General features: G+C 39.6%; 1 protein-coding gene across 1 annotated transcript; it reads right to left on the bottom strand.

Annotated features, from left to right (window-relative positions):
* Positions 1–25,630: 25,630 nt before the first annotated feature.
* Positions 25,631–26,047, bottom strand: LOC145980880 (uncharacterized). The gene has a single exon (XM_083113964.1). The coding sequence runs from the start codon at positions 26,045–26,047 to the stop codon at positions 25,631–25,633; it is 417 nt and encodes a 138-aa protein (XP_082970090.1).
* Positions 26,048–72,089: the final 46,042 nt, after the last annotated feature.

Genomic DNA, 72,089 nt, shown 5'->3' on the forward strand with positions numbered 1-72,089 from the left:
TAATATTTTAAAATTTGAAATGCATGAATTGTTTCTAGATATCTCGTTTATTAATTATCTTCTTGTTTTGATCTGAGTAATTGTTTTAAGTCCATTTTATGCACAGTAAGGCTAAACGAGACTAGACTACAGTTTAAAGTGGGATCCGAACCACTATGTGCCTCCACCGAGTACCGACCTACTTATTTTTTTTAAATATGGATATACAAACATATGTCGCATACAAATGTTGCTTCGAGAGAGTTAATTGAATAAATGTAGATCTCTATCATGGCTGGTTATAAAATATTCCATTATCCTTACATTTCCCGTGCTTACTGAGGGCTGGTAAAAAGTATATACAATTAGCACCTACAATAATTAGAATAAAGAAAATAAAAAAATAAAATACGTGTTTACCACATCGCGCTGCGACCCTAAGTGTCCCGGGTTGAATTCCGCTCGGGCTTGGATGTTTGTGTTGTCCGAAAAATGTGAAAAACCGAGAATTAAGAGAAAGCTGATGTGTGAATGTTGTGAGAAAGTGTGAATGACGGGGGATGCCACCGAATAGGGGTATTCCTTTAATTTTTTTAAAAATTTTAATTTAATTTTATTCCTTTGGGGGTAATGGCGGTCAGGGGCGTGATGCTGATCACATTACCCCCATTCACGACCAGATCAAGATAGTGTGGGGCGTTACCCCCACACCCTGTGGTGAATTGGGACTGCTTATCCCGTTTCGCCACATTCTTCGGCCCACCCCGTATAAGAGGAATTAGAGCCAACGTGGGCGTGACTCAGCCTTTATTTTCCCGTACATCTGGGACGTCGTCAAGAACGTTGAAGCTTACATGGCATGGAGTTAAGTATTTTACCTAAAGGGTTTAATTTACCGTATTACTGTAATTGATAAATCTTGAATCATTTTCACCCCTTTTTCACCCCATACTTTAGAAAATATCGTGAGCTAAGATGGTAGAATTTCCTATCGCCGGGGTTAATTCCTGTAAATATGAGAGTAGTTAAGAGATGGAAAGAATATGTAGCACATAGTTTTTGTAAGGATAAGTGTTTGTAAGAGATAGTGGAACAAAAAAAGAAAATGGAAATAAAAAGAATAGTCGACGTAGTAAATATTTTTTGTGAAATCTGTCAAGGGGGTAATTGTTAACAATTTTTTGTTTGAAGGGGCTTATTTATACAGAACACATTGTTACGTATTGTTATTGTAAGGAATCAAAAACTGCACTTGTTAAAGAAATAAAAAGTATATTGAGAAAATACACACTTACTTGTTCAGGTAATGAAGGAGGACGCAGGGCGCCGTTTAGGATAAGTTCACCTTTGCCCTGTATAATTTTTGGGTAGCAGGTATTTTTTTTGGAGGGGCAAAAAAAGCAGTTGTATATTTTCTGAGGCATATACACGTTAGTTCGTCGGGAGTGGGACTTGACGATCCCGCAACAAAACTCCCGGCCAGCTGGCGGTACATGCGAGAAGGAATTGGAGCGATGCACTATTTGATGCTTTGAAAGACTGGGTTTTAGTAGTTTGACCTTTGCCCATTTTGATTTGTCTGATCCTTGGTTTTCTTCCTAACAGCACACGAACCACCCGTGATAGAACAACTAAATATATATATATTACATATGTATTTTTTGGGGGTGTGTTGTTTTATTTTCTATTACAGGGAGATATCCAAGGGAACGCACGTACTTCCAAAAATAATAAAAAAAAGAATGGGTTGTGACGGATTGCCAAGAACAAGATCGAATTTAAACAAGACGTCACAACCCCTGTACGCATTCATGGCGTGGTACTAAGCACAGGGGAACACTTTACCTTTTTTTTATTTATTAACAGATAATACCTTTGGTAACGAACTACAAATCAGTATATGGACAGTATTTTATGCTCAGAACCTCCGTGGCGGCCATCTTGGATTCCTGACGTCATGTACATTCTCTTGACACATTGTCCAGCAAAACACCTAGTATTATACTTGTGATTGCATGCCTCGTAATAAAAGCATCCTCCATACACATCGCGACCTTAAAGTAAGTGTTCTATCTGCACTTTGTGCGAAAATGACTTTGTGACCTTAAGCAGACCATTGGTTTACATTCTTTTCACTCCGTAAAGATCATGCCTCGAAGTATATTAGTTTCGAAGAAATCAACGGGATTAAAAGGTACTATCTGCAAATGAGGTTTTAAGTTGGGGTAAAAAGTTATATCTGCTTTGTTTCCGGTCTTTGTGACTTCCAGACAAATGACGCAATGTTCATCTCCTATGTATCCATCTGTTGGAACCTCCAACGTAGAGTGGAAGCAATTAAGTAAAGAAAAAGTGTCAGATCTCACTTATATGATGAAGTGGACCAACGTTACTTTGCTACGGTGCTGAAGAGAAGCATATAAGATACTTTTTTTTTCATTCGTTTCCAGTCTTGTTGTCAATGAGTACAAATAATTTTCATTTTCTTATCAGAAGGATAAGCAGTACAGTGGCGTGTACTGGATCCAAGGTCTGGGCCATCTCACTATGGCAGTTAGACCTAGGCTATGGAGGAAGGGAGAAGACCATGCTAGCGTAAACGCCGTGCATAGATGGTTAGATGTATGCTGACGAATTTTCTTCTGTACCTAGTCTATGAGCTTCAGACTTCGCAGATAGCCAAGTTAGCCTGCATTTGATTTATTGATTGATTTGGTGTTTTAAGTCCACTTTATGCACAGTAAGGCTAATCGGGACTGGACCTGCAGTTTAAAGTGGGATCCGAACCACTGTGCCTCCACTGCCTCGAACCCGGGACCCCTTGATTACAAGGCGACGACGCTACCACTGCGCCATCGGGGAGGCCAACTATCCTGGAATATACGCTCCTGATGCAGTACCATGTTATGTTAAAATGAACGTTTTGTGTTTCCACTGGGATTACATACCGCAACACTATTTACAACATGGTTACTTTTTTGAAGTGACTCACATGTCAATACTTTCTATTAAATCTGGGCGGGGGGTGCTCTTCTAGGAATTCATAACAAATACACGGCGACGGTCAGAGGCAAGTTTAATGAGGACCCCAACGCTGACTCATTTGCTTGTGAAACTTGTAATTCGTGGACTGCCTACTTTTTACATCTGTATTGTTTACTTTACTCCAAGCTGTAATGACGAATCTTACAACTTATTTTATAGTTTTGTTGAAAGGCATTGTAGATCCACACATGACATTCTCCTCATAGGGTATTTTAATATCCCTTGCATAACAAGCAACGAATAAAACCTTGTTAACGCCACTCCTGTATGTCGCGACTTATACAATCATATGTGCTTTTTTCAATTACGCAGCATAAATAACATTCAAAATAGTAACGGTAAGGGGGGGGGGGCAGGTGGATGTAATATACACTGATTTTTTCAAAGCCTTTGACACTGTAGATCATGATGTACTACTAAGTAAATTAGGCACTTTCAAGTTTTCCCTTCCCCTCAGGAAACTTATGGCGTCATATTTAATGAATAGAAAACAATATGTTTCGTATAAAGGCCACACATCCAGCGAATTTATTGTACTTTCCGGAGTACGTCAAGGGTCCAACATAGGATCCCTTCCATTTCTTCTGTTAATCAACGACTTACCAGAACATTTGATTAATTTTAGGAAACTGTTATTTGCAGATGACCTGAAATTCTTTCAAAGAATAAAAAATATTGAAGACTGTGTCTGTGTACAACAAGACATAAATAGGTTGAGTGCGTGGTGCTTGTGCAACGGTCTTTCTCTTAATGCAGCAAAATGCTTTTCCGTTACTTATTCTGAACAGAGAGCGGTCTTAAATTTTCAATATAAAATTAATAATACCAATCTAAAAAAATTCTGAAACAGCAAAGGACCTAGGAATCGTATTTTGACTAAGCTAACTTTCACTCACCATATTAACAAAGTAATAAGCGACGCTTACAAACTTATCGGTTTCATTATTAGAATGAGCAGAGGCTTTCGAGACACCCAAATCCTTAAGGTATTATATTACTCATTAGTATGATCAAAACTTGAATTCGGGTCTGTTGTATGGAACATTGACAGTATAGTACACTGGAATTCGAAAGAAACGTCCCCCTTACGGTTATGCAACCCGGAATTTTATATCATCTAATTTCGCCTGGTAGTGTAGTTCCCGAGAGGAGCAGTGTTTCCAAACCTATAACCGTAGTGTTTCCAACTCTGTATTGATTGGTTGGTTGTTGATTTGGTGTTTAAGTACACAATGCACAGTATGACTAATCGGTACTGGACCTACAGTTTAAAGTGGGATCCGAACCACTTTGTGCCTCCACCGGGACCCGTTGATTACAAGGCGACGACGCTACCACTGTGCCATCCAAGCCTGTATTGCTTCGTAGAAGACGAAACCTTCACGTAAACTTCTTCATTCGTTAGTTACGTTTGGTTTACAGACTCACATTACAGGACACACTTTTCCTGTATTGCATGTTTTCTGGAGCATTTATTTTTCCTTCTGCGGAGAAAATTCTGTAATTATTTGTCATCTTATGTTTCGCAGCTTGTCTACCATTTATTGGCTAATCGCAACAATGAGGATGAATGATGACTCGATTAAATTGATAAAAGGACAGTCATAAAGGAACCATGGGGGCTAGATTCATATTATTATTATGACTGTTGTTATTATTATCTTTCTTTTTTTCACTTTACTTTTGGCTAATTGCAACGATGATGATTAGCGTATGATAAAATTCATGAAGGAACACTCATAAACAATCATACCCAGGCCAGGACTCCAACCCGGGAATTTCGTCAGCGAGATCAAAAGCCGACGGCTTACCACGCTCGGGCACAGAGGCGGCCAATTATTATTAGTGATAGTGTCTCAAGTAGTGTATTTTCCCACCATATTCTTTCATACAATCATGAAACGGATGAAAATTAAAATGTTAAAATACCTGCCTACGTTTTTTTTTTAGCTTGCAATATAAAGCCCTACTGCACGAAACCAAATTGTGGGAATACGAAACAGAACCAAGTTAACATATCTTGACCGTGGAAAGTGTTAATACAAAATCTAGAAAAGAGTTACCTGATTGCTTTTCCATTTGTTGTATGGGAAGAATTGTCTGAAATGTGTGTGTAGTGGCAGGCAAAAGAGAATACAAAGATCGAATAGAGAGGCAACACTGTCACTGTTCTGCACTAATAAATCATCTCATTATGTGTGCTCGGTTATGCTGATAGTCATGTTTAATATATTACTTTCAAACACAAACAATATCATGGACTCACTCAGAGGAAGAATTCAATTTTACGCTTTACTTTCCTGAAGATATTGTAGCAATATAATCATTCCACTCCATTTTTGTATTCTCAATTGAACTCGCACTATTTTTTCCAGAAGTTGAGCCCCACCTCCCTTCTCTCACCTTAAAAATTCTTGGGTGAGAAGCTACAATCTATACTAAAACTGAATTACAGACAATACTTTACGACTCAAACTGACGTGACCTAGAACGTAGTGAAAAATCACTGGTGCAAAATTCAACGTAATGATGATAAAATGAAGGTAGGAAAATGGATGTGCTACAAAGTTTTACATACATACACACACATAGTTATTTCCGTGTAGAAGACATTTCTTCACATTTTTCTCACCTTGGCTTCCTTGAATTCACGAAAATGTAAAGCCATGAACGCGTTAACCCCCTATTATCACGGAGTCCCAGGTTCGATTCCTGGTGGAGACACACTTGCCTAGTGGTTCGGATCCCACTTTCAATTGTAAATCCCACTTCGGGTAGCCTTTCTGAGCATGATATGGAATTAAAACAAAATTAGAACACGGTAACCCATCACAACACACGCGCAGAGGGCGTTGAAGTTAATGACTGACAATTATTACATACATCGAACTTTCAGCGAAGCTGGAATAAGGTCTATTTGCCATGCCAAATAGTGTGAATTTTCAGTCTCGTGGCGCCTTCTATACGAAGTGCACGCAAGTTATCTAAAAAAAATCAAATGTGAGGGTGAGTCGAGCTATGTTTCATTCAATAAGACTCTTCACTTCAAACATATTTTGCTCTATAGCTGTCGATTTCGAATGGACATCTAAGACTGGTTGTTTAGCGGACCGGATTTGGAGCAAAATCACGGACTATCATAGTTCCAATCACACTAGAGACGTAGCAAAAATTGTTCGCCTGAAGACGAGAGAAGAGGTGATCTGAAATGTCTCGAAATTTAAAGATAGAATATATGGTCAATCAAATAGAAAAACAATGGATAATGTCCAATTAAGTAGAAACGCTGTTAGAACCGGTGTTCATTCACAGAGCAGAAGGGTTATTTAGACAAAATCCTGTTTCCCTGCTGGCTGCTTCGGGGAGAAGGGCTTTGTAAAGTTGCCGTTCTTGCCCAAGCGGTAGGCCTAATTCGTTGTTTGGCCACGAGTTCCTTCGTAGGTAAACGCGGCAACAGAGGATCACTGCCATAAAGGTGGTTCCCGCGTCGGCTGAAACAGCGACGGGAAATTAAAGAACCATTGTTAATAACTTCAGAGAGACATCTAATCATTTCCTTAGGTTTCGAAGCTGATCCGAAGGGACAACAAATACCAAAAAAAGGACATGAATTAAATGATCGATTGGTCCGTCCTTCTGTTAATGGACGGCAATTCATATTAACAATAATAATCGTAAGCTTATCACTAAAGAGTCAACAATCAAAGCTAATACGCATCTATTGATCAGAAATTACTAGAGTGTTAAAGTTGTTTTTGTATCTTTTGTTATTTTATGTCGCTCTTCTGCCACTTTCGGCTAATGAGGATGAGTGACGATTAGATTAAATTGATACCATGATACCAATACTGAAGCCGTGGCTCGAACCCGGAAATTTCGTGGGATCGGAAGTGGACCACTTAACGCGCTTGGCCACCAAAGAGAACCGGCTCTTCGGCCAAGTGCGTTTAGTGGTGGACTAACGATCCAGACACCGAATGTTCCGGGTTCGAGTCCCGCCCAAACCTTTGTCAATTTCTTAATCGTCAGAAATCCCTTCACAATCTAAGACATAACACTTTATCAAAACTTCATTCCCCTCCCCTCCACCTCAATTTAATACTCAATCTTCCCAACAAAATTTCCATGCCAATTTTAGACTTCCTGTTGATATTGCTCCCTCCAAAAAAGCAATCTAAGACGTAATATTAATACACAAGAGTTGGGATTTCCTGCCCTCCAAAATAATTATCAATCCCACTAACTGAAAATCCCACTAACTTCATTAATCGCCCACCATAATTTCCCTATCAAGCTAAGGCCTAATATGTAAGAGTTGGATATCGCTCCCGCCCCCGCACCCCCGGCCGATATTACTTATTACCCGTAACAATTCCCCTGACAATATACAAATTACTATTTGTATAACAGCAATGGCTAATTGATAACGTAATTCATCAACATGTGCCCTGTTTACTCAGTCAAATTTCCATCACAGTCTGCGCCATAATGCCCCCCTCCCCCCGCTGGGCACCCCTGATTTAGAACTGTGACAACGCGACAGGTGTAATGTAACTAATAGTTAAGTGTTAGGAATAGCTCCATGTGTGCTGCGCATTTGAATTTCATGTGAATCAAATCTGTCAATAATGTGAATATTAGTAATATTATAGAATATAATATAATGGTGCAGATGTGTAAAAAAGTAACCATGAGCACCAAGGTATCAATAAGAAAGATTTGGAAAGATAAGTTGCATATGGAGATGTGTGTAATTAGTTTGTTCTGGGATGTAGCAAAGAACATCGGTTAAACCGTGCGGAGTTTCAATAGTGTGTCCACTCCCGTTGGATTCAAGCACTGCATCTAGTCGACGAGGCAAGGATTCCACGAGCAGACGTTTGGTCTTCTCCTTAAACTCTCCCAAACATCAAACACGTGAGCCAGTAGAGCTTCCATTGTTCTCAGCTGTCTAGGTTCCCACTCTCTCACCATCAACGCCCAAATGTTTTCGATTGGGAGACTTCGCTGGCCAATCTACTCTTGAAATTCCTGGGTGCTGATTAAACCAGGTGGTGGTCGCTTTTGACGTATGGACGCTGCTGTTGTCTTGATCGAAAGTCACGTGCGGAATCTCATCTTCAAGGTGTCTCTCTCGCGCGCTGGGAAGCATGTGGCTTTCCAGCACTGCGACGTATTCCTGCGAATTCATTCTCGAGGACACTTCCACCAATCCATCTACTCCAGGCGAACTGATTCATACCCATATCGCCACGGATATCCTGCCAATCCTAGCATGGGTAGAAATGTTCTCGGGGGTTGTTGAGCCTCCAAACATAAAACTGACCATTTTCGTCAGACGAAAATACTTTTTCGTCGCTCAAAATTACGTTCTGCCAAAATTCTTGAGGAGCTGGTAAATATTGTAAAGAAAACTGATCCGTGATTCGTGATGGAAATGCATCATTGCTTCTTTCTTTGCTGCTCGACGGTGCCGAACTGTTGAAGCATGGCACTCCAGTTTCAACTCTTGGCGAATCTTCGTTGCAGCCATGAAGGGATTGCCCTCGCTCATCCCAATGATGCCTGCATCTTCTTCCCTGGTTGTCTTCCTCGGCCGGCCTTTGTTGGGTCTTGACTTCATTCCTTGGTCCCCTTCTTCCGCGTAACACCGAATCCAACGCATGAATCGTCCACACCATGGGTCGCAGCAATCTGAAGTGCAGCAGATCCGCCGCACAAGAAAATGCTGACTATCTTCTCTCTTGTAAATTCCGAAGTGTAAGGCATGATGAAATGATGTCGTAAATGGACATTCGGACTGAAGGGACATGCTGCACGTGGCACATGCCTCTTGAAAATACCTTATCATTGGTGCATGTAGAGTTTCACGCCCATTCCGGTGCAGAAAGTTTCATTTTATTGGTTCCGTTCCAAGTGACATGCTCAAGGCATAGATACGTATAAAACTACTGCAGGATCTCGAACGAAGCACCCACCGGGGCTCGAATTAAAGCCAAAGCGTGGTGGCAAAAGGCAACCGTGAAGTTACTGCATCTGAGATTTACGTCAAGCAGGGCCTGCGTGGTGTGTGCAAAGAAACTCACGCTTGCTTTAGAAAATAAGGATACTATTGAATCAATGCAATGTAAAAGAGTATATACCGTAAAATATGCATTATTGACTCGTGCATTCCCTGAAAAATATGCATTGTTTTCTCGCACATTTCTGCCCGCAATGAATATAAATGTATAATCTATTAAATTAAGCAGGTGCATGCAGATTTAAAAATATTGATAAGATGATTCAATTGAATTGAATTGATTTGTTGTTTTTTAAGCCCACTTTGTGCACAGAAAGGCTATTTGGGACTGGGCCTACAGTTTATAGTGCGTTCCGAACCACTATGTGCCTTCACCGGGTATCGAACCCAGGACCCCTTGATTAAAAGGTGACGACTCTACTACTGCGCCATCGGGGAGGCCCTAGTCCTCTTACGGAGATAATTCATTCGGATCAATAGAAATGCCCTATCAAAACAATTGGGGAATATTATTTTCAATGTGGATATTCTTCGGAAAATTGTTTCTAACAACAGTTTACCTAAATAGTGGGGACGTGGGGTGAGAGATAGGGACGGAGTTGGAAGAGAGAGAGAGGGAAAGCACACAAGTTTCTGTTCAGTGCGAACCTTTGGGATTGCTTTTTCCTAACGCACCAAAAACACAATACGTATAACCCAAATCTTCAATAGCGAAATTGTGAGTGAATCACTGAACTGGAATAAAAAATACGGATTTAAATCTAGGAGGCCAGAAGATAGTTATTGCGCTACCATGTGCCAATACAAAAAAAATCCACTTTGCCCGCGAGAATTGTCATGCCTGAGTGACATGTAGTTTACGTTAGTTGTGAGAGTTGCTTCAATTCCATTGCTTGCCAAGAATAATGATAGCGCTGAAAGCATAAAATACGGAAATGTGCATTTTTGGCGAGCTATGAGAAAAGTAGATCCTTGTGTTTTCTTTTCGAATTTTACTCATTTTATGTCAACTTTTACATATTGCTAATGGCGACAGAGGATGCATGATGATGCTTCAGGGAAATTGATGAAGATTGAAGAAACAACGAAAAAGAAAAACTCATAATTATCAGAGGCTAGAACCCAAGAACCCTGGCTACGCATCATGTTATGATATTTAAGTATATCACGGATTGCTGCTAAATCCTTTCCTAGATATTTGTAATGAATGAACCCCCGCCCCCGCTACGAGAAAAAAAAAAGACTATAGGATGTGAAACATTCACAATGTAATTGCATTGCTTTACATCGCTTTTGGCTGTATTCCAAATGTAGTAAGAGATCAGCGATAAGTTGATTTTTTTTTCTTTTTGGCCAAGGTATAAGTGTATTTGAGCGCAAGGGGCTACCTATTTCATCATTCATAAAGAGTTAACTTCGTCATTACGCTAGCACCAGGCACAAATGCATCAATTTCTATTTCGGTTATTTTACATCACTCTTCTGCCTCTTGAGTTAATCGCGTTAATACGGATGAATTATCAATTTTTAAAATTGTGACGGGACAAACTAAGTGATACATTCATGCCTGACCAGAGTTCGAATCTGGAACACATGACCTCGCTTCGCTAAAAAGGCTGGCAGAAATGTATCGGAAAAGTGTAGGAGCACCAAGAACCGGTTTCGCCCAGCACAGACGATGAAATCATTTACAGACTCGCTGTGGCAGTGTTGCTCCCCACCCCCTCCCCTCGCTCGCAGGTAGACTTCTCAGCACCCCACCTGCTGATGGAAGAGTACTGTCAAATGCTGGCACCCCTCCCCCCCCCTTTCCTCCCAAGGTTAATAAATGAGACTCTTGCACTTTCAAAACCCTTATCGCAAGAAAAAGCTGGCATCAATTTTACACCACCATACCATAAGATTTACACGGGAAACATGTCTTAACATATTTTCTTGATTCGGACTAAAGTCAAATTAAAAATAGTCAAAGGAATTATACACAAGAGAATTAAATTACTGAAAATATGGAAAAGCGCGATACCGAAATCTGCAGTGAGTGCGAAGGGAAAATCGAGAAAAGGAAAAAAAGAAAAAAAAGTATGTAAGTATTCGAATAACCAGATTAAGAGAGAAAATTATCACGGCTCGAACAATGCAAATGAAAAAAAACGGGAAAAGAACTAATACGAATTGAAATATACGACAATCGGAAGTAGGCTGAAGGAAGCAAATTTTAATAAACGTGGAAAGAAAACATAATCAAAGGAGCGCTGGTTCGATTCGCGACGGAAGCTCATATTTGTTGTTCGAATCCCACTCCACACTGTATGTCCAGATGCATTTACACTTAGAACAAACTTCGTGAAACGTTTTCCAAAACAGATGTCGCCAAAAATTTAAAAACAAAAAGAAAAACTCTGAAGAAAAAATACCGAAAGCGTGTTTGCAAAATGAAAAAAATGGGTGTAATGGGTGCAAATAGGATACAGTGGGAAAAGACAAGCGTGACAGGCATAAGCACACTGAACGGGGAGGGGTGATTATGGACTTACCTATGGTGGCAGGACTAACGAGAAAAAAATCTCGAAAATAATAACTGCAGAAATGGAGTTCGGGGGTCCGCATTAGCGCGAGTGATGTAAAAACCAATCACAACTTCCACGTCATTTTACGTGTTCCGAGGACACGTAAATTTTTAAGAAAATTCTTGATTTCAATTTATGTACAGATACATTAATGGAAACGGAACTTATGATCTAGAATGGTGGGCCACCAGTGGGAATTGTATCTAGGACCGCTTGATTACAAGGAGACTTTAGGCAATCGGAAGGAGCTTTTTTTTCTGAAATAGATAACAGAATTAGTCGTAATGCTATCTTTTCGTCTGCAGGACTCTCTCATGGGAGGTATCAAGTATCCGAGCTATAACGAAATCCGTGATACCTCTTTTTTTTCACATATTCGTTCGGAAGTCGTAAAAGAATAATAAAAAACTCAAGCATAAAGGTTAATAACACTTGTTATTATTACCAGAGACATTCTCAAAATAAACTTGTTGTCCGTTGAAATCAAATCAAGAGGAAAGCAAGATCTCCACCCGGTCGCGTGAATCTGTGGCTAGATTCAAGAGTTGGAAACACTACGCTTCTCGCGAGCTGCTCTTCCTGGCGAAACTAAATGTTATAAAATTCCGGGTTGCATAACCGTAAGGGAGGGCGTTTTCTTCGATTTCCTGTGTGCCACCTTCACTAATACATGAAGGCCTAGGTCTACACATTTCGAATCTGTTCTTATACAATCGTATTATGACTTGCCTTGGACAACACAAAGATGCAATACCTGGAAGTCGCACGGGAATTTTCGCGTGACGTAGGTCCTTACAAATTTGTGCATAATAACCCTATCCTAGTGTATTTTTACTAATTTTCTATTTTGAAAGCCAATTCAACACAAGTTAACACATACGCAGAAAATTTATTGCATTAAGCTTTGTGCAAAGCTGTGGACGTCACACAAAAATGCTTGACACAAAGCGTTCTTCCTCTATGAATTCTACCTTGGCTGAGGATATGAACATTAGTTAATAATATTCTGCTGATTTTTTCCATTTGGGTTGGGCGTAGGTTTGTCCAACATATCTAAACTTTTATTTGGGTTGCAAAACATTCCAGTATTCCTTTGTGGTTTTATATAATAATAATAATTATATAGTAATATCCTGCGAACCCCTTTATTGGGTTCGAATCGCAATGGGTTCTTGTCGACCATTCTCTTAGTTTCGATAATCTGTGGTTTCGATTTACGGAAACACAAATTTCCACCTTCTTGCATGAAGTTAAAATCAAAGTCTTCCATTCACTGTTGTAATATTCTAAATTCGAAACATACAGATGTTATTTACATGTGGCAGTTTTTTTATGTGAAATGACTTTTTTGTAAGCAAATTAATTGTTCTGCACTTTATAGTGTCTTTATAGGAGTCTAAACAATTAAATTGTAGTTTCTTCAGATTTAGACCATGTACGTAGTTGAGTCGAGATGTCACTCAATTCTTTGTGTATATTCATAAGTAAATAAATGTCTTATGTAGCCTGTGAGAATATTGAATATCTATCCATATATTCGAATAAAGTGGTACAATATTGAATCTCTTCAAGCAATCGACTGTATAAAAAAATATGCACATGTATATGACATAAAACTGTTATTTTCTGAGTATCTAAATCCTTACTTGTCACTTTTTCCTTTTCAGATAGCACCATCAGCATTCTTGGCACCATCGCAAGGAAATGGTTGTTCATGCATCACGAGGTACGTGAACATTTGATTGGCCCTTAGGAAAATGATTTAGGATTTGATTTATTTTACGAATTTAGATTTTCACAATTCACCATGTATCAATTCAGGTCAAGAATAGCGTTAAAGGTGGATGTGGATTGGACCACAGTTTTGACGTTAAAATTCATAATTGAAATTTCTATTTGTGTAAAAAAGAAGCGTATGTGTCCACGTTCTCATATACTACAGGCTACCGCAAAAGTTGCCTAATAATTTGTCTGTCATTTTCTAACTTTTTCCACTTACTAAACATGAAATTCACTTACAATGAGGACATTTCGTTCATTGAGAATGTAAATATGTTATATCCAAGTTGTAAACAAATCGAGATAGTTTCGCTATGGTCTTCTTAGCTTGCAATTATTTTATCTCTGCTATCGTCCGATGCTTACATACAACCAATATTGATATATTGAGAGTACTTTTGGTCCATGTACACAATTTGCAAGCAACCAGGAGAATGCAAAGTCGAACAGCCAATGAAACCTTACGACAATTTCCTCAACCAACCACAAGCGCCATCCGAGTTTGAGATAAACCATTTGAATTCTAACATGTCACTTATGGGAGCTGCTTAGCAATAGTAGTGACCTTCAGTTCTTACTTTTGTTTTTAACAAATAAATAATATAATAATATAGGAATTATTTTATTTTTTTATTTATTATTGAATAATAGAGGAATCAAACTAGTTGATTGATTTCCCAAAATGCGAATTATTTATTTTACTTTGCTACCGAATGGAAAATTCACTATGAAGTGGTTTCATCTCCATCTTGTTTCTACAGGGTGTCCCACGAACGGCGCAACTGGGAATTAAGAGTGGCGTTACTTTGTAACCGAAACCTGTACATACATAAGTCATACACCAAATGTTAGCCCTGTCCAAGTAGATATTTTTAAACATAGAAACAACAAACGGGGTGCAGTGTTGTTCATGCAGTGTTGCCAAATGTAAGTGAAAGTGTAATTTTTTTCCCACAAAGCATGGAAAATTGCATGTCAAACATTCGTACGGAAATGTGGACGTCAATTTCCACCTTGGGTAGGTGGACTATTTCGCCATCTATAGTTCAGAGAAGAAAACCGATCGTTTTCGCGTATAGCCAATCCTGAAATGCCTCGTAAAGGCGTACCTGTCCAAATGGGTGTTTTAAAAAAAATATGAGGTACAGTGGCAACACTGTTGATGTTTGAAGGCAACAAAAGGTGTATTTAGTGATGGTCTATGACATGGAAATACTGGAAACAGGAAAAAAGAAAAAGAAAATGGTTAAAAAAGTGTTACTTACCTACTCCTGGCAACCATGCAATGCGATAAGAGCGCCCACCGAACGAGAACAAAATAATCAGTTAGTTGTGTATTCAGAACTGTTTGAGCCGTGCATTTCGCATTGTTCGTAGGGTAAGATTAGAATTGTTCTGTGAAATGAAGTACTCTTTGGAAGAGAGGGTGTTCATTGTGGAACATTATTTTTGTTCAAAATCGTACGCTAGTGTAAAAACTGTGTTTCGCGAGAAATATCCGAATAACAGTGTTCCAGAAAATTCGACGATATATCGACTTGTTTCCAGATTTCGTGAAACAGGATCAGTTAATGACAAACCCTACCACAGACAACCACCAGTTTTGACACAAGGTTTGCTGCAGGATGTGGAGCAGAGAATATCACAATCTCCAAGGAAATCTGTTCGTAAATTTGCTGCACAGTCAGGTGTATCAAAAACAACTCCTCACCGAGCGTTAAAACAATTGCACCTACGTGCATATAAGGTACAGGCTGTGCAAGAACTGAAGGAAGCAGACAAAGGTGCACGTGTAAGATACTGCCAGTGGTTTAGAAATTTTATTAGAGACAATGGTGTGAATATTTTGGATAAAGTTTTTTTCAAGGATGAAGCATGGTTCCACTTAAATGTCAACAGTCAAAATTCTCGACACTGGTCAAGTAACAATCCCCATTTGTTACATGAACAATCACTTTATCCACAAAAAATCGGTGTGTGGTGCGCGATTTCGCGGAGAAAAATAATCCGTCCAATCTTTTTCAACACAACAGTTGACGGAATAGTTTATTGTGACCTTATCACGCAGTTTATTTCTCTGTTGGAACGTGATGAACGTGATTGTTGGTTTCAACAAGACTCCGCAATATGTCACACGTCTAATGAAACTTTAGACATGTTGGGAGAGTTTTTTGGCGATCACATTATAAGCAAAAACGTATGGCCCAGTCGCTCCCCGGATCTGACGTCTCCAGATTTTTTTCTGTGGGGTTATTTGAAACAAACAGTTTACATTAATAACCCAAGAACACTTGATGATCTAAAAGTAAACATTTGCACAGCCATTAACAATATAAACCAATCAACCTTGCATAAAGTTGCTTCCAACATGATAAAACGTGTTGATGAATGCCTCAGGGAAAATGGTTGTCATTTTCAACATCTTTTGTAAAGCTACACTGCCTTTTACGCGCATTGCATGGTTGCCAGGAGTAGGTAAGTAACACTATTTTCACCATAATTTTCATTTTCTTTTTTCCCTGTTTCCAGTATTTCCATGTCATAGACCATCACTAAACACACCTTTTGTTGCCTTCAAACATCAACAGTGTTGCCACTGTACCTCATATTTTTTTTAAAACACCCATTTGGACAGGTACGCCTTTACGAGGCATTTCAGGATTGGCTATACGCGAAAACGATCGGTTTTCTTCTCTGAACTATAGATGGCGAAATAGTCCACCTACCCAAGGTGGAAATTGACGTCCACATTTCCGTACGAATGTTTGACATGCAATTTTCCATGCTTTGTGGGAAAAAAATTTACACTTTCACTTACATTTGGCAACACTGCATGAACAACAATGCACCCCGTTTGTTGTTTCTATGTTTAAAAATATCTACTTGGACAGGGCTAACATTTGGTGTATGACTTATGTATGTACAGGTTTCGGTTATAAAGTAACGCCACTCTTAATTCCCAGTTGCGCCGTTTGTGGGACACCCTGTAGAATGCAATGTTCTATCTGGTAGATAGAGAACTGCCACTTTCAGATCAAAGCTAGCGTTGGGTTCTATCTGAAATTTCAATTATTAATTACAGCATATATATCTAACCAAACAACTTCTTTTTAGGGGGGCTTCAACATATCAGCCTTTGCAATGATAGACTTTCATCGCAATGGTGACAAAGATCTAAGAAATATATCATGTCAAATTTTAAAGGGGTCTCCTGAAAAATTGGACATGCAATACTTACATTCTCAGTGGACGATTTGGGCGTAGGACATTGGTTTATAAGTAGCTGTGAAAAATCCAACATCATGTTTATAAATTAGATCATTCTGCACTGACTCAGGTTAAAATCTTCAGCTCTTGTATAATTTGAATAATAAAATACACCTGATTTCCCATTGTCTCTATTAGCTACATTTTTTTTGCCATGAAGAACAAATTTCTATAATCCTTTATTCCTTCGAATATTTTTCATATCTAAATGTAAATATGACAAGTTTTCAATTCCCTATAGATAGAATTACATAATTAACTTTTTTATCCAAAATAATTTATTATACTCTATAATAAACACACATTAACACAATTTTTACCTAAAATAAGCAGTACTTAATGTACTTATCATATTTAATTTTTCAATTGTGCCAACGATGTAGGAAAGTTACAGAAATTTCAATATTTGGATGCAAACATATGTGTATTTTTAAAGGCGTTACTCAATGGTGAAATGGCTTACAGACCATGAAAGTTCTTTGAATGGTTTTAACAGAGGCGACTAGAAAGTTTTGAGTCCCAAGAAAACCAAAGAAGAAACCGATTTGACAATGCTTTTATTTTTCAACGTAATATCCCTCAATGGCTACACACTTGCTCCAGTGGTGTTGAAGCGCCTTTATCCCAATGGAAAAGAAGTCTTTATCCTGGGACTATGAGTACTCTTCCACGTAGTTGGCCAACTATTCTTGAACCCGCAGTCATGGATTGTTGCCATGGCAATCGCTGAGGTGTGTGGGGGAGCATTGTCCTGGTGGAGGACTGTTCTGGTCAGCATGCCTGGCCCCTTTTCTTGGCTTTGCACTCAGAGACGTTTCAGGTCAGAATATACTCTCCGATGATGGTGTCAACCCTTTCAGGGTATTCAATCAGCTCATAATGGAAAACCTATCGAATCCCAAAAGATCTGATACAATCACGTTCACTTCTGACGGCGTGACCTTGGCCTTCGATGTGTGAGATGATGCTTCCAGTACTTCGATTATACTCTTCTTTCTGTCTGAGAGCGTTAGACCCAGCACTCATTTATAGTAATGAATCGAGCAAGAAACTTGTCCACATCTGCTTCAAACAGTTCCAAATTGTTCCTTGACGTCTTGTGCCGAGTGCGCTTCTGCTCAGGAGTCAGACGACGTGAATCCATCGAGTCGAGGGGCAGAAACTTCTGAGAAGCCAAGTTCTTCCTTCAAAGTGTAATCGGGTTGCTCCTGTGAGATGTACAATCTGTCTGCTACTTCACGTGCTGACAATCTGCGATCTTGAATGTTCAAATCCAAAACATTTTTTTCTTTGGAGATGTCAGTTGCTGGTCTTTCGGACTTTACTGCCACTCTTGAACTGTTGTACCCAGCGCGTGACTGTGCCATATCAAGAGGCATTGTCATGTAAACTCTTGAGGATATCTTGGTAGATTTCTCAGGGTGACATTCCGTTCAGATGAAGATATTTGATCACCTCGCGATAATCCAATTTTTCCATTTCCAAGAAATCACTGCACCTTCTTCAATTCAAAACTCTGCAATAAAAAAAAGTAGAAACGTTAGAAACATGAGCATGGGACATGATACTAATGAAGAGCGCTGCTATTAAAAATATAATTTGGTTTGCCTAGCTACCCATTTTCTGTGTTAGTCTCGAAACATTTGTCACCCGTCGTACATGAGGAAAATACGCCATAGCCATCTAAGTCCCAATCTACGAAACCGAAGCACCTGATAGATGTATCTTAGTATATTCCACCTTATCGTACAAAAGTAACAAAACTTTAAATGTCTAAGCTTGAAGCTATTTTTAATATTTTCAATTGAAACACAAAAACGGCTTAAACGCAGCAAGTGCAAACTACAGTGCCAATGTCAGAAATAAATACACTTTAATGACGTAAGTTTCTAGTGCCCCTTATACAAAACCATATACTACTTGGCTAGTCTTCAGACATGAAAACTGGAATGTTAACAATTATGTTTGGATTTGGTAAGTACAATATTGCAAATTGTAATTTTCTTTTCGGTCATTCAACTGAAGCAACTACCAAATATATTAATAAACTAAGTACTGTTGTTACTGAATAATTGAAACGAGTGTGTGTGAAATATACAAGCAACATTAATATATAAAAGACTACTTCTGTTTTTACATTCGAAATGCGTTACTTCTTTTAGCTATGTATATTTTATAGTCTACTACAAAAAGTAACAAAACTTACTCTTGCTTGCTGCATTCCTTCATCTGGGAGCCTTCATGGTTGCATAATTTGACGCAGATTCCTGCCCTTAATCTTTTGTATATAAATTGTTTTCCCTTTTGCCATATCGCCGCGAACTGGAGTTTCACTTTTTCATAGTTGCCTCAGCCTTAGATGATTTGGTGAGTCAATCGCTCAACCTTCCCTCCCCCCACCCTAAATCCCTTGAGGGCCCCCTGGCCCCTCCTAGAGACCCGCAGATCCCTCTGGAGGGAAAACCAACACCGAGGAAGAGGTCGTGGCCAATGGGAGACTTCCAGGTCGGAGGGGACGTGGGATAACTCCGTCTTCCACCCTGCTTCCCACCATATCCCTCCCGCCACTTGGGGATGGATCCCCCAGGTTCCCAGACGCTGTATCGGATGGTGCAGTGGTGGTGTGCCCAGAGGGCGACCCGCTGTGGCCAGCGCCGTAAGGGGCGAGAGAGGCCCACAACAAAAAAAGATATGAAGGACTACAACACTAATAGAATGAAGGACGGAAAGTTCTATTAGAATAAAGGACGCAAGGTTCTATTAGAATAAAGGTTGGAAAGTACTAATAGAATAAAGGACGGAAAGTACTAATAGAATAAAGGTCGGAATGTTCTAATAGAGCAGAGAACTAAGGAAGGAATCGAGGGAACTACTGTGACTCCAGCCACATCCTAACAGCCTCAGAGCACCCTAATGAAAAACAATCCGCTTCACAGGAATGTTATTTCGGAAATAGTGGTAACCACGAAAGTCTCTAGCGTAATCTAATAGCTAATTTGGACCTAACTCTTTGTCATTGTTCCCTGCGTGGTGTTACGTGTAACAATCCCTAATCAAGAATAGGCACTGGAAATAATCAGGGTATATAGCCATGGTCGCCTACAGGAGAATAATACCTAAGTAAACGTCGAACTGACATAAGCGTGACCTATCAAGCCAAATATTCTGATCTGAAGCGAAATAACTATTTGTCATTATTATATTTGTTAACCTTAATGTTGTGAAATAATATATAATACATTTTATGTTACGTGTAAATGACTGAGGTGGCTGAGTGGTTAGCGTAGCAATCTATGAAGCCAAAGATCCTATGTTGGAAACATTACGTCATTCTGTTAACCTTATCACCTTGCTTGTTATTCAATGTGTATTAAACGAGAAGTTGACTGAGAATGTTACGTACTTTCCATTGACTGTCCTGAGAGTTGCACCATGAGTCACTGGAGAATTGCTGGAGATGATAGAAAAATGGAAAGATGAACAAACTGCCTGCATGCGACAGAAGACAGTTTACATGTAACACTTCCCCTACGGCGCAGGAGCGGAATGTTTTCTAACACAACTAAGAAGAGAAAAGGGTGGAGATCGATTAAAGCGGCGGCTGGTGTGTCCGAATTACGTGAAGACCTAGTAGGAAAATAGTAAAGAGAAAACTAGATCAATAGTTATACATACTTATTAGAAATCCCATTTTCTGATAAGTACTTGTAACTTCGGTCTAATTTTCTCTCTGGGGTAATAGATAAAATTAGATCAATGGTTACACATACTTATTAGAAAGTCCATTTTCTAATAAATATGTATAACTTTGACCTAATTTAAAATTTCTATTACCCCATTTTTCCTACTTCCTCCTCACCTATAAGGGTCAGTCAGTGGAAATCGGGCCACCTCGTAAATCTCGACGTGTAGATGCTGCGGCTCCACGAAACTCCTCCTGCCACTGGAAGAGGGTTCCGTTGTCGCCCGGTAGATGGCAGTCGAGTCGCACGCTTGTGTGAAGCAGTGCGAGTGTGGGCCGTGTGAAGTGTAGAAGTGCAGGGACTTGCCGTCCGGCACATCGTGGATGCCAGCAAGGAAGAGTGACAAGGAATCGTGCGTTTCCTGGTGACGGAAGGCGCCAGTGCACCAGACATTCACCGCCGAATAACGGCAGTGGATGTAGAACATTGTTTTTCACTGTCGCGGGTAAATGAGTGGAGTCGGTGTTTCCTTCGCGAAGGAAGAACGTCACTGCAGCATGACCAACAACCTGGACCATACGGTCAATGTTGTCCGAGACCTGTTACCCAGATTTCGGTGGGAAACATTCAACCACGCACCTTACAATCCGGACATGTCCACGTACGATTATGACATCTTTGTAGAGCTGAAGCGGACACTGGAAAGTCGCCGGTTCAACTTGGAGGCTAAGATGAAGGAGGCAGTGAGTTATTGTTTGGTACAGCAACCGCCTATCTTCTACATGGCTGCCACTGACCTATTTCCGTGACGATAGACGAAAGGGCTCAACGTCTACGGGGATTACTTTTAAGGTGAGCACATAGTTTTATAAGTTATACAGGGTTTTCCACTGACAGACCTTTATACATTATAAAAAGCACTTCATGTGCATGTTCCCTTTAAGTTGAGAATTTAAGAGGTGAAATATGATCCGTGTGGAATGCCCAGTCTTCTATCGGGCGCCTCCTCGGGTGGCGGATAGAGGAAAGGTCACTAGATATAGTGGGCACTGGGCAATCAGAATATCCAAGGCGGACCAAGACTACTTCTTTGTAGTTAGTATAAGGATCTACAAAGCTAGCGGAAGAGAACACTGAAAACAAATCACCTCGTCCTCCAGGTTGGCGGTTGAGCGTAAGGCTGACGCCGTTGCCTTGTAAAAGAGCAACTCGTTGAAAAACCAATAAACGAGCCTCGGAAAGATGGATTTTTTAGAAGAGGACCAGGACTATGAGAAAGGTCAACAAGAAAGAACAATCAACATTGCAACGTGGAATGTACGAACTCTAAGGAAACCAGGTGTACTGAGAGTCGTTAAAGAACAGGCTAAGAATAATGGAATCAACATTATGGCAATTCGAGAAAGAAGATGGAAAGGTCAGGATACCACATAGTGTTTAATATCGGCGGAAACTGAAAGGCGTAGGGGGAAGGTTTCATTGTAGATAGGAATATGAAGAACGCTGTACTTAATTTCACACCGATAGACGAGAGAATGTGCACCATGAGGGTCAAAGGAAGAATGTTTAAGATTAAAGTAATCTGTGTAAATGCACCAACTGAAGAAATTGATGATGAGATCAAAGATGAGTTGTATGAAAAATTGGAATATGTTTATGATACAGCAGCACAACATGATGTAAAACTCTAAATAGGCGATGTAAATTCGAAAATTGGAACATAATAAATTTTCAAAAAAAAAATTGGTAAAGGAAGCTTACATGGTGATAGTTGTGACAATAGTTTGCGCATAATAGAATTTGATGTAAGCAAAAGAATGGTAGTTTATTGTACTCAGTTGCAAGGAAATAACATTATGAACGAAACATGGTTTGACCAGATGGAACCACAAAACACCAAATCGACCACGTGGTAATAGAGACAGATATTAGGAGGTATTAGAGAAAAGATTGAAAGAGACGTATGACGAATGCGATAATTCTGACGTAGAGCGAAAGTGGAAAACAATAAGAGACAGAGTTCAAAATACGGTAGAAGAAAAGAATGGTGCGATGAGGAATGTGATCAAGCCATCAGAGAAAGAAATCAAGCAAGGATGAAGATGATAAACAGAAATACAAGAGAAAATATATGTTTAAGGAGAAGAGAAGAGTGGCAGATAAATTATGCAGAAGAAAGAAAAGAGAGTATGAAAAGCAAAAATAGCAAATAGAAGAGACAGAGAAAGGAGGGAGTACTTCTGAAATTGGAAAAGAAAAGAATGGATTTCAACCAAGGGTTGCCTTCTGCAAAGATAGAGATGGCAGTCTGATAGGAGAGAAGGAAGGCATACTAAATATTTGGGATTAGTATTTTAGTAAACTGTTGAATAGAGATGATAATGAACAAGAAAGTGAGAATATGGGATATAATGAGGAAGATAGTAGCTTGACGGTAGAAATGGGAGAAGAGGAGGACATGGAAATGGAGGACACAGATCAATTAGATCTGATCAAACCCCTTTCGAGAAAAGAGTTTAAAGAAGCAATTGAAGATCTAAGGAACAACAAAGCCTCAGGAGACTATAACATAAACGCTGAATTGCTGAAGGCAAGAAGGGACATCATACTGGACAAATTAGAATAACTGTACAAACAAATATGGAGAGAGGAGAAAATGGTACAATGGAGAGGAGGGATCATATACCCAATACATAATAGTAAAGATAAAACGCTATGTGAAAACTACAGAGGATTACATTTCTCAATATGGCATATAACATATTTGCAAAGATACTACTCATGGACTTTCTTCAGTAGTAGAAAAGATGATCGGAGAATACCAGTGCGGTTTTAGGATAAACAGATCGACCACCGATCAAATTTAGAAAAATGGAAAAGTGCTATGAATACGATATTGACTTGCATCACCTCTTTATTGACTTTAAACATTCATATGACAGCATCAAGAGGAAAAAAGCTGCTAACAATCACAAGGGAACTGAAAATATCAATGAAACTGGTAAGATTAAGAAGAGTGACATTAAAATAAACAACAAGTAAAGTAAACATTAAAGGAGAATTATCAAGAAGAGAATTTCAAATAGAGAGGAGTAGGGCAAGGAGATATGTCAACTCTATTATTTAAACTAGCACTAGAAAGGGTTATCAGATATTTGAGTGTAAACCCAGGAGGGACAATCTATAAGAGGATGTGTCAATGCCTACCATATGCGGATGATATTGATCTCATAGCACGAAACAATGCAGAACTAAATAGAGAATTCCAATAACTAGAAGAAGGAAGAAGCTGCCGAGAATATAGGACTACATGTAAACGTACAAAGGACTAAATATATGCTAATTTTAAGAAGAGGGAAATACAACGAGGGAATGATAAAGGTAGAAGGTAAAAAATTTCAGAGATGTGATAACTTTAAGTACTTAAGATCAATAATCAACCAAACAAACAACATATCTGATGAATTCAGGCAAGAATAGTCGCAGGAAATAGATATTCAGTGGCCTTGAAGAACGTTTCCTCTTCCAAAGACATAAGAAAGAAGACAAGATTACTATATACAAAACAATTGTACAGCCAGTTGTAACATATGGGTCAAGAACTTGGATCTGAGTGATAGGGGATGAAGAGGTGTTTTTGAAGATGGGATAGGAAAATCTTGTGAAGAATATTTGGAGCAGTGAGAGAGAACTAAACTTGGAGGATAAGAACAAACGTAAAAATACAAAAACTGTATAAAAATCCGGATATTGTAACAGAGACTAAGTGCGGACGAATTAGATGGTTAGGACATGTGTGGCGAAAGTAGATTGAACAGGGAAGCAGGTGGAAGAAGAAGGAAAGGAAGATCTAGGAAACTCTGGCTCGACGACGTGCAGGAAGATCTGAGACTGGGGTCCGGAGATATGGGACGAAGGCAACGGATGGAGATGACCGGAGGCTGGTTGTGAAGGAGGCCAAAAACCTACATGGGCTGTAGCACCAAGGAGTAAGTAAATGAAAGGTTTCAATCACAATGTACATTTACTACGGCAAAGTTATATGTTAATACTTTAAAAGATAATGAACATGAAACTCAGTGCTATAGAAGGGCCATATTTAGAATAAAATGATACATAGGGCAACTTAGGGTGAATCGGATTACAGGGTGAATAGGGTCATATTTGAAGTTCTCTCTCCGTCCACAAAACGAAACGAACTGAAGGAAATGTTTCAATCTGGCTGTGAAGTTTTGAACTTCTAGCATCTAGTGAACGTAGAAACTACCAGGGAGTCGTGTATTTGAAACTGCCAAGAAGTACAGAAAGTACTCGTATAGAAGTAAAACTGTGTTTTAAAAATGCCTATGTGTATTTATTACTGTTTTACTGTACTATATGCGACATTTTAAAAATCAGTTGTGTGTAGCATTTGTAGTTGTCGCAGAAGAAGTTATGATATTTTCATTAATTTGTGTCGCCATTACAGTGTTCCCAGCTGATCAACAGAATATTGTTGCGCTTTGGAGGATTAGGATTAACACTAGATGTGGCTGTATATGACCAATCGCAATGTTTAAAGGAAAGAACACCACCTACAATTTTCTGACAGTTTCCTTAATGCTTCGTTGAAAACTTTCAGAACCACCACGTTTCCTGAATCATATTTGATTCTTTTAGATGGCCATGCGCCAGGCAATAACCTAAATATTGTACATTGACATTTTATGAGAAGAACGACATACATATGATATGTGTACCAAGCAATACGACACATCAACTACAGCCTTTCGATTTTTCGTTTTTCAAGCCTCTAAATTCCGTATTTATTCTAGTGGATTACTGAACGTTATATGAACTTTGGAGAAAAAGAAATACAGTAACTTAGGAAGCATTTTGAAGGCATCATGTCTGATAGTAGCAACTCCAGCGATGACAAAAAGTGGTTTGCGTCCCATATGTGTTTATCCTATGATCTAACAAAGTCTGTCTGAACAATGACAGGTGTTGAAAAATGTGCGTGCTCAAGGAAGAAGAAAGTTTATTTGTTGAAGATATGCGAATGAGGAAAAGGTCCTAAACTCTGAACATAAAGTTTGTATTCGATAATAAATACTAATTTTGCCTAATTTTGTATAGTACTCGTATTAACAAATAACTTTACAGCAGCTAATGTACGTTATGATTGATCTTTAAACCTCTTAAATTCACCACTTAAGAAACATACACATTTAAGTGTTTATTAATGGATAAGGGCCAGTCAGTGCAAAACGGGCAACCCTGTATAACTATGAAATTATGTGCTCACATTAAAATAAATCCCCGTATACGTTGAGGCATTTGTCGCACAATCTTCGTTGTGGGTGAGTGGCAGCCATGTAGAAGGTGGGCGGTTGCTGCAACAAAGAATTACTCACTGAATGTTTCACCTCAGCATCCAAGTTGAATCGGCAACCACACAGTGCCCGTTTCAGCTCACCAAAGAGGGCATAATCGCACGAGGTAATGTCCGGATAGTAAGGTGGGTGCTGGATTGCATCCCACCGAAATCTGAGTAACAGGTCCCGGACAACACTGGCCGTATTGGCCACCTTGTGGACGTCCTGTGTGAACAGTGATGTTCTTCCTTCGCGACGGAACCTGTGACTCCACTCCTTCACACGGGACAGAGATAGACAATGCGCCTCACCCACCACCGTCGAATGACAGCAGGGTGTGAGGAACATTGTTCATCTTTGTCGCGGGTGAAGGGGTGAAGTCGGAGGTTTCTTCGCGAGGAAAGAACGCCGCTGAAGGACGACCACAACCTGGACCGTTCCGCCAATGTTGTCCGGTACCGGTTACTCAGATTTCGGTGGGATGCAATCCAGCACCCACCTTACAATCCGGATGTCTCCGTGCGATTGTGCCATCTTTGTTAAGCTGAAACGGGCACTGTGTGGTTGCCGGTTCAGCTTGGAGGATGAGGTGAAACATGCAGTGAGTAATTCTTTGCTGCAGCAACCGTCCACCTTCTACATGGCTGCCACTCACCCACTGCCAAGATGGTTGGACATATGCCTCAACGTCTATGGGGATTTCTTTTAATGTGAGCACATAGCTTCATAGTTATACAGGGTGACCTGTTTTCCACTGATTGTCCCTTATATATTATAAAAAACACTTCATAGGCACATGTTCCTTAATGGAGAATGGAGAGCTTTAAAGATCACTCATGATGTACATTTACTACGGTAAGGTTATCTGCTAATAGCGGAATTTGGGGTGAATTTGGACGCTGGGGTGAATTCAGACAACAGTCTATTTCTTCCCTCGTCCAGCCTGCAACATTGCAGCAGTGTGTTGTGGGTTCCTTCATTGTCACTTCTGTCATTGCTGTATTGTAGCTGATAACCTTCAGTTGTTGAACTTGTGCACGTGTGTCAATGTACCTAAAAGAGAACTTACATTGTGTTCTTAATAGCGGAAACTTTCGGACATAGCTGACAAATAATGAGAATGAGGAATTTTTGTCACATGGATGGAGATGTGAGGACAGTTCTGAGAAAATGTAAAGTGTGTGCATTTGCAAGTGGACGTGTAGCAGCAGTCAAAGTAACAGGCAGTGCTTCATCATGGTGAATTCGGTCAATGCTGAATGTGTACAGAAGAGAAGTTGGAGGACAGAATTATTGAAACTATGATAAGAAAATTTTGAAGAATGTCATAAGAGATGTGAAGGCAGGAGAATTGACACACCACCACAACAGAGCACGTACACAGCCTTATTCTCTTTGGTACACAGTAGTGATGCATCAGAAATGCAAGATCAACAAGACAGAGAGAGTTTCCATGTCAGAAACATGCAATGTTGTTATAGATGAGGATATGATTTTCTTGTAACAGTGCGTTATACATACACAGATAAAAAAAGAGAACAAACAAGAAAATATGTTGGTGTTGTAACTGGTGTAGCCGCAAGAAACGTTGATGTGAAATTACTATGTCCTTATTATAACATTAAAAGCGTCTTTGTGTTTCCTACCGTAGATGATGAAGATTCCATTGGAAAAGATCAAATCATGGAGATTCGTCCAAAGACCAAAGAGAAGAGAGGAGAATTCACATCTGGATATGATATTCTGTGATGTGATTTTCTTGTTTAATATGCAGATTATGTAATGGATATTTGTATCTGTATCTATGCATTTATTTTGTCTCTATGTAGCCCTTTGCGTATTTTAAAGCTCATTTTTGTGTCAGAAATCACCCATAGAATGGTACAAATTCAGACAATCTGTTTGTACAGTTGGTTGTCCGAAATCACCCCAAAACGCACATCGGACATAAGATATGTTTTATTAACATTTGAAGTATGCTCTTTTCATGGAATGTTTTGTCTTAATTGTGTTCCTCATAAATATACCCCACAATGCAATGCGTTACAGTTGTCCGTGCTCAAAAGCTTGTTTGATATACATATTAAAAATTCAACGAAAGCGTCTGAATTCAAACCAGATTACGGTACTTTAAAAGTTAAACAACATGAAACTCAGTGCTACAACGGCCACATTTAGAATGAAAAGATGCTTAGGCAACTTAGAGTGAATCGGGTTACAGGGTGAAAGGGTAACTTTTGAAGTTCTCTGCCCGAACTAAAGGAAATGTTTCGATCTGGCTGTGAAGTTTGGAACTTCTAGCATCTAGTGAACGTATAAGCTATCAGGGAGCCTTGTCTTTGAAACTACCAAGAAGTACAGAAAATACTCGTGTTACAGGAAAGTAGAGAAGTAAAACTGTCTTTTAAAAATGCCTATGTGTATTTATTAGTATTTTACTGTAATATATACGATGCTTTAGAAATCAGTTGTGCGTATCATGTGTAGTTGTCGCAGAAGAAGTCATGATATTTCCCTTAATTTGTGTCGCCGTTACAGACTTTCCAACTGATCTATATCCAATATTTCTTCTAGTGCAATAACTGTACGCAATAAGAGGGGGTGAAAAAATAAATACGTTAACTTAGGAAGCATTTTGAAGGCATCATGGCTGATAGTAGGAACTCCAGCGATCACAGAAAATGGTTTGCGCCCCATATGTGTTATTCTCTGATCTAATAAAGTCTGTCTGAACAATCACAGGTGTTCAAAGTGTGCGTGCTCAAGGTAGATAAAAGTTTATTTCTTCAACATGTGAGAATGAGGAAAAGGTCCTACACTCTGAACATAAAGTTTGTATTGGATACTAAATACTAATTTTGCCTAATTTTTATAGTACTCGTATTAACAGATAACTTCACTGCAGTACATGTACGTTATGATTTATCTTTAAGCCTCTTAATTTCACAATGTAAGGAACATGCGCATTTAAGTGTTTATTTATGTACAGGGCCAGTCAGTGGAAAACAAGTCATCCTGTATAACTATGAAACTATGTGCTCACCTTAAAAGCAATCCCCGTAGACGTAGGGTCATTTGTCCTACCGTCCTGACTGTAGGTCAGTGGCAGCCCTGTAGAAGGTTGCGGTTGCTCCAACAATCAATCACTTACTGCATCATTCACATGAGCGTCCAACTTGCACCGGCAACCACACAGTGCCCGTTTCAGCTCACCAAAGATGGCATAATCGCACGGTGACAGTTACGGATTGTAAGGTGGGTTCTGGAGTGCTTCCCGCCGAAATCTGAGTAACAGGTCCCGGACAGCATTGGTCGTATTGTCCATTTTGTTGGTCATCATGCAGTGACGTTCTTCCTTTGCGAAGGAACCTCCGACTGCACTCCTTCACCCGTGACAGAGATAAACAGTGTTACCCATACACTGCCGTCATCGACGATGAATATCTCGCGAACTAGCGCCTTCCGTCACCAGGAAACGCACAACTGCTCGTTACTCTTGCTTAGTGGCCTTCACGATAAGCCGGACGTCAAGTCACTGCACGTCTGCACTTCACATGGCTCACACTCGCACTGCTTCACACAAGCGTGCGACGCGACTGCCATCTGCCGGGCTACAACGGAACCCCCTCCCAGTGACAGCAGGAATTTCGTGGTGCCGTGGCATCTACATGTCGAGATACGAGGTGGTCTGTTTTCCAATGACTGGCCCTTATAATTCGGACCACCAACCGCCGCTGCCTCCCCGCCCCACACGGCACCAACTGCGACGAGCTCTCCTCCGAGCGACACCACCATCACACCACCCGACACGGCGCCCAGTTATCCAGAGGACCCATCCCCCGTGGCACATTAGGGTGGAAGTGTGGAGTTTTCACCAACGAGTGCTTTTCAGCAGTCGCTGGTGCCTACGTCCCCACCGACTTGGGTTACGTCGCCCACTGGCCATTCACCCCTCCGCAGTGCTGGTTCTCCCCCGTGTAGGCCTGGATTCCATGAAACCCGTTTTGGCCTCTGGGCCGTGTCCGAATCCGCAGGTGCAACCCTCGCTCGAAGTGGGAATTCCTATACTCTGTCCCGGGAATCTTTAGAGCCAGAGATCGAAAGCAAGTCTCTGCGCAAGTAGTGACTCGCTCTCTCCCATTCTCTACCGTCAAGGGAGGCCTTGGTCAACAGACAGAGTATAGTTGGAGGATGCTTTTCCAAGTGTGGGGACGGTCGTATGGATGAACCTGGAGACAATGAAGCAAGTTGGGAATGCTTGAGCAAATTATCTCAGCCGAGTCGATGCTTCCCTCATGTTCTCTTAACTGGAGGAATTGCATCTCCCGTGTTCCCCCCACTTCGAGCTCTAGGCGCAACACTCCTAGGCACCTTACTATCCGTCGAATCCCCGTACCGTTCTTCTGTGAATATGCGTCACAGGCAGAGTTTGGGAGGACAGGAGGAAAGTGCGACAAATACACCCTCAAGAAGCCATTTTCTGTTCTCCACGAAATAGGTAATAGTTAGGCTGGATAGGCGGATTCTCTGACTATACACGGATAATGGCAACAGACAATCTGCCTCTGATAAGGAATTGCTATCGACAATTGCACTCTTGAGTGTGCGGTTGACGTCGAAACTTCCACCTGGTGGGAGAAAGCGGCAACTCTGCTGTTTTTTGGACGTCCAATCAGGACGCCTTGAACGGTAGGGGAAAGCGACGGGGAACAACACGGATTCGAACACGGCTTTAAGTCTTGGGACAAATGTCAGGGCGCCAGAAAGAACGGGGTGAAGAGGAATATTTTCTGGTGGTCAGGCGCATTTGATTTAGGCTACCAATAAAATAATGTACATATCTGAGACAAGATTATTTATGTGTTTCTTATTTATGTTGTTTTTATGTTAATGGACACATCGACCATTCACGCCCTTCCACCACCCCTTTCTGACGGATGAACCCTAAGCCTCCCACGGGGGCATGAGTCTAGTGGCGGCTCCAGCGTTTCGAGATGCAAATGTTTGCAAACAAACTCACCGTCCACCGCCTTCGCAGCAGTGGCGTGCTGAGGATTTTCGGACGTGAGGGATTACGTTTCCACTATTAGTAGCCATATCTCATTTTGTAATGTTTCCCTCCCTTTGGCGTTTGTTTCTTTTATTTCTTTTTTTTAAAAAATACTAGGCCAAAAGGAGTGTAATAACTCCTACCAACTCCCTTTGGGTACGCCACTGCTTCGCAACAAGACACTTGTTTTTCGAGCAAGGAAGCTCGATTCAGGCCGGCTAGAATTTATCGGCGTTTCGCCTCTTTGTTAAGAAATCTCCGCTGTGGAATGGCGGTGGATGAAACAGCAAGGTCGGCCTTCCTATTTTTACCGCTTCCACCAAACACTATCTTGCTGCCCCGTGGTATTGACTCAGGACTTACACCAAGCCTTAAGCCAAAACAAGCTCCATGGAACCCAGGGCCTTGTGGGAACTGTGGGCCTCACCCTCCCCTGCCCTTCCCTTCCCCCTAAGGCTGAGGAGACCCTTAGAAAATGGAACCCTAGTTTTTTACCCTGTGGCAAACAGGCCATTGAACGACGGAGGAGTTTTTTTTATTAAGAAAGGGCAAAAATCCTTTTTTTTTCTTAGTCAAATTTTTGAACCTGGAAGAGAGAGCCTTAACTTTAGTGTCGTTTGAATAAAAATAAAACATTTGTAATAATTTTTTGTAAATAATGTTAATATTAAAACTGACCTAAGACTGAAAATGGCAGATGTAAGAAATGTTTCTTTCGAGAAACGTAATCCAGTTCTCCTGATTTAACACAGTTTAATTCCTACCTGTGCGGAACTGTGATGAATGCTGTATACGCCACAAAGCGAGACACACTGAGTGACGTGGGACATGCAATTCAGACGCTTCCCTTCCCGCAGAAACTGAACTACCAATGGTAGTCATTTTGAACCTCCATTAGTTTAAGGTATATGACCGAAAAGAAGTTCGTTAGTGTTGGAGTGTAAATACTATTTCGTGACACTCTGTATATATATATCAGATATTTATAAAGTAGCAAACTAACTCCTTTACTAACATGTTAAACAAGACAACAAAATACATAATAGTTGAAATTCTTTAATTATATAATTGTTGAAATGAAATTTCTCTCTCTCTCTCTCTCTCTCTCTCTCTCTCGAGCGAGCGAGCGAGCGAGCGAGAGAGAGAGGGGGGAACCATCTAACACTCAAAGCTTCAAAGCTTTGTGTGTGATCTCGATATTATCCTTAGTAAACTATGTTTGAATCAAATCTTATCTTTCCATGTTCATTTTTAGTGTCATTAGCAGTGACAATTCACAAACAACAAAATAACAACAAAAGAGAATACATCATACTGTAGTGTAGCTTAAAATATACCACTGTAGAGTTGGTAGAAATGCATTTATGAAACTACAAGTTTCATACGTTTCCTAATTTTAAAAATGTCTTCTCTATAAAATAGAGAATTATAGGTAGATATTCATCATCATCATCATCAGTATTCTACTATGAGTGACTTTTTTGGAGAAGTTAATTTATATTCTCAAATTGAAAACCTAATCCAAAATTTATGGAATCACCCACTTAAACGTTGCGCGATACATCTGAAAATTCTGGGTCTACAGCACTGCCCTGTCTTCGGCCCTAAGAGTAACTCCATCGTCCTTCGCATTCACTATACTTGAAAGCCACCAAGGTTTATGCAAAAGTTAAAACAAGGCTTCAATATCCAAACAGCTTCTGAATGCCCCCTGAAATGTTCTGTCTCCTTTTATTCTGTTATTTTCCTTCCATTCACTATCGCTTCACTAATTTTCTGTCTCATTCGCTTCTTCGTTTCCCTCTCTTTTTGTCCGTTTTTTCGCTTCCCTTCATTTTCGCGTCTTTATTTATTTCCCCTCCTTTATGCCTGCCTTCACCGTGTGCTTTCTTTTTTATTTCACTACCCTTTAATTTCTCCTTCTTTCTCTGTCTTATTTCTATATTTGTTTTGTCTCCCTATCTGTAAATTCTTTTCAGGGAAGAATCTAGAATTACATTTCACAGGGTTCCCTACTTTTATTTTTCTTGTATCTACAAAACAGTTCGTAATTTTCAAAAGTGAATATTTTCTCTCATACGCACTTAGTATTGCGAGTATAGAAATAACATTTAGTTTGTTTCCCTATACCTTTATATTTTTTTTTGCAATGGTTCTTACTTGACACAATGTGGAAAATGCAAAATTTAGGGTCCGAAATATCGCGTTCAAAAGTTACTTTTAAAAATTTATTTTGCAAATTAAACTTCTCTTTGCAATAAAAAAAATCCAAAAATACTCTCTAATATACGAATTGTAAAATATTTTTATAATTGTAGACCAGATTTTAAATTGAAATTTCAATTTAAAATAAATTACGTCCTTCTGTAATTTGTTTTTATAAGTCTTTATTTTCCTTTTATCGGCATTCGGACCTTCCCAATCATGATTAATTGAATCACTGGTTTTGTTTACTTAACGTTATTTTTGCTGATTTAGTCTGACGACACAGATCGCACGAGTAAAATATACGATATCCGTGAAGACAGTCCCACCCTTAACGGCACAAATTATCAGACTTAATTCTAAAAATTAGTTCTGCATTAGTGCTGTGAAAATATACAGTCGAGAATGTTAGTGCTACTTTCATAGACCAGGAACATTATAATTCAGGCTGGCCTGAAAGAAAAAAAACGAAACGAAATAAATGCAGTGATTTAGTGTTCAATTAGTGCTGTTCAACGTGCACAAAAGAAAAGTTAGTGCTGTTCTTACGAGTAAGTTATTAAAGAATAATTGATTCCTTTGATTTATGCCTTGAGCTCCTGCATGTGCGCCTAGAGTGGTATATTTCTTTTTCATCTTAAGTCATGTTGGATTTCAATATTCACATCCTAATTTGGATTGCACATTTTATAATTAGTTAAATTCTATAAAGGAAAAATAATTCTCACCTACTGGTCCTACAGTACTCCTCTTGCAAGGTGCTGTTTCCTCTGTTCTCCTATTTCATTGGCTTCTGAGGAGGCTTCGAAGTCGTGAAGTCGAATTGGGAAGTCTTCTATTGGTGGATTCTCCTTCCACTCATCGAAGCCCATCTGAGAAACAGAAATGTATTAGTTTTACAATTCCATTCGTACCTCAATTTTCACTGTAATAACACAAGAAATTAAGTTGTAGCTTAATTGTAATGTTGTACGTCAGGACATATCTAAAATGATCAAACAATGATTTCAAACAAGCATTGTTGTTTAGCCAAAATATTAGATAGGTCTTGATTTTAAAACCAAAATAATGTTTTCGGATTGCAACAACGCAGGAGACGCTAATTTGAACGAATGAATTATTTGTTCACCAACACACACTCACGCTTTTAATGATAACCTACATTATGTGCAAATGGAAATAGCGTTGTTGTGATTGTTCGTTATGTTTTCATGGACGAATTTATCACGCATCTTCTTATTGTAGAAGAAATTCTAGTGATCACTATAATTGGGAATTGTTAAATTTTGCTCGAGTGTGCGGTATACATTTAATTATTTTGTTAGCCTTGCTTACTTTGTTTTTCTTGTAGACTGGTTTTGGCTTCAACTTCTTTCTGACTGAATTTGATATTCACTCACAGATTTTTATCAGGCATAGCTAGCTATTTTCGCAATATATATAAGCTCTATAGAAACGTTTAACACGTCGTCATTGTTGTGCTGGTATTTTGATGTAAGGCAACAATGTAAATGTTAAAGTAGTGGCGAAGTGTAGGCAGAGGCGTGTGAACGGAGCAGGGAAAAGGGCTGTGATCTTTCTTAGAAGCAGTAATATCTTCCGTGTTTAAATGTTAAGAATATATCCCCTACAAAATATAAGATACCATATTTCCTCCATCTCATTCTAAAATTATTATTAGGCACATTAACGTACATGTCAATTATTTGTGATACCTTTCTTCCATTCAAGTTCAATGTAACTATTAAAATTGGTGTTTTAGGTCCACTTTATTCGCAGTAAGGCTAATTGGGACTGGGCCTACAGTTTAAAGTGGGATCCGAACCACTATGTGCCTCCATCGGGTATCAAACTGTAACGACCGCCATGTTAGGCAGAGTTCAGTTGTATATTGGCATTAATCTTATTCGTATACTTTCAAGTTAAGAACTTGGATTAAATTATGTATACTTAATTGTTTTTATAATTCATGTATATATTTACGTTTTTTATATGTTATGATATTATTCGCTTATTTTTTAAACATTTATTCATAATTTATAGGCTAATGATTATCCCAAATAATATATGCAACGTTTTCATTGTTTAAGCACAAGTTAAATACATTTCTTCTTAATATCGATTTTTATTCAACAATGTACAAGATTGAAGTAATTTGTCTTCGTTATAAACTAAATCTTTATTGAATCATTTTTATGTGCAAGGGCAAATATGATTTATTTGATAAAATCAGTTTAGTTATTTCTCTATAGTTTAATATTTTAATATTATAGCAAAGTATTTCTCCCTCATTTTCAATAAAATATCGTTTTCCTGTTGGATGTTTATGTTAGGAGTGGGGGAACCACGCTTCGTGTTCCTGGCGATGTCAAAAGTTCCACGTTGGCATTTTTAATTGTTGCCAACCTGAACTTTAGCTTACTATCGCTAATTAACATTGATGTGTTATATAAATTATCAGTTTTTCTTGTGTTATTTTATGTTATGAGTTTGTATTATTGTAAGTTAGAACAATCTGTTATGCTGCGCCTCGTGCTTGAGGTAGCAGTTGAGGTCTTGCTATTAACTGTGAAGGCGGTGCGCTGACTCTCGTGTTAAATAAATTGCTTATCACTGCATGCGAGCGTGCATGACCAAACAAATTATAACTTTTAACTTGTGCGAATCAGTATGTACGCGCGCGATTCGTGATTAAAGATTTTGGACATTTTGATTATAAAGTATTTGGAATTTTATTTACTGTCACGTGTCGCAATTCGGTGGTTTCCTTCCTGGAGGAAGGGTGGATCGTCTTAATCCCGATCCCTGGGTGAGAACTGGTGCTCCCAACTGACCAACCGGAGCAAGGAGCGGTGTGTTGCCAATTCGGATTTCCATACCCTGGAGTTACGAGTGGTGGCACGTTGCATTGCAATACCCGGAACTCCTTGATTCCCCTTTCTTACAAATTAATTCCGGGGCTGTCGACATTACACTGACGAGCAGGATTATGACATAACTTAAATTATTTTTTTTCCGAGTTGAAATCAAAGTAGTTCACTGATTGTCCTTAAGAAGCATTGCATTTTATTTAACACCATAAAATAGAACTCCCTGTCAAAACGTGTTCTGAGACTGTATGTTTTATTGTTGCTACAGTGGAGGATAACTCTCAACACCCGAATGAGTTATGCACATGGATGGAGTCTCCAGGTCTTCCTTATCGCACAACGCGAGAACAACTTGCGTTCTGACGTCACCGGAGAATATCTTCATTGTTAGACAGGGACGTAGCTAGGTTGATCAGTTTGGGGAGGGCCCAAACGTAGGATTTTTTCTATCAAACTATTATAAATTAACAAACTATTTATACACCATATACGCCTATACTGTATACATACATTATATATATATATATAGTCTTGGAAAGGAAAGGAGCAAGGGCATCCTCGGCGCATGGTAGCATCGTCCCTTGTAATCAAGGGGTTCCGGGTTCGATACCCGCTGGATGCTCATAGTGGTGCGGATCGCATTTTAAACTGTAGGTCAAGTCCCGATTAGCCTTACTGTGCACAAAGTGGACTTAAAACACCAGTTCAATTAATCAGTCAATTGAAAAGTTCAAGGTTCGATCGTTGGTGGTCCGGCCGGTAGCCAGAATTTGATTTCGAAAGGGGATTATCCCTTATCGGCAGCCACCGTATAAAGGCGTAAAGGTTGGGGGGAGGGGTGAATGCGCTGAAGATGAATTTCTTGGTATATTGCAACTAACCATATACAAGATGTTTAATCCTGTTAATGAAGTAAATTTAATTACTACTACACATTATCAAAATCAGATATTTGTAGGATTTCGGGAGAGGACTGCAGCCCCCGAGCCTCCAACATCGTGAGGACAATTTTGGAAGTACTTTAAAGCAATATGGAAGCAAATTTTGCTCTCGAAACTAAGGGGCTCGATGTGATGACCACGCGCAACCGAATGAAAGAACTCTTCCCAGGCCTTGTCCCTCAATATTAATTTTACTGACTAATTGTAAGTGTTTCTGGGCCTCCTCGATGACGCAATGCTAGCGTCGCCGCTTTGCAATCAAGTGGTCCCGGGTTCGATACCTGGTGGTGGCACATAGTGGTTCGGATCTCCGATTAGCCTTACTGTGCATAAAGTGAACTTAAAACACGAACTCGATAATTGGAAGGTTTTAGAAGAACTAAACATGGCTTTTTATGCATCGTACAATTTTGCTTCTTTTCACCCTACTTTTACAGTTTTTCTTCCTAAGAATTCCACTGAGTATAACACAATACGAAACCAGAGGTCCAAGTTTCGGACCTGGACAGCTTTGGTTGTATCATGTCTGTCCCATCGCCATTCCTTCGGATCATCATTCATCCTCATCGTCGCATTTAACCCAAGGGGCAGAAAATCGGCGTAATATAGAAATATAGAAATGATTGATTTAGTTTATTTTACTTCGCTTTTCTGACACTTTTTGGCTAATCGTGAAGATGAAGATGAAACTGAGTGATGTGAAATTGATGAGAGGACCATCATAAAGAACACACACGCCCAGTCCGGGATTCGAACCCAGGACCCCTGGTATCGTAGTGCACCTTGTTAACCACTGCACAACTAATAGAAACAGAAAATGCTTGATAAGTAATTTGCTTCTCCATAACTATTATATGATAATTATTTGCTATATGACTAGGGATTAATTATATTTGTATGTCTAGCCAACCTAGTCACCTAAGCAACAGCAGCTTCCGCATTAGCAGGTGGAGGCTAAATTAAGAAAAATCACAGAATGTCAGAAAGATATACAGATTTTGTAACATAATACTTGTAGAGCATGCAGACGGCTGTAAATAAAATTGCTACATACCTAGTTTTCTTCCCTAATTGAAACGTGGTTTATTCTTCATTATGCATGAGATCAACCACCCTGGAAGTCGAACCCAGGATCTTGTGTAGTAGTCAGACTCTTTTAGAACGTCAATATGTTGGACATTTGGTCGATCAGTCGATCCTGATCATTGTTTCCAGAAGAAGTCAATCTGGCAGCTTATCATTCGACATTTCACTCGCGATGTAGGAAAACGAGATCTTCTGGCGTTTACAGAAGTTAACCACCGCTCGGACCTACCTCAAACTATCTGACAGATATCAATTGTCCACCAAATCAACAGATGAACCGACCGCTTCGATGTTTCTCCGAATTTTCAGAAAGTGTCCTTTCCCTCCTTTGCAGGGCAAGTCATTAGCAGGAGGGTTGAGTGCATGTGAGAAGAACCGCTATGTCATTCACTCCCGCGCCGAAAAAGGGACAAGCAATAGAATTATGTTCTTGAATTTGAAACGCATTGGGATATCTTTTCTGAACCATAAAATAATAGACCCAGAAAGTTATAGCCACCCGTAGCTAAATCTTCCTGTTTGTGTTTGTGTCATCCTTTCGGCGCCCAATGATGCCAGTGCAGTGCCAGATGAAGAGAAAGTGCGGGTTTGGGAGGGATTATGGATCTGGTGTGTGTTCCACAAAATTATATTTACACAATTTTACATTGTTTCGTAGCTTTTGCAGACCAGATTAATGTGTTAGGAATTTAGTTATAGTTTTTGATATATTGTGTTAGTACTGCATTATGGCACACTGTCCTGAATCTCTCTGCAAAAGTAAAAACTGTGGGGTAAATGGAAGTTTATTCCATGAGTTTTCCTGTTGATTATTTCTCTTATGTTCAGCTAAGTTAATCGGGACTTTACCTACAGTTTTAACTACCATACGAACCATAATGCAATATGCTTCCATTGGGAATCGAACCTAGGATCCCGCTGACGCAAGCGCGACGAGCAATTTCAAGGGACAACTTTAACAGAATGTTATTTCAAGTTTGTACCTTACACATTCTACAAACATATTACTTTATTTGATTGTAGATAACAGAACTAATGTGTTACATGTTCGAAATTATCGTCAAGTTGCACAATGCGACTAGAATGCCTGGCTTTTGCGGCTGTGTTAAAGTTTCAAGTTTCCACTTTTGAAGAGTTAACTCATAATTTTGTACAATAAACAGCGACTACATTCAACAGGCACTTCACTGGAACCCAGTCTTTTTGTATTTAAGTCTCTTGAAATATGTGCATTTATGGTAAAATACGTAAATTACAAATAGGGTTACATTTATTGTAATTTTTTACTTATGTTCCATTTTTTACGACAATATGTACTTGGCAGACACTGAGTGAATGCGATTCAGAAGCCATTAAAATGGTTTATATTTCACGAATATCCGAATTTTTAAACAATGTAATGACATTGCGCACTTTTGTGACCGTCTAAAGTGGTAACTTGAAACAGGTTTGTGAAAAAGTGATTTACTAATTCATAGAGCTTTGTAATGCTATTCTACGTATATATGTGTGTGATTCATTTTATAATTTTTAATCACCACCAAAGCGAAAATGATGTATTTCCAATTGAGGCAAAATTTGGGGAATAATTTTCATAGTGACTAAAGATTAAAATTGCCCCCTTCCCTCAAGTAGTCTAGCTGTAACACTACCGCTTTGTAAACAAGAAGTGCCCGGTTCGATTTCATTGTGTAGCGATTTTCGGTAAATAACTGTGATAATATTTGTAATATTACCGAACATCCAGCACCGTATGCTGTTAGCTGTGAACCGCTCATAATACGACGTAAGCAAGGTACCTTTATAAGGTATGCCATTCCCGAGGTTCCGAGATTTTCTCCCATGATTCTGTGCGCGCCATGACGTCATTAAGAGGACAGAATGGAACTTACTTCGTTATCGTATACGAAAGCTTGAGATAAATGGGTCGATTATTTACTTATACACACTTTTTCTTGAATGCCGGTAGAATGAGAACAAATCAACCTGTTTGTGCTCTTGCCACGTGCAATAATAATAGAAGAAAATCGCCTGGAAAAAAGTGATCATCGCTTCCCAAAATGTTGCTGTAGCAGGATTGATTCAATTTGTTCCTCCAAATTTCGGACTTAGTCAGTGGTGCAACCACAGGGGAGGGCAGGGGCATTGTCCCCCAACCTTCGACGGAAGTCAATTCTAGGGGGGGCAATCATTGATGGCCAAAGGCACCTGTAGGGGGCACAGAGGAGAAATTGCCCCCTTCTATTTCAAATTTTATGCAAATAAAAATACATTTCGTAAAATTTTCTTGCTCGCTTTGCTTGCAGTGCCAGCTTTTCTCAGTCTCGTCAAGTTCAGAGACGTAGCTAGGGGGCGTCGGGAGTCGGCCATGGGCGCCAAATAATCTAATTTTAAAAAAATGTGAAAGAGAGAATGCCTTGACGCCATGTCATATTATTTGTTCCTTATTAAATCAATATTGTTTTAAATTGCAAAAATTGGATCAAAAAATTTCTTTCTCGCTTCGCTCGCAATATAATTGTTTTTTGTAATGTGATGTATTTAAATAATATGTTTTGTATATATGTAATGAAAAAAAACTTTGAATACGTACATAATTTAGTGTTAGCATCTTGCATATGTATTTTCTTATTTTATGTCGCTCCATGTTGCATGTGTGTAAAACATATGAAAGTTATACATGTTATATGTACAAAAAAAATATCTTCGGCATGCATTTATCAATCATTTTCTGCCATTCAAAAATACAGTTTGTGTGCTTGTTTTAAATTATTAGCTAATGTAAAATTTCTGGTGTTGAAAAAATATTTCAAATCGTTTGTTCCAAATAAATGCTTTAGCACAGACATCTGCCTCCCTTTTGCGTAATTTATGAGGATAATAACGTCTTTGATACTACTACTACTACCACTAGTAATAATAATGCCATTATTAATGTTATTATTATTACTATTATTATTATTGGTACGTTTATCCTGGTACTTTCTCCCTCCAGATATTAATTTGTGGTTGCGCCTCCGGCCTTAACTTCCACACTCGCCTTCCATATCATCACGTATGCAACTTTAAAAAACCTTTACACAATCGAAACTCAGTTTCTAAGTATTGCTTCATTGAATATTGAGTGCAAGATAAGATTTATTAGCTTTGAAGTTGAAACATCGTCCGCAAAAATAATACTTTGAACATCTCGTAGGTAGCGAACACTAATTAACAATTGCACTGTTACTTTACTTTATGTGCGTTTGTTGAGAAATTGTGCTGAAAATATAATGTACGACTTACAGGACAGGCGTTTCTGCCCTGCACATCCTTTAAATCTTCTCGTCAATCAATGAGAAGAGCTGTCATGTAAATAATGACCAAAGAAGCTATTCAATCAGGCCCGTAGCCAGGAATTCTTGGGGGGGAGGGGGGCGAAGTCTATTCTAGAGGGGGCAAATTTTTAATATATTGTGTCGCATTGGCACATATTATGGTAGGGTACACAGAGGCACTTGCCCCCCTCCCCCAAAAGCTATAAGTAACAGAAAAGAGATAGTATCTTGAACTGCAACGAACAAAAAAAAACAAAAACTTCGAGCAACATCAAATAGCAATATTTCGATAATGACCTTTCCAGGTTGCCAAATAATATAAAGTTTAACATAAATAGGCTAGTAGGGACTGTACCTACTGGATATTGTAATTGATTAATTTGGTGTTTTAAGTCCACTTTAACCACACTAAGGATAATTGGAACTGGACTTACAGTTTAAAGTGGGATCCGAACCATTATGTGCCTTCACCCTACTTGATATTTACAGGTCGATAATGTTAATTGATGACTAACAACAGCTTTGGGCCTCTCTGCAGAACTGATTAAGGGAGCCCTTTATAAATCATGCTTCATAATGATTCCCTCTAGTTTCCAGTATGCAAGATTTTTTACGCACAAAGGAATCTATCGAGAATCCAACAACACCATTGTGTTGTGTTGTACAAGCAAAATCGGATTAATTACATAATAATGGTTAGGATCTGCACTTTGATGAATTGTGGAAAAAATTGTAATACTTTTTTGACCTTGCTAAAACATTAAAACATGAGTCCCTTAGTCCACCACGGACTCTATTTCCTTCAAAGGGGAGACTCTTGCATCACTACAGACAATGTTTGCTTACTGGATACGTTAACCATTTTGCAAAATATTGTGTGAATTGAATTATATTATAGTTGAATACATGTTTTGACACCTGACAAAAAATAGGAATCCCTTGATCGACCAATGACTTCTTGGATTACAATGTCATCATTAATATTTGATATTAAGTTTCATAGAAAGAAATTGTTTTAATAGGGCGCAAATAATTTTACGGGGGCTCCCAGCTCCGACTACCGCCGCCCCATATAGCTCTGAACTTGGACTATAAGAAAAGGAGAAATTGTGAGCGAAGCGAGCAAGATAATTTTACGAAATGTATTTTTATTTGTATAAAATTTTAAATCGAAGGGTGCAATTGCCCCTCTGTGCCCCTTGCAAGTACCCTTGGCCGTCTGGAAGAGAAATGCAAGGAACACGTCCTCCCCGATGGCGCAGTGGTAGCGTCATCGCCTTGAAATCAAGGGGTCCCGGTTTCGATACCCGGTGGAGGTACAAGTGGTTCGGATCCTACTTTAAACTGTGGGTCCAGTCACAATTAGCCTTACTGTGCATAAAGTAGACTTAAGAAACCAACTCAAACCAAACCTACCTGTATTATTAGTAAAACACATTTTATGTGTGTGTTGGATAAGGTATGAGATTTAATTAGGAAAAGCGATGGATAATGTAATATTTATACAAAGTAAATTAATGTATTATGTTCTTACAACAAATGTAACTATTACAGAATAGGAAGCTAGTGACGAAATTAGCCGTAAGTTTTTTTTTAATTCCTCGCAGTAGTAAATATTGTTACAAATAAAATCCAAAAATTTAGATCCTCAACTCAGGTGGATAAGAGATCAAATTATAATTCTCAGCTTGCATTTACCTCCGATTATTAGAAGTATCATTCGACCTAAAAGCAATCTCTGACTGTTGGCTGATAAATGCGACGTGCCTAAAATACAGGAAAACATATAACAGCATAATCGTTCCATTATTTTTGTTTTGTATTTGTATTGCTTTTGTTTTATTTCAAGTTTAATTTACCCTTTGGCTAATCGCAAAGATGAAAATGAATGGTGAGTAGATGAAATGGATGATCACAAATCCATGTGGATGACAAACAGTACAGAGTACTACACAGATTGTTGGGCCACATGCCAGAACCTAGTAAGCCCGCAAGATTGAAGTTCCTATGATATATTACCTGGAAGAAATATTGATATTTGAATGTTTCCCGAAAAGACACCATTTATACAATAGCCATGAACTAATTCATTCGCCGGCTCGGTAGCCGAGGGCGTTAAGTGGTCGACTTTCGATTTCGCCTCCAAAGTTCCCGGTTCAAATCCCAGCAAGGGCATAGGTGTTCTCTGCGAGTCAGGCACGTATCCAGGAATTCCTTTCGTGGGGAACTAAACACCATATTTTAAGGGGTATAGATAGAACCACACAATTGTATGTTTAAGGCCAATGGTGGCAATTGGGTTCAAAACGGGAGTGGGGGGTGCAAGAAAAGTTTACTTTCTCTTCTCTTGGTATACAAGGGTTAGCATAAAGAGGTCATAGTGTGAAGGCAAAAAAATGGGGAGCAACTAACCCCAAAATCGTCGCCACTCTTGAAGGCTGCCAAATTATTCAGAACGTGAAATCGGAACATTTTTTACCACTCAACTCCTCTGTTTCCATGCATTAACATTGTGTGCCGGAACCATCTCAGTATGTGTGTTTGTCAATTTCTTATCATCAGACATCAAAACATCTATGGCGTCTTTGAGTGTTTTTACGAAGCTGTTACACACGCACGGGTTGGACAATCCACTCGACAACGCGAGACTCAAACTGTGGGCTGCGAACTGGACGCAGAAATTTCTCGAATATTTCTCTCTGATTCGAGCCTGAACACCACTACTATGCCTTGTCCTCCCATGTTTGCAGCTCTTATAAAAGCCGAAACCCACCAAATTGTTCATATTGAGGCCTAAGCACTCGCAAGTGTTCACAATTGTCTGTCACAACTTCCGCAGTCTTGTCATATATTGGCACAAAAACAAAGTAAGTCTTCTCGAATACAGTTCGAAACAATTAATTCACAATGAAAACCCTTCCGATCCCAACACATCTAGTGTTTCTTATCCCAATATGATTAAATGCTTACTCATTTACCTCCAGTGACGTGCCCAAGGGAGGGTTGGTGAGGTCATAACCCAATTTGACCAAGTATTCCTTAAAAAAATGAACGTCAAAGAGAGGAAAAGATGGCAAAATGAGGACTGACCACCAAAAATTGTATGCATAACCCTCCTCTTCTAAAATTCTGGGAAAATTTGGTCCGGGCACAACTAACTCATCACTCAAAACTTTGATTTTCAGTTGATCTGTGCAGCTTATTTCTTTTTTAATTAACCGCTCCAATACCCGTTACTGCTTAAATATTCACTTTAGAGAGAGACCTTCGATCTCTTCGGCCCTCGACCCGAACTAGCACTACACTGAGGCTCCAGAAATTCCGCTGTCGTTAATGTCTTCTGCTTTGGACCCGAACTGGAACTAGTAGTAGACTTCGTTACTTTATGGTATTTAGTCCTTTTCATTTTCGAATCACTAGATCTTATAAAGCCACCAATAGAATGTATGAACTATAACTTGACAAGTTTAAAAACAAGACGCTGCAATCCATTGTTTGCGCACCTCACATCACATTTCCCCACTCCATTGTCTGCGGCGACGTTCATTCGCAGTGTTGCAAACTGGAGGGAGCTGAATCCTCTGAGAATTTTCAACGAAATTTGAATGCGAAAGGCATGAATTAGTATCCCGTCACCTACGCTACCTATTGATTGCGCTAAATTCTAAATACATTTTGATATTTTCCCTTTAAACCTTAAATGAATTAAGTTATATTAGGGATATTTCTTACCAGCATAAGAAATGTATGAAATAAAACGATAGAAAAATGAAAAATATATAAACGATAGAACTGAGCTCACCTAAATGTTTTCCAGTTCTCCTTCAGATTCACTCTCCCACTCATCTGAGTCTGTGTCTACCGATGAATCTGTGTCCGTGTCTGAATCGGCTTCACCAAGTCTAATTATCAGTTCATCTACACGCTCGTCCATAAGTCCATCTCTTTCAAAGTAAGAATCTTGCAGCCAAGAGTAAAGAGCATGAACATTTCAATGCTTTAGAAAAGAACACAGGCAAGCGTGTTATCAGATTGCCTTCTCGTAGTGATTGTTGTACGATAAACAAACGAACCACCACCCCACTTGGTTTAAAAAAATATATAAAAAAAAAAAAAAACTGGACACTGCTCGATGTCGCATTCAGAAAATGAAGTCATTCGCCCTGTAGTTTCTCTTCGTTATAAACCTTAACGCACGTGCGTAATACTACAGTTTACGATCGGCGCACCGCACGCATTTTCAAAGGCCGGATTAAATAAAATGAACCACTGATATAATAGGAGCCTGCATGCACCGTCACGCTAAACAGTGAAAATCGTTTGTCATATTTGTTTTAGCTTAATTTTGCTGAGTTAGCACCACTGGTACTCTCAACGCCAGACAAGTGAGTAGAAGAATGGTGGGGAGGATGACGTAATAGGAAGTGCTCCGCAGCGATCTGCGCATATCGGGACTTAACTTGTCAGGCTATATCACACTTACCGTTGAATACTCATTAACCGATTCTGTTGTACAGATCAACCTGGAAATTGAAGCCGCGTATTTTAACCTCATTATATTCTAGAACGTTCCACAGATAAAACGATTCGTTAATGTTGCCAGTAGTTCGACTCTTTCTCTTATTCAAGAACGTTCCCTCTCGCGCTTTCCAGAGATTAAACAATTACAATGAATCGTCCTACGTGTGGCGCTACGTTTGCAGCTTCCAAATGCTGACAAATCTTTGCATAGTGTTGCGACAACACCGAAAGTTCAAGAAAAGTTTTAAGGCAATATTATCAACAACAGGCTTATAGAACATTCTCCGTGTTACCTTGGTAAGTATTTCTCTCCTTATATATTATCGGCATACTATTCAAGAAAACAAAAACCTAATTTTGCCGGATCCTGTGGCTGAGCGTCGACCTCCGTGGCGAAGTGGTTAGCAGAGCGCGCTACAACGCCAGGGGTTCTGGGTTCGAGTCCCGGGTAAGGCATGGGTATTTGTGTTCGTCCAGTTGATAAGAGACAAAGATAAATGTAAGAATTGAAAAGTGTAAAAGTGAGAAAAAGAGTGAATGGTGGGGGATACCTCCGTGTAGGGGGTATTTCCTTTTAAAAAAAAAAAAAGAAAAAAAAGAGTGGTCAGCACATCACGCTGCGACGCCAAGGGTCCCGGGTTCGAATCCCGCTCAGCCATGGTTGTATGTGAATGTCCATTTATCATTTTCATAATTTCATCACTCATTCCCATCTTCGTAAATTAGCTAAGAGGAACAAAACGCGAAGTAAAATAAAATAAATCAAATCCAAAAAAAACTAATTTTATGTAGCGTAAACAGAAAAAATTAAGGGGCCTCCAGCCTCCTGATCCCACCTTGGGTGCGCGCTATTAACAATAACAGGGTTATAGAACATTCTGTGTCTTGGTTCGAAAATTATTTATCTCAAATTATCATCACATTATTTAAGAAGCCATTAACCTAATTTTATGTAGCGTAATTTCCTGAATGGGGTGCTGGAGCCCCCTGATTTCCACCTTGCATACGTGCTTGACTCGATAATTATTTCTCTCCTTAAATTATGGTCACGTTATTTTATTTCACACCACAAGAAACCAAAAACCTCATTTTAACTATTGTAAACCGCGAACTTTCGGGGGGTTCGAGCCCCCTAAGCTCCCCCTTGGATACGTGCCTGCTGCGAGTGTCCCTTCATCAATTTAAACTAATCATCACTCATCCTGTTCGTCGCGATTAGCCAAAAGTGGAAGAAGACACTAAATAACAAAAACAAATTTATCCTCATTGTGGCGATCAACTGGAGAATCTGAAAAGTAGCGTAAAAATATTAAAGGGAAATTCCAGGATATTCAGTAAAAAGTCATATCAGAATATGCCCGGACAAGAACTTTCCTTAGAATTAGACATTTAAAATAAATGCAATAGGTTAGCTGGAAAGAAAAGCTGGCATTGGACTACAGCCTACAGGGACAAGATATCACGCATATAATGTATGAAAAATAAACTATGCATTGTTTCGGAATAAGTGTATTCTTCTATCGCGTATTTGATCTCTTGTTGTCAAATTAAATTAACAGCTTTGGTGTATAATATCAAAAGATGCATGAAAACAACACGTTTCATGGGCCATCTGCTACATTCTACGCATAGCTTTCTTCCGCACGTGTCCGCTTGGTGACGTCACAAGCTCTAGCCAATAACGTGTAAGTCGCGGAGTGGCCCCCTCTGCGACGTAAGAATGACTTAGTTCCCAAAGGTTCCGCCTGGTGGCAGCACCTGTTTCACTATTACGGCAGCTCGGGGCAATTCAAATTGGTGTCGCAGGAATGTTGCCTATTTCGGCAATAACGAAACGCGGGATGCAAGTTTCACGTACATACATGTAACGTCTAAGAACTACAATGTACAAATAGTTGACGTTCGTATGTGAAAATACAGACGGGCAACGGCAAGTGGAATAAGGAACTTCGAAAACTGTCGACGACGAGAACTTCGCCAAGAACCACGAGGTAGTGAATGGGATTGCATACGCATTGATACAAATGGACAACAAGTGGAGGTACTAACTATTAAGGAACTGAATTTATACGTATCGTGAAAAGTGTGTGTGCCCAGTGTTACTAGTGACCTACTGTGCTATATAAACCCCCCCCCCCACGTAGTTTACCCCCATATATCAGTGCTGCAATCATTGATTAAGTGCAAGTGATCAAAGAAATATTTCCGAGAGAAAAGTCGTACGTGATACAAATGTTTCCCATTCCACTAAGAATGCCGTAAAAGTAAACGTAATGAATGCATTGCTAACCCCCAGCATCCTTTCTAGCTATTAAAATGCAGAAAACATTACGTCATAATCAATTTTCATGTTTTCGCGGATTGCCTTGATTATAAAAGTTATAAACTGTATACATAATTATACTTGAGACAACGTTCAACCTTTTTTTGTTATTAATTTTATTGCGATTGGCACGAAAACTAGACCAAGTTTATTGGTATTGTGAAAACGTCGCGAAAAGCCATTTTTGGAATAATCGCGACAAGGCTTCCTTTCACGGAGAGTCACGCGTGAAGCATGTTGCCGATTGAATTAAACGAAATCCTCTTTGGACATTACCGTAGTCATTCGAGCAACTAATTGGTAATTAAGCAAAAGTACTTGTGTTATGTTGCTAGTATTCCTAGATGCGCATGAGTAAAAATGAGGCATCTGTCCCCTTTATTTTTTAACTTGTAAATAAAGTGTGAATGTGTAGTCACGTTTGTGATTGATGTTAGATTGTGGGCTGCTATACGCGGGCGTGGAAAGCCACTATAATTAACAATATAAGTTTGCTGGGCGAACTTACAATTGATTTTTACGCTAAAAGCGGATGGTTGCATTAAATTGAACAAGGCATATAAGAAAAAATTGTCAAGCAAAAGTATATAATGTTGTTCATAGCACTAAGTCTCATCGAGCGATTGTAATTTCTAAATGTTCATAAATTAAGCGAAGTGCAATAGTTGTTTTTGGAGATTAACACGTGATAGAAATATTTAACTGTACCATTTGTTGTAATTGAAATAATGGACATCATAACTTTGAAGTTTACGAAGTGGATTGTTGTTACGTCTTTTGCTTGCAGGAAACTTTGTTTATTCTAAATTTGTTAATCCAAAACTTCTTATACAGTTGAATAGTTTTCTTGTTGTGCAAAAAGGATAATCCTTGAATAAAGTTGTTAGAATTGCTTAATAGAATTGAAATGCGTTTACGTCAATACAACCTTGGTCACAATGTTAACAAGTGTGGGAATTTATGATTTGTGTAGATAGCGGTGGAAGTAGAATTAGTGAGAAGTGTATTCTTGTGTCACACCTAACGCAATTTTGAAAGTATCACGCTACATTTGGTTTTACAGATTTGAAGTATGCACAAGAGAGAAGCCATGCATACCGCCGTTAACCAAATTTAGTTAAGTTGTGTTCTACGTATAACTGCACGTTGAAGACTAATTGTATGCTTTCCTAAGTGTTATAAGAATATTTGACTGGGCCCAGTTAAGATTACTACTAATTGTGTCGTTGTGAAAAACACGGCAAATGACTCACATTCCTTCCTACTTTAGTAATTATGTAAACGGTTTCTGCCTTTAAGTTTTCTCGATCACGGCCTCCTTAAATTTTGAACTTTCGGTAGCAATAAATTGATATTAATTAATCAATCAAGCAGACCGTTACAATTGACGGTCTCGGATTTCACTATAAGTTGTAGGTTTTCTCCCGACTAGCCTCTGTACTGTAACCAACCAAATACTGTGCAAGAACTAGCAAGTTTAGACAATTCTATTGTTCGTAGTCTTATGCCTACATGCTAATTAATTATCATTTGTGAGGTTAGAAAATAATTTCTAGTAGCCTATTTCGATTCCAGCATGTGGAAGCAAAGGAGCTACATATGAGGAAGATATTAAAGTTAGGATCTATTATTTTCCGATTCTTGATCACCTGAATTCTAAATAAAATGGAAGGTTTGCTAAGGGTAGTAGTATGATAACACTGATAAACAAGCTGTAGATATCTGACATGATGTTTACGTTTTCTAATGCAGTTTTTTCATGCTGATTTCAAATCTAAAAACCGTTTTGCTCTATCACGTCAGGTTTTGAAGAATTCGACAAAATTTTATTTTTCATGGAATACAGTTAGTCGAAAATAATTTCGTCGTTTTTCGTTATTTTTCATGCAACACCGAAATTTTTTTTCGTCGTTTGTGAAAACAGTTATATTTAATGTAATATATCGAAATATTTTCAAGATCGCATTACTATACTTTCATTTGTTTCTTTTTTATTTTGAGTGACAGTGGATTATGGCGTCCAGAGGTTGCATAAATTCACCAGATCTGTTTTGCTACGTGTGCGGCTATCTAACAGACAAATCCCATCGAAAGTCTTTTACACCGTTTCTGAAGAAAGCATATGAACTCGTATATATTGATTTGAAGGTGGATAGTGGTAAGTCGCGGGCACCACAGTTCATCTGTTTGACATGTGCATGCAAATTGAGCAATTGGATAAGGAAGGCGAAGAAGTAATGCTGCTTCATCTGCGAGTGGGATAGCAGAGATAGGAAGCACCACTACATAAAGAAAAATTAGCCGACAGAGATAGAATGCAGCCATGAAGTAAAAACGTCCTTTGTGTGCCGTTGGTCGAACGTGAAAAAGTTATCATGCCACCGCTTCATTTCAAGCTGGGACTCATGAAGAATTTCGTGAAGGCACTAGACAACGACTCAGATGCTTCTCGGTACCTGTGCAACAAGTTTCCGGAGTTGAGTTAAGTGAAAGAACGTGTGTTCATAGGTCCACAAATAAGGAAGATCAATACTGACAGCCACTTCCAAGACACTGAAAGAGATGCATGGGTGGCATTCAAGTCAGTCGTAGCCAATTTTCTTGGAAATTATAAATCTGCTGATTATGTGAATGTTGTGCATTAGTGCGTACAGACAGCTGGGTTGCAACATGTCCCTCAAAATCCATCTCCTCGACTCACATCTTGACTTCTTCCCCGAGAACCTAGGTTCAGTCAGCGACGAACATGGTGAACGTTTTCATCAGAACATCTTGGTGATGGAGTCACGCTATCAGGGTCGATGGAGTGCAGCAATGTCGTAGGCTGACTACTGTTGGATGCTTTAGCGCGACATGCCAAATGCTCAGCATAAACGCAACTCTACAGCCAAGAAATTCAAACCAAACACACCTTAAATTAAGGAAATATATTCTATATGTATGTATTTTATATGTGTATTATACCTTCAACTAAATGTTACTATATAGAATATGTGTCATGTGACGCATTTGCACTATTTTCTTAGCTAAAGCCATGTTCATTAGTACTCCATGTAGCAATAAGTGCTCTAGTGAAACCTATGTCTGTGAGTTGTTTGCCTTGATACAATGTTAAACGCATATAAATGGTTGATGTCGTATATCTCAAAAATGGTGGGTGTTACAGACAAATGGTTTGCATATTTTGAATCAGCATGTTTCAATTGTCTTAGAACGCGTGTTGGATCAAGACCATCTTGAGGTTCAGGCCACAGCGCTCAGTCAAGACGTCATCATCTGGAGGCGATCGTCTTAACGCTGTAAACTCCTTGTCGTAATTTTACCGTAGATAATTAAGGTATATTTATTTCTCTTATGAAGTTAAATTTTGACATTTACCCTCCCGACGAATATAGTTAGAAGAAAAATTTATAATATTGAATATTTGGGTGGCCGCGGTGGCTCAATCGGTAACGCGTCTGACTACCATGCTAAAGGTCCCGGGTTCGATCCCCGGCCGGTTCAAATCCGGGAACTTTTCTAACGGTGGAAGCGGCCCCGGCGCATACCCAGCGTCGAATAACATGGGTACCTGGGGGAAACCCTGGGGGGTAAAGGCGGTCAGGGGCGTGATGCTGATCACATCACCCCCACTCACGACCGGATCAAGAAAGTGTGGGGCGTTACCCCCACACCCCCTATACGCCTTCATGGCGTGGTGCTATGCACAGGGGAACACTTTACTTTACTTTTTTGAATAATAATAATAATCCGTTGCGCAACAGCCCATGAAGGGCCTAGGCTTACCTACCGACTGCCGGTCTCCCTCCCACGCTTTCCTTCGTCACCTCTAAGCGTGGAGATCTTCAACCAGTATTGGAATAGTCGGGGGGTCGGCCCGACGTATCCCCAGCCGTTATAGTAGGTCTCCGTGACCGGATTACGCTCACTCACTCGGAGCTCCCCAATTTCCTCACGATGGTGGGTTGCCACCGGCCCTATACGTAGGCCGAATAAATTCCGACCAGAGCCGGATTCGAACCTACGCCGTCCCGCAGCGAACGATCTCAAGACGAGTAAACGCCTTAACCCGCTCGGCTACGGAGGAGGACTTACTTTTTTGAATATTTACACCAAAATTTTCATTCAGGAAGTTACTATCGCCACCACAAAAATTCCTACAATAGCACAAAGAAAGAGTTGAAAACCGTTAAAAACTTCCTGGCGGAAAAATTTAAACATTGTATATCTTTGAAAATTTTTATCGGGAATATTGGTCAGCTACAATAAAACTCGTAACCGCTTTTGTATGAACTTTTGGATGTAAAATCAATTGATTAAATAAAACAAAAAACATGTTAGGTTGACCGTAAACTTTCCAAGTTACCTAATCAATTAAATTTTCTTTAAGTTTACCCAAAATTAATCAACCAATTAATGCAGATATTCTGTGTAGCTATACAATCTCAATACAAAACCTTAATTTCTATATTCTTGCAGCAAAAGCGAAAGAAATTGGTACAAGGGCAATGTTACATTTCTGTGATAAAGACTAAACCTAAATCATTTGTCACATTGTAATTTCGATCCTATTGACTTTATTGAACGAAAGATAATAAACAAACTGATTCTTTTCATTGTCGTTAGTAAGATCTGGGACAATAACTTAAGAGTTTCATTAAATAAAAAAGCAAATTAATATTTCCATTTTAACGTTCACTTGGGAAATAAACATTTCGAATATTTCCTTACACTGTTTTTTACATTCTGTTAAAAAAATCGTGAAGAATGTTAATAAATTATGAAACAATAAACATTATCACTGATTTAATAATCAAAGTTACGAACATTGAAGCTTCACAAAGACAAAAAATAAAAAGCAGTTCATGTGAAACAGTTTTTAAAATTTAATACATTTGTAGTTCATATTAACATAGCTAGGTAACAAAATGCTTTCTGTGTGAAAACATTTGTATTTGAAACATAAGTAATATATTCTTGGATAGTTTTACACACGAATATTTAATCGAAGTTCTTGTTACACATCGCAACTTTGTATTTGAATGTACAACATATCTTCCATTAGCCTCCGATTAGCATAAAGAAGCATAAAGCGGGATAATAATAATAAATGTACACATGTAACAACTTTGCCCCGTTGTATAGCTTTCTTTCATTAAGCACATTTTGAAACTGAAAATTTGTGTAAATAATATGAATAATTTATCGAATGCTTGCATAAAATTTACACTAACAAATTGCTTTGGTAGACGTAATATTAACCAAAGTTTGTAATTCATGGTAAATTATTTGATACCCGTATTTCTAAAAAAATGTTGACATGTTGTCCACATTTACGAGTATATTTGATGCCTATTCCGGACACATGAAATGTTTACGTCATGAACTATTACTCTTATTTATTTTTTAGTATAAAACACTTAACTTGTATCTTTTCGTAGTGACTGAATCACATGGAATTGCCATAAAAATTTCTCATTTTAACAACATCTTGAAGAAATGTGAACGTTACTCTTACCTTTTTCATTGTAATTGCCTCTGCAATTGAGTACACAAGACTTATAATTACACCATCCTCTTCCACATTTAAGCATATTTACACGTCATGTAAACTCGATTACAGTTCTTAAATTTGCATTACAATTCCATATTCACTCAAAAGGTACAACATTGATTCCAAAGAAGCAAATCAAACATGGCGGCTATCTCGCCTCCAGTTGATGACGCTTAGTCACGTGACCGGAGCAAGCCATGAGGCTTTCAGATTGAGAAGGTAATGGTTGGATACCAAGATATCCGCCGAAATTATTTTTTTGTTAATCAGTGTAATTGGAGTTATCCGTTTAAATTCTGAAAGTGGCGCTTTCTTGAAGTACGAATAGCTGCAATCATTTGTCGCTTACTGCTGTTGTGATTGGACAGTTTAGAGTCGGAAAAAACGTTATGGCAGAGAGTTATACCCCTCCCCCTGTGGACCAGTATTCCTAAGAAAAGAACATCAAATGCAGGAAAATAGAGCTGATTACTAAGAAATGTATACCTAACCTCTTTTTCGAAAATCCTGGGCACGCCACTGCGTGGAAGGGTCAACCCTTACGACTTAGCAGTTACAGTTGTGAGTTGATGAAGAAGTTATGAAAGATGTAACCATCACTGATAGAAATCTTGAAGAAAAGCCAATTCAGCCTTACTACCTCATCAGTTATGGGAAATGTTGCATGTAGAAACCAAAACAGTAAGGCATAGATTTCCTAACGCAAGGATTGCATATTATGAAAGTCCCGCAGTTCTGTTTGAAAATGTGATGACGGCAGTGCTTCCTCTATAGATACACAGGCTTTGCCGACTCGCTGCTCGTATTTGCCTCGTTTTGTTGTCAAGGGGATCCAGGAATACAACGACAACTATGAAATTGGAATGCCTTCTGGAACGAAATAGTTCTTTCAGAGAGCGCCTATACTCTATCCCGGGAATCTCTAGAGCAAGGTAAGAGAAAGGGAGAACTCGGATGGGTGAAGCAGAAGACGCTGTTGCGAAGGCTGATGACTGCAGTCTCTTTCCACCTCTACGGAATCCAGTTCCCTCTCACGCGTCCATTGGTCGAGCCCTCTCAAGCCGCAACTTGGGCAGAAACGTACCTTTGTTCGCTTGCTCTTGCTCCAGAGAACCCTGGACAGAGTATACACACAATTGTTAATGTTTGCTCACTTGAGGGATCATTTCGTTAGTTCTCTGGTCTTACGGTTCTCAGTCTCCATGGTGATGCATCACACTGCTCAGATCTCCCAACCCTGGAGAAGGCTGAAGCCAGCAACTCGTACATTCTGTGTTTACCTCCACTCAGGTTTAGCCGTTTTTTGGGCCACTAAAACATTTTACAATGACGCCTCTGGAATTTGCGTGCGAATAAATCCGGAGGCATTTGTGGTCAAGCATGGAACAGTGTTGCCACCTTGGGAATGCAGTAATTGGATTAAATATGTGTGGGCGCGCTTCAACAGGAAACAAAAGACTGGAGATTCACATGTGTATATAAACGGATCCTTCCTTCATCGCTCGCCACAAGGATAAAAAAATGAAAGCTGCAAATCGAACAGAAAAAACTATCAAAGCTGGTTAAATGCACCACAAATGAATTGTGCCGATGTACACAAGCAGGGTCAAAACTGGGTGTAGTGGTTAGAGTGTTGTCTCTCTTGTTCCATGTAAAGCGCATTCCGAGTGGTAATGACCCATATTACTTGGGTTCTTCTTGCGTTGAAAGTCTAGTGATGAAACTAAAATTGTAGAAAACAAAAATATCCACCTTTTTTGCATGAAGGTATTTGTTAAAATCAAAGTGTCCCTAAGTTTCACTATTTTAATATTTTAAAATAGAAAAGTCTTACCGTTCACACCTTACATGCGTTGTTGACACGTCAGTCTCAAGACCTGATTCCTATTTTAGCAAATCTTTTATGTAAAAGGATTTCTTATTGTAAAAAAATGCATTTTTCTACATTTTGAATCTTTAAAGCAGTTCGTATTATTGAATCGAGATATCACTGAACTATTTGAATTTCAATTTTGGGTGCGTCATCACCTAAAGGCTATTCTGCACCCTTCGCGGGTCCAGCCCTTACCTTACCTATATTAACTGTAATGTTAACTGTAATTTAGTTAACTAAAATATTAAAACATTCTGACAGGTTAAAAGTTGAGCACACGTAAGGACAAAACACAGACGCCAGAGCCTCGTTAGTCTGCAAAATGCAGTCCTCGGCGTACTACGTGGAATTGAGGTTGACAGTTGTGTGTCCTACGTGGAAGGATCACTCCTTACACCCCACACATGTAATCACATCTAATAATAGTAATAATCGTTATTAGTATTGTTGTTATTATATTATTCGCTAAGAAGAGTAAAGGAAGTCTTTAAGGACATGAATGAGGAAGGCAAGAAAGTTGGACCAAAGATTAATGAGACTAAAAGACAAAGATACTAATCCAGTAAAGGAAAAGAAGAAACTGTAAACAGAATATGGTAATAGAAAACTTTAACATTGAACTGACCAACATCTTCTCATATTTAGGTGCTAACCTGAATGTTAGAAATAGCAGAAATACAAGCACGTACTCAAACAGAAAATAAGGCCTACTTCTCGATATTTCTACCTTTAATCATATGTAGAGATGTCAATTGGAGAGCTCGAGTGATGCTAAACAAGAAAACACTCATCCGTAGTATTGTAGTATATGAATGTGAAGCATGGACTCTCACGGAACAAGCTGCTAATAAACTTCACTCATTCGAGAGTAAAACCCTCGATAACACTGGTCAACAAATTTTAATATTTTTTTTGCGACATGGATGAAAATTCACTTTTCTTTATCAATCCATGATGCTGAACACGAAACTGACAATGAAAATGCCACTCGACTTCCGGTTTAAGAATTATACGAGGTATTGTCGAAAAGTCCCAATGTTCTAACGTAGTGGAATGACGTATGCTTGGTGTGCATGTGACTTTTACGCTTGAACTGTATTCTGCGAACAGTACAAAACGTGGGTACATTTCCATTTGCATTTCCAAGTAAATTCATGAATCAAAGTTTTTACATTAATCAAAAATAAATATTTTCTACTATGCTACTGTATGGTTTGTTCTTTACTACTTACGTGGGATTAAATCCGCTTCCTCTTTGATTCCCTCTTGTAGTGAAGTTCAGGATCATCCCTGGTTACTGTCCAGCAATAGTCGGCAAGCATTCCTCTACTCCATTTCCCTTGGTATCTTTTCTCCATTACAGATATTTGTTGGTGGAAATGCTCACTGTGTTCATCACTTACCTCCCCACAACTTTTCGGGAAGAAATTGAGATGAGAGTAGAAAATGCAATTTAAGGAACATATTGCAACCCATTTTTTGATACGATGAAACCAAATTATTTACAAGTTTTTCATAGTCTTCAGCACGTTTGTTTCCCAAAAAATTGTTGGAGACTTCTCCGAAAGAACTCCATGTACGTTTCTCAACATCACTTAGCAGGTGTTCGAAGATCTCGTCCTGGTGAAGTTGACGAATTTGAGGGCCCACAAAAATTCTTTTCTTGATCTTCTGTTCACTGATTTTTGGAAATTTGTTAAGTAGATATTTGAATAGCAAAGAGTTTCGATCCAACTTTTTGACAAAGTTTTTGATCAGTCCAAGCTTTATATGAAGTTCAGGAAGTATAATATTTTCAGATTCAACGAGAGGTTCATTATGTACATTGATATTTCCAGTTTCCATACTTTGACGTAATGGCCAATCCTTTTTAATAAAATGAGAAGCTCTGTCTCTGCTATTCCATTCGCAGAGGAAACAGCAATATTTGGTATAGCCTTGTTGGAGTTCAGTTAAAATAGCAATGACTTTCAAATCTGCACATATTTTCCATAGGTATGTACCTAGTTGTTGTATTTAATTGATTGAAGGAGGAATTTTAGGCTATCATACGATTCTTTCTTTTACACAGAATAACCAATAAGGATTGACGGCAATTGATTGCTGTTATGAAGCAGTACAGCTTTTAGACTTTATACCGATGCATCTATGAACAACCGCCACTCTTCGCAGATGTGCTTAATGCCCATAGCCCCCAATAAACCATCAATATCACTGCAGTATATCAGATCTCCTTCGGTAGAAAACTATTCTTCCAACATTTTTTGACCGTCACGATAAAATGACACCTTCACATTACTAGCCAGAAAATTCGATTGTTGAACTCTGGAGGCTAATAGCTCTGCTTTGGCTAACCTTGTGCTGTTCTGTAAGTTTAACATCACCTGCAAAGTCCGGATCTGTAGATGTGGAAGGTTGTGGATCGTACGGTTCGTCTTGTGAGTCTACGGAATAAGATTCAGGGGGTGTTGGAACAGGTAGTTCATTACTATGCGCCACAGGAAGAGAAGCAGAACGAATATTTGGAAATACAATTGTCCTCTTTTTAGTATTGGACATACGTTGTATTGATGGGACCATACAAAAAATAAACAATCGTCTGTATGATTAGTGGGCTCCAGCCGAATCATGGGAATAGCAAATGACACCAATGATCTTCTGTGATTCATCCAGTCCAGCAGATTCGTGTAGCAGGTCTTACAACGGAAATGTTGAGTCCAAGTGTTATTTTCATCTCCGAATTTGCAGTATTTACCGAAATATAGATTGTAGGCTGTTCTTACAGCAGGGGTAATATTTCTCCGCTGTCCAGAAAATAAATGTCAACCTTACCAGAAACGGACCACGTAATACGCAAACACGATCTTCGATAAATGCACACACTCAACCTAGTTTTATAAAGCCACAATCACGTCTGCACAAATTAACATATCACAAAACAATGAATAAAGAGGTTTTGTGGCTGGTCTTGAACAGTTCCCCCTTTCCTTACAACAAATAAAAAAAATAAGATAAGAAAAGAAAAATTCAACATTTACTTCTTAGAGCTATGCAATACCATATATATAGAGAACTTCTCCAAATCAACAATGCCCTGTAACTCAATTATAATTAGTCAATTGCGATTTTTATCTACAGTTTCGTATTTAGGAGACCAATATTGACTAGAAATTGTATATATCACTCATGTCGCATTTTGGCTGTTGACCAGTGTAATCAGTCAAATAGAGGGTGGAAAATTAGATATAATGATGCCATTTACAAACTATATAAGGAGGTTCATCTCTCCTTATATGTGTAAATAGAAAAACTAAACAGGGCTAGTCATGTAGCTAGACTGGATGAGCACCGGATCCCAAAGAAGATGCTAGAGTGAAACATGGGAGGAAGATGACCAGCAGGAAGACCAAGGATTAGACGGTAGGACTCTTAATTTGGGTTTTAACTTATGAGTGATGTAATTTTTCATCGTGCATTTCGTCCAACTGCTTATTTGCTGAAGGAGCTGAGGTGTAGTTTCGGACTGGAGACCGTAGATTGTATTTTGAGGGGGGGGTGTTAGAATTTGAGGCCTAGGCATGTCGTATGCGAGTCTTCTGACTGGTTGAAAGGCTATGTTGCATAATGCCGGATTCCCAGTTCCTGTGCATCCACCTGTATGTTTTGTGGCTGGCGCACGAGTCATGTGGCTCTTCCAATAAACATTCCCAGAACACAGATCCACCAGACAAACTTAAGCTAATATTTTGTTATTTGTGTTGCATAAACAACAGGCTTGAAGCCGTTACGAAATGGTTGGTCCCGTGGCCTGTACTGACTGTACACTAAAGGAAAATAAAAACAAGAATATCATACTAACAAGATCTTCCAACACAATCGGACAACTCAAGCAAAAATAAAAATCAACTGATCTCAGTGTATCTGTAATTGAAAATAAAAGTGTCGCTACTTCATTTACACTTCACCTCGTCCACATATGCACAAACTTCCTCTTCCATGTAAAGGCCGCCACTTGAGTGTCTTCTCTGGGATGAAATCTTCCTGGCAGCATCTTCCCTATTTATACAATTACGATATTTTTAGACCAGAGGTTTGTCGGTTTCGACCTACCTTATTATTTATCGATCTACAAGACGCGGGTAATTTCAATAATATATTAATCTGTAAACAAGCTGTTTACTAGAATTAGCTATAAGTATTTGAAAAAAAATGGTAGAGCTCCCCCTGTCCATTACAACGTGCCTTAAAGGCATGTGAGGTGTGAGGTGGGGGAAATGTTGATGGTAAGGACCCCTAAATATTCACAGTCCCAGTTATTTATGGAAGTGATGTGAATCGCCTCTAACCCACTACCACAGAATAAATAGTAGAGGCCCATATAGGTGAACCCCATTCATTGTTGGCCCACCTCAAATCTCCCCCGCCCGACCCTGTGGCCGAATGGTTAGCACATCGCGCTGCGACGCCAAGGGCACCGGGTTCGAATCCCGGTCGGGCTTGGTTGTTTGTGAATGTCCATTCATCAATTTCATCATTTCATCACTCATCCCCATCTTCGCAAATTAGCCAAAAGGCACAAATACGCGAAGTAAAATAGACTAAATCAATCAATCAATCAATCAAATCTCCCCCACCCCGTCCGGAAGTCAATCGTCCTATCGACTCCACACTGTACCTTTGTCATTTGGCGTGTTTAGACCAAAACAATCCATTCTACCTTGGTTCGTGTTTCGTGGCGTAATTGGAGGTAGAAAATTCCACGCCTTGCGAGTCCCACATGAGGCGCACGCAGATATTCATGTCCGCTCACCCCTTCCCGAAGACTACATGTCTTCAATTATTCTGCTAGAGCGGTGTCTGTATTGGTTCCGGCTGAGATTATGAACCCCGAGCGCGTGTGTACACGACATGGAAATACTATATTACAGTTTATAAAAGCTTTTTGTCGGTACTTGAAGGGAGATAATGTTTTTACAAGAGGTTAGTGAAAAATTATGATCCACAAGAAAACCCCAAAAAATGATACAGCTTTCACAATGCTTTTATTTTTCAACATAATCCCTCTCGAAGGCTACACACTGTGTTCAAGCGTGTTTATCTTCTAAAGAACTCTTCATGTTTGGACCATACGAACTCCTCAACGATTTCAATGGCGGCATCGTTGTTGGCCAACTAAACTAGAACCCGGAGTCATGGATTGTTGCAAATTGTAATCGCTAGGGTGAGTGCAGGAGCATAGTCCTGGTGGAAGAGGACTCCTCTGGTCAGCATGCCTGGCCTCTTCTTGGATCGGCACTCTGAGACGTTCCAGCAGGTCAGAATATACTCTCCGGTGATGGTGTGACCCCTTTCAGGGCAATTAATCAGATCATAATGGAAAACCTAGCGAATCCCATAAAACTGATGCCATCACCTTATCGGTTGACGTTCCGACCTTGGCCTTATTCGGTGCGAAAGAAGATGCAGGCTTCCATTGCTTCCCTTCTTCTTTCTGTCCGGCTGATAGTTGTGGACCCAACTCATCCACGCTAATGAATCGAGCAAGAGAATTGTCCACATCTGCTTCAAACAGTTCCAAATTGTCCCTTGACATCTTGTGCCGAGTGCGCTTCTCCTCAGGAGTCGGACGAAGTGAATCCATCAAGGAGCAGACTCTTCTGAGAAGCCAGGTTCTTCCTTCAAAGTGTAATCGGGTCGATCCTGTGAGACGCCCAATCTGTCTGCTACTTCACGTGCTGACAATCTGCGATCTTGAATCTTCAAATCCAAAACATCTTTTTCTTTGGAGATGTCAGTTGCTGGTCTCCCGGACTTTCCTGCCACTCTTGAACTGTTGTACCCAGCGCGTGACTGTGGCATATCAAGGGGCATTGTCATGTAAGCTCTTGAGGATATCTTGGTAGATTTCTCATTTTGACATTCCGTTCAGATGAAGGTATTTGATCACTTCGCGATAATCCAATTTTTTCCATTTCCAAAAAATCACTGCACCTTCTTCAATTCAAAACTCTGCAATAAAGAAACGAGAAACGTTAGAAACATGAGCATGGGACATGATACTAATGAAGAGCACTGCTATTAAAAATATATTTACGTTTGCTTAGCTACCCATTCTCTGTGTTAGTCTCGAAACATTTCAGTCACCCGTCGTACATGAGAAAAATACGCCACAGCTATCTAAGTCCCAATATACGAAACCGAAGCACCTGATAGATGCATCTTAGTATCTTCCACCTTATCGTACAAAAGTAACAAAACTCTAAATATCTAAGCTTGAAGCTATTTTTAATATTTTGAATTGAAAGACAAAAACGGCTTAAACGAAGCAAGCGCAAACTACAGTACAAATGTCAGAAATAAATACACTTTAATCACGTAAGTTTCTAGTGCCCCTTATACAAAACAATATACTACTTGGCTAGTCTTCAGACATGGAAACTGGAATGTAACAATTAAGTTTGGATTTGGTAAGTACAATATTGCAAATTGTAATTTTCTTTTCGGTCATTCAACTGAAGCAACTACCAAATATATTGATAAACTAAGTACTATTGTTACTGAATAATTTAAACGAGTGTGTGTGAAATATACAAGCAACATTAATATATAAAAGACTACTTCTGTTTTTACATTCGAAATGCGTTACTTCTTTTAGCTATGTATATTTTATAGTCTACTACAAAAAGTAACAAAACTTACTCTTGCTTGCTGCATTCCTTCATCTGGGAGCCTTCATGGTTGCATAATTTGACGCAGATTCCTGCCCTTAATCTTTTGTATATAAATTGTTTTCCCTTTTGCCATATCGCCGCGAACTGGAGTTTCACTTTTTCATAGTTGCCTCAGCCTTAGATGATTTGGTGAGTCAATCGCTCAACCTTCCCTCCCCCCACCCTAAATCCCTTGAGGGTCCCCTGGCCCCTCCTAGAGACCCGCAGATCCCTCTGGAGGGAAAACCAACACCGAGGAAGAGGTCGTGGCCAATGGGAGACTTCCAGGTCGGAGGGGACGTGGGATAACTCCGTCTTCCACCCTGCTTCCCACCATATCCCTCCCGCCACTTGGGGATGGATCCCCCAGGTTCCCAGACGCTGTATCGGATGGTGCAGTGGTGGTGTGCCCAGAGGGCGACCCGCTGTGGCCAGCGCCGTAAGGGGCGAGAGAGGCCCACAACAAAAAAAGATATGAAGGGCTACAACACTAATAGAATAAAGGACGGAAAGTTCTATTAGAATAAAGGACGGAAAGTTCTATTAAAATAAAGGACGGAAAGTACTAATAGAATAAAGGACAGAAAGTACTAATAGAATAAAAGACGGAAAGTTCTATTAGAATAAAAGACGGAAAGTTCTATTAGAATAAAGGACGGAAAGTTCTATTAGAATAAAAGACGGAAAGTACTAATAGAATAAAGGACGGAAAGTACTAATAGAATAAAGGTCGGAAAGTTCTAATAGAGCAGAGAACTAAGGAAGGAATCGAGGGAACTACTGTGACTCCAGCCACATCCTAACAGCCTAAGAGCACCCTAATGAAAAACAATCCGCTTCACAGGAATGTTATTTCGGAAATAGTGGTAACCACGAAAGTCTCTCGCGTAATCTAATAGCTAATTTGGACCTAACTCTTTGTCATTGTTCCCTGCGACTTGTTACGTGTAACAATCCCTAATCAAGAATAGGCACTGGAAAGAATCAGGGTATATAGCCATGGTCGCCTACAGGAGAAGAATACCTAAGTAAACGTCGAACTGACATAAGCGTGACCAAATATTCTGATCTGAAGCGAAATAACTATTTAACTGTCATTATTATATTTGTTAACCTTAATGTTGTGAAATAATATATAATACATTTTATGCTACGTGTAAATGACTAAGGTGGCTGAGTGGTTAGCGTAGCAATCTATGAAGCCAAAGTTCCTATGTTGGAAACATTACGTCATTCTGTTAACCTTATCACCTTGCTTGTTATTCAATGTGTATTAACCGAGATGTTGACTGAGAATGTTACGTACTTTCCATTGACTGTCCTGAGAGTTACACCATGAGTCACTGTAGAATTGCTGGAGATGATAGAAAAATGGAAAGATGAACGAACTGCCTGGATGCGACAGAAGACAGTTTACATGTAACCTTTCCCCTACGGCGCAGAAGCGGAATGTTTCCTACCACAACTAAGAAGAGAAGAGGGTGGAGATCGATTAAAGCGGCGGCTGGTGTGTCCGAATTAGGTAAAGACCTAGTAGGAAAATAATAAAGAGAAAACTAGATTAATAGTTACACATACTTATTAGAAATCCCATTTTCTGATAAGTACGTGTAACTTCGGTCTAATTTTCTCTCTGGGGTAATAGATAAAATTAGATCAATGGTTACACATACTTATTAGAAAGTCCATTTTCTAATAAATATGTATAACTTTGACCTAATTTAAAATTTCTATTACCCCATTTTTTTCCTACTTCCTCCTCACCTATAAGGGTCAGTCAGTGGAAAACGGGCCACCTCGTAAATCTCGACGTGTAGATGCCGCGGCTCCACGAAACTCCTGCTGCCACTGGAAGAGGGTTCCGTTGTCGCCCGGTAGATGGCAGTCGAGTCGCACGCTTGTGTGAAGCAGTGGGAGTGTGAGCCGTGTGAAGTGTAGAAGTGCAGGAACGTGCCGTCAGACACATCGTGGAGGCCAGCAAGGAAGAACAGCAAGCAATCGTGCGTTTCCTGGTGACGGAAGGCACTAGTTCGCGAGACATACACCGCCGAATGACGGCAGTGGATGTGGAACATTGTTTTTCCGTTCGCGGGCGAAGGAGTGGAGTCGGAGTTTCCTTCGCGAAGGAAGATCGTCACTGCAGGATGACCAACAACCTGGACCATACGGTCAATGTTGTCCGAGACCTGTTACCCAGATTTCGGTGGGAAACTTTCAACCACGCACCTTAAAATCCGGACATGTCCACGTACGATTATGACATCTTTGTAGAGCTGAAGCGGACCCTGGAAAGTCGCCGGTTCAACTTGGAGGCTAAGATGAAGGAGGCAGTGAGTTATTGGTTGTTACAGCAACCGCCTACCTTCTACAGGGCTGCCACTGACCTACTGCCATGACGATAGACGAAAGGCCTCAACGTCTACGGGGATTACTTTTAAGGTGAACACATAGTTTCATAGTTATACAGGGATTTCCACTGACAGACCTTTATACATTATAAATAAACACTTCATGTACACGTGCTCTTTAAGTTGAGAATTTAAGATCTTTAAACGCGATTGGAGTTCCCAGTCTCATATCGGGCGCCTCCTCGGGTGGCGGATAGAGGAAAGGTCACTAGATATAGTGGGCACTGGGCAATCAGAATATCCAAGGCGGACCAAGACCAAGAATACTTCCTTTTAGTTAGATCTTCAAAGGCCAGCGGAAGAGAACCCTGAAAACAAATCACCTCGTCCTCCAGGTTAGTGGTAGAACGTAAGGTTGCCACTCCTGCCTTGTAAAAGAGCAACTCGTTGAAAAGCCAATAAACGAGCCTCGGAAAGATGGATTTTTAAGAAGAGGACCAGGACAGACCAGGAATATGAGAATGGTCAACAACAAAAGAACAATCAACATTACAACCTGGAATGTACGCACTCTAAGGAAACCAGGAGTACTGAGAGTCGTTAAAGAACAGGCTAAGAATAATGGAATCAACATTATGGCAGTTCGAGAAAGAAGATGGAAAGGTCAGGATACCACATAGTGTTTAATAGCGCCGGAAACTGAAAGGCGTATGGGGAAGGTTTCATTGTAGATAGGAATATGAAGAACGCTGTACTTAATATCACACCGATAAACAGAGAATGTGCACCATGAGGGTGAAAGGAAGAATGTTTAGGATTAAAGTAATCTGTGTAAATGCACCAACTGAAGAAAATGAACTAGAAACAAACACCCAGGGGATAGTACCAGTAAACCCTTCTCCAATACCATTTGTTCAGATTGAGTGTAGTCAGCACCTTGCTCCTCCCACCTGTGCTCCTGAAAGACAGTTACCTGACGTAATGGATGAAGGTGTTACTGAGCCTTATTTAATACCAATTTCAGTTAATATCTTAGCTCAGGATCACCCTATTGCTTTTGTCCATCACGATATGTATGATGATTTATAATTGATTTACGCGCCAATATAAATTGTTTATAATCTTTTTTCCTTGTGATAAATTTATAGTTTCCATTATGTCTACACCAGATTTGCACGCGAGTTCTTGGTGCACGGTTCAGTACACATTTCTGCAAGCGTCGTCACGTTTCTCTTTTCCTTACAATTTTTTTTCTCTCTCTCTTACCCCCCCCCCCCCCCCTCCTAGTACCCAGCGGAGAACCGCAAGATCGCAATAACTCACATTTCTTGCAAGTTAATTTCCTCCATTCCGTTTTACCAGCGTTAGTTAATTCCAGCAAACTCTGACGGCTGCGATTCAGCGTTCCCATACACCCAGTAACCTTGGACAGTTCCGGCCGAAGGTGAAAATTGATACAATGACAGGATTGCAATATGACAATGCACAATGGCTAACTCCGCTCCTTTTCCAAGGAACTGACTATGAGCAGAACAATACATCTCTTGTTACCTTTTCCTGACTTCGCATAATCTGTTGCCTAGCGGCGACTGTATTGCTCTCGCAGCCGGACAAGATCGAACCATGTTCCAGCATGCTTAGCTTTTAGAATTTCCCCACCCCAGAATATTTACGAGAATTATCCTGACGCCACAATTTCTTGCAATTCAAGCCATCACTCGCATCGAAGCTGCGGTCGAAATTTTACTTACTAGTTGGCGATTAAAATTCATCATCATTTCCAACGAACTGTTTCAGTACTCATAATGATGTCTGGCCTGTTCCAATGCCTTCGTGCGTAAATTAAAAATTCGTAGAATTATACTCAAAAGTCCACGGCCAGATTTAGGTTCATATTACATTTACAAATTCAAATGACATTATTAAGAGACGACGTAACTGTAAATTTAATCAATTTCTTAAACCGTCGTGTGTTTTATTACCTTTGGCTAATTGCAACGCACATCACGACGCATACTGCGACAGTACGCGAATTGATACCGGGGGTTGACCGTGTCCCAATGACTCTCGAGTCAGGGGCGTACCGTCCGGACCGTTGTGGATTCCCCACAACAGCCCGTTTTGGCTTAATTAGCCTTGATTGAAATTTTTGATTGATTTTTTTTGTTTGTTTCATTTTTTCCACGCCTACATCTCTTGGTCATATCAAATGCAATTTACACCTAGCAACCGCATCAATTTTGCAAATTTACTGATGAGTCTCATTCTCCTTTGTTTCAGACACGAAGCGAGGATGCCTTACTTCGGTTGGATTATATTCCTTCTATCCCTCACCATTCCTCCAACCTTGCCCTTGACGACATCAGATGAGCGCGATTCGATTTTTATTCAATCACTTGGCTTGCACTATGAAAAACAAAGTCTACTGATCCATACTCACCGCAACATATATACCACGCTTAATGTGCATCTAGACGTGAACATTGACATCAAAGACCCCGCCGACTGCCCTCATGGGTCTCAAATTGCCGCTCAAGCCCACGCAAAAATTGACACTTATTTACTTGAAATTTCCAATTATTTTCCTTGCCGTTTTGTAGTCGGTGACACGAGACCCCATTGTAGTTTAACTCCAAACATTTCAACTGACGCTCAGCCTAGGAATAAACGTTCCTTAATCCTAAATTTACTGAACCTATTTAGCGCGGGTATGTCAATTTATAATACTTTCTCTATACATCACCTTCAGTCCTCGGTACAAACACTCGCCGAAAATCAACATGAGATCTCTGCAGAACTCACACGTATGAAACAAGATGAACTGCGTACCTTTGGTATAGTTAACAACATTTTATTGATCCTTAAACGTTCAATTTTGGATTTGCAGAAAAATTTAATGGCCAGGTTCTGCGATTTGTACACAGCGGAGCGTCATATTTTGTCCCTTCTCCAAACAGCTGGAATTTTTGAGCGTGTAGATTTTCTCATAGCCGAAATAGCAACGAATAAACTATCATATCATATGATATCTCCCCATTGGCTGCGCACTTTTATAAATTTACATCCTGATTTCAAAAACACTCTGTATACGACAGACGTTGGTTTGTTCTACACTTTGTCCAACGTATATCTTATTAATTACGATATGACTTCACGTTCCTTCCATTTATTAATGGAAACTCCTTATCTATCATTAAATTCAATTTCTCCAGTGTTCAGAGCAATCAATCTTGGCACCCTTCGACAGGACAAATGGTCACGAGTTAAAGTACCCGAACTGACTTATACAATCCAGCATAACGGCTCTCCTCGTGTAGTGGAAATTGTGGACAGTAGTTGTCAGTTCATTTCATTCTGTGTTTTTGCATTACAATGACTTCGATCAACTTATTTTTGCTGATGAAATCATTCACACTCGCCAATCGCTAGACACGACAGTCAAAATGACAGATGTTAATCTACCTTTTAATTTGTCTCTCAATTTTTCTGACATCATCCTTCCGGATTGGACAGACATGAACTTAGCTTTACTGAAATTAAATCAATCTTTGACCACAGAAATCCCGTTACATGAGATAGTTTTCTCAAAATACTCAATCGCCATATTCCTTCTGGTCGTCTGGAATTTTGCACTTACCGGCTATGCCTTATATCATTATTACAAGAAGTGTCGTTCTTCAACTAGTACATAAGAATTTAACTTTCACTTATTACGTCACTGCAATTACCCTTCCGACAACCACATTTCTAACAATCACGGCTATATTCCAAATTTTGTTCCGATTCGCATATCTATTTTGCTTTCTCAAACCTCTGTAGATTTACGGACAATCATTGCAATTTTGTTAGCCTTCTATCAATATTCTCACCACGTGTACACTCCCGTAATGGTAAAATAATGTCTCACATCGTGAACCTTCACATCTTTAGCATATCAGTTATTTAAAAATTGATTTACATTCTTTATTGCCTTTTATTATTAGTTATTATATTTTATTTGACATTAGGCCCCATTTTTAGTGATATTGTACCTTTATTTGAATGGCATACTCTGGGTTATTGTGATTTTAAAGAATGTATTTTGAAACCTTTCCCTGTTCCTTTTTAATTGGCCACCTCATTCCTATCCTCACCTAATAATGTCTCGTATCTCCATGACGTCTACATCGCATAGCAGAGATTACCTGAGACGCCTTCAACATTGGAATTCTACGCGCCGGTGACCTTCTGAGAGCAGCTCCATTTACCATCGCCTCTCAGTTCGTGGAGTCAACAATTTCAGTTTTCACCCGGCATACATAAACCCGCCGAGTACTTCGCATTACCTCCTCGAACTCAGGACTGCACAGCGACCGTCGGCCGATGGGATTTGTGCCAGCCACCAGAGCACACCTACAATTTTGTCCCATTTCTACGCTCCGGCCCTCAAGATTCAGCGGAAGTACTGTCTTTATTTCCGCTGGAATTCCAGACAGAACTATATTCCAGCTCAAAGTGATGCAGTGGATGAAAACTTTTCCCGTCATGGGTCCCAGCCTACAAGTTTCAAGAGGCCAGAAGAAAACATGACACATTTTACCCCTTCTTCAGTATTCTTCGATTTGTTTACCATTCAGACGTCCGTACGCAGCAAGACCAGCTTTACTTTCATGTACGGTCCCCACCACAAGTGTGTTACCATCTTCGAGTGCAGGCATATGCAACCCGCCAAGCACACATACTTTAGCTGTTACTTCTACAGCAAGGCAGACTTTACGAGACTCGGTTCCCTAGTCCGGTGAACAGCATTCTCCCCTGGATGATTAATTTTACAGTACAGTTAGCAGCACAAATTACTCCAACTGTTTCTTCCTTCTGTTCACCCGCCGATCATCAAGATTTACCCCCCACCCCTCATCAAACGTCCCTCACCCAGAATTTTACATCCAGTGGTACAATCATGAACACTTCTCGTTCCTTAAGCTATAAAAGGACCGATATTCTCAAGTGATGATTGGGATGTAAATTGTGACCCCCTCGTTCCGGTTTTCGCAGTTGCAAACACTTTTGCACGGACTCCATGGAATGCAGTGGATACTACACGCAAGTGCTTTCGCGTGTCTTCAGAACATTTCGGACCTTACATAGGAACTTTTACGCCATACAGCAAGGACTGTAGGATTTTCATTTTTTTTTTATTAACCAAGATATACACATATAATGGACATTTGATTTTAATATTCCACTCATTATGTATTTGTAGTGGCCTAAGTTGGGTTTCTTTATTTATCACGTGTGTATTCAAATTTCTACTCATATTTAATGGACGGTGTTGGACAATTTTGGTATTTTAATACGTAATGCAGTATATATATTTTCAACAATCTTTTTTTTCTCTCATTTTTATTGGAAGATGGTACTTATATCTTCTATACATATATCATTCTCTCAAAGAGATTCATTGGACGGAGAAACTTGCGTGTGCTTCGATACAATATATATTCACCAGGATCCTCTTATATTAGTGCAAATTGCCTTGCAATTTATTGTGGCGTGAGCAGTTGCTCCCATATTCCAAGTGTTTTGGTGTCAGCCCCCCCCCCCCCCCACATGCTTAGTGGGTGGAGCCACAACTTATGGCTTTGGCCATTCTGACGTCAGTTCAGCAGACAAGTGATAAGCAACTCCTCTCATGGGAGGTTTGGCCGAGTTCAGTGGTGTGTGTGTCTGACGTATCAAACATAGTTCTCTGACACGAGCTGACGTTACAGCTTAGCTCGTGTTGATAAACATTTCTTGGAAGCCAATGTATGCGTGCTCAGCATCAATATTGTAGTACGCACGCGTTCATTTCATTCATGCAAGAGACGAACGAAATATGGCATTGGACTTCTCATTTTTGATTGCCATCTCGGCTCTTAATTTTCGTTTGCTCCCACAGAGCTTTTGTCTTGATCTTCGATAGTCCAAATTAGATTACGACTTGACACCCGTCAACCAAATCTAATTTTGACTGCATTTTTTTTTTCCTTCCCTTTAGTTTTAGGGTTAGTCTGTAGTGTTTATTTTCACTGATGTGAAATGTATTTTTAATTTTCTTCACTAAATAAATAGACCTTCTAAGGGACTGCATTGGCATAACCGGCACTGTACCTGCCACTTGTCTAAACGTTTTAAAAAATTCAAAGGAATTTTTTTCGCCCAGCTGGATACCGTCACGTATCTCTCATTTTCATTTTCGAGTTACGTGTAGCTAGGCAGCCTGACAGGAAGTATAGGAAAGTGTTAACTTCAGCACCAGCTCAGCGAAAAGCATTCGCCAATATTTGCAAAGGAAAATTGATGAGAGAGAAAAAGGGGAGGAGTTTTGATGAGGAGGGAGGCAAGTTGGATCTGGCTCGGGAGAGAGAAGGGAGTTGGGCTTGAGTTTTGGAAGAGAACAGGAGAGTGATTCGGGGTTTTTTGAGTTTTGGAGAGAGGAGAGTGAGTTGGATTTTGAAGGAGATTGAGGCTGGATTCAGACTTTCAGAAACTTGTTTGGAAGTGGTAGACAGCGAAGTGAGTGAGAATTTAAGAGGCTAACGTCAGCAAGTGAGTGAGAGTTTAACTTGGAAACTCATTGGTCTTCTCTTCGAGAACGAGACAGGTAATACGCTTTTCTCTCAAGCCAACCTTGCCTTTGCAGTCTTTAGGTCATTTTAACCGAAAATATGAGAGTTGCCATTCAAATAAAAGATTGTGTAGGTTAAGTTTATTAAGGTACCTCCGCAGATAGAAGATGCAGCCAAGCGAGAGCTTACGAGCTACCGCTAACCCCCAATAGAATAATTACTTTAATCTAAAAGAGACATGTGTCTCAAGACGAGATCTTTAAACGCGATTGGAGTTCCCAGTCTCATATCGGGCGCCTCCTCGGGTGGCGGATAGAGGAAAGGTCACTAGATATAGTGGGCACTGGGCAATCAGAATATCCAAGGCGGACCAAGACCAAGAATACTTCCTTTTAGTTAGATCTTCAAAGGCCAGCGGAAGAGAACCCTGAAAACAAATCACCTCGTCCTCCAGGTTAGTGGTAGAACGTAAGGTTGCCACTCCTGCCTTGTAAAAGAGCAACTCGTTGAAAAGCCAATAAACGAGCCTCGGAAAGATGGATTTTTAAGAAGAGGACCAGGACAGACCAGGAATATGAGAATGGTCAACAACAAAAGAACAATCAACATTACAACCTGGAATGTACGCACTCTAAGGAAACCAGGAGTACTGAGAGTCGTTAAAGAACAGGCTAAGAATAATGGAATCAACATTATGGCAGTTCGAGAAAGAAGATGGAAAGGTCAGGATACCACATAGTGTTTAATAGCGCCGGAAACTGAAAGGCGTATGGGGAAGGTTTCATTGTAGATAGGAATATGAAGAACGCTGTACTTAATATCACACCGATAAACAGAGAATGTGCACCATGAGGGTGAAAGGAAGAATGTTTAGGATTAAAGTAATCTGTGTAAATGCACCAACTGAAGAAAATGAAGATGCGTTTTGTGAAAAATTGGAATATGTTTATGATACAGCAGCACAACATGATGTAAAACTATTAATTGGAGATGTAAATGCGA

Source organism: Lepisma saccharinum, chromosome 28 (assembly GCF_977018435.1).
Source record: "Lepisma saccharinum chromosome 28, izLepSacc3.1, whole genome shotgun sequence".
Taxonomy (NCBI): Eukaryota; Metazoa; Arthropoda; class Insecta; order Zygentoma; family Lepismatidae; genus Lepisma; species Lepisma saccharinum.

What these genes read in the sequence shown, in the direction of transcription:
- LOC145980880 (XM_083113964.1), bottom strand. Translation starts at nt 26,047, where the DNA reads ATGTTCCTCACACCCTGCTGTCATTCGACGGTGGTGGGTGAGGCGCAT.